Source organism: Sorex fumeus, unplaced genomic scaffold (assembly GCF_029834395.1).
Source record: "Sorex fumeus unplaced genomic scaffold, SorFum_2.1 ptg000034l, whole genome shotgun sequence".
NCBI classification, from domain to species: domain Eukaryota; kingdom Metazoa; phylum Chordata; class Mammalia; order Eulipotyphla; family Soricidae; genus Sorex; species Sorex fumeus.
Genome location: NW_026606091.1, coordinates 25,434,831 through 25,501,243, shown reverse-complemented (window position 1 = coordinate 25,501,243; position 66,413 = coordinate 25,434,831). Strand labels below are relative to the sequence as shown.

Below are 66,413 nucleotides of genomic sequence, written 5' to 3'. Positions count from 1 at the left end.
TATTTGTTATCCCACTATTATGTTTCTTTATATCCCACATGTGACAGAGATCATTCTGTGTCAGTCTCTCTCCCTCTGACTAACTTTACTCAGTATGATACTCTCCAGGTCCTTACATGTAGCAGTAAATTTCATGACCTTATATTTTCTTCTGGTCAAATAATGAATTTCATTTATATAAGAATATAAAAACAAAATAAACAAAAATGCATTAGGTATAGAGAACAGATAGGTAGTTATCAGAATGGGACGAGGGCTAAAAAGAGAGAGATATGGGTGGAAGTGATTCAGTACAAACCTGCAGTTATAAAGTAAATCCTGGGATAAAATATCTAGTATGGGAACATGGTGAAAAATACTTTATTGTAAACTTGAAATATGCTAGGAAAATATGGTATATGCATAGTCACTTGATCACTTGACATCTCGTTACTCATCGATTTGTTTGAGTGGGTGCCAGTAATGTCTCCATTCATCCCTGTCTCGTGCTAGTGTAGCCCAATGGCGTCTGCTCCTTCTAGGAACATGAAGAGCTTCAAACCGATCCTTCAGGGTCTTGACAAAGAAGTCTGACCATCTCGCAGGTGGGCGGCCACACAGTCTTTTGACATCCCGTGGAATCCAGTCTGTAACGGCTCTAGTCCAAAGGTCGTCTCCAAATCTCATTATGTGCCCAGCTCATCTGATTTTCGACGCCTTGGCAAACAAGACAGTTTCCCTGATTTTTGACCGTCAACGGACGTCGGAACTCCGGATTCTTTCTCTCATTTGAGTGAAACGTGATACTCCAAGCATAGCTCTTTCTATTCCTCTTTGGGAGACCCAAATAGCATTCTCATCCTGTTTTCCTAGGCCCAGGTCGCTGAAGCGTATGTTAATCCAGGAAGAACAGTGGAATCAAAGAGATGTGCCCAGAGCTGGAGGTTCTTCTTAGCTATTTCTTTGATGCTCTTAAAGGTGTTCCAAGCTGCTCTTTTCCTTTCTCTTCCTCCTGCGCAACTCAGGTGCCAGGTCATTCGTCATGTTGACTTCTAGACCTAGGTACACATAACTGTTGCATTCGGAGATGGTCGTTCTATTGAGAGTGATTGGAACTTCAGAAATGAGACTGTTTCTCATAAACATTGTCTTCATGAGATTCAGCTGGAGTCCGACCTTTCCACACTCATGGTTGAAGTCGGCCAGCATTTGTGCCGCTTGGCTAATGTTTGGTGTTATTAGAATGATGTCATCAGCAAAGAGGAGGTGGTGTAGTTGCCAACCATCTATCTTCACTCACATTTCTTCCCATTCCAGTCGTCACATGATGTTCTCGAGGGTGGCACTGAAGAGTTTCAGTGAAATGGTATCACCCTGCTGAACCCGTCTCTTGATATCGATGACCACTTTTTTTGTAGAACGGTGATATCCTGGTAGTGAATCCATAATACAGCTCACGGAGGATCCTGATGTATTGAGTTTGAATGCCCTGATTGACTAGGGCTTTGATGACCACTTCCATCTCAACAGAATCAAAGGCCTTCTTTAAATCAATGAACGTTAGACGAAGAGGCATCTTGAACTCCCAAGAAACCTCAATGAGCTTGGTTATCGTGTGGATATGATCAATCTTGCTGAATCCTTTGCGGAACGCGGCTTGCTTGCATGGTTATCCTTCATCTAGTGTTCTGCCAATCCTGAACAGCTTGTAGAAGACAGACAATAGGCAAATCAGGCAATAGTTGGCAATATCGTGGATGTCTCCCTTCTTGTACGGAAGACCAGTCCTGCTGGTTTTCCACCGGGACGGAATCTTGCATTCAGACAGGTGATGTGTGAAGAGCTGAGCCAGTGTATTGATGAGTACTGATGGCAGATTCTTCCGGTGTTCAGGTCTAACCTTGTCTGGGTCAGGTGCTGTTCGTTTCTTTACTGATGAAATGGTATGTTGGATTTCGGAAGGGAGAACGTTGGGAACGACATATTCATCCTGTGGAATTTGGTATGTGGGCAAATGGACGTGGCTATCAAAGAGATCTGAGTAGAAGTCATGGATAATCTTCTCCATTGCCCTTCTGGAAGATGTGATAGATCCATCAGGATGTCGGAAGGCAGTCATCTTGGTCTTGTAGTTGGCGAAGGACGGGCGTTGTGAATGCTTTTCCTGGCTTCTGCCACATCTACCAGCACTGCTGCTCTTCTCTCTTTGAGATCTTCCTTTATCGCTTCTCTGCACTGCTTTGCAAGCTCAGACGTTGGCTTGTGGTTGCCTGAGGCATGCGCCAAGCCACATTGGCGAATAAGCTCAAGAGCTTTCGAAGACAGGCATTTTTTTGTGGCTATCTCTCTCTTGGCATTCCTCACACAACCATGGAGGTGCTGAACCAGTCAATCGTATTCCTTGTCAATGTTGTCAACGATGGCATCTTCCTATGTTGCAGCAATAGTGCCAAAGAGCTCCCAGTTGGGTGGTCATTCTAGAAGCTCTCTTCTTAAACTTTGCAGCCCTTCCTCCCTGCTCTATGAAGTAGAATTTTGCACGAAGGAGACGGTGATGCAATACCTTTTGGAATTTTGGGACAACAGCGACATTGGTCAGGCAAAACCATCAGTTGAATATGATGTGGTCAATCTCATTGTGGAACCATCCACCGGGAGACTCTCATGTCCCATGTTTAGATTTGGCCTTCTGGAACTGTGAGTTACCATGGATGGTCTTGGTTGACATGATGAACTCAGACAGTCCCTCACCTTGTTCGTTCCATTCTAGGCCATGGGTCCCGATGTGGAGTTCTTCGGCTGATCTTCTTGGTCCTATCTTGGCATTAAAATCACTGACAATGATCTTATAGAAGGTGTGGTCTTCTTTATAGAACTTCTCCAGCTCCATGTAGAACTTCTCAATTTCTCCTTCATCATAATTGAATGTTGGTGCATAGACAACGAAGATAGAAACTGCTGGCAGTGAGCATAGTATGGTGGTGCTATTGCAATAAACACAAATGTTGAATCGTCACTTGATTAGAAACTAATATCATGTCTCATGTCAAAGAAACTTCAATGAGAAAAAACGTAAACAATGACACATGTTGGCAAAGATGAGGAGAAAAGTCCTCAGATGTTGGGGACAGGAATGTTAAAATGATGTAATCACTTGGGAAAAATTTTTGGCAGTTCCCCCTGCCCCCAAATCAAGCAGAGAGTTATCATTTGACCCAGCAGCTTTCTCTTGTCTAGACCCATGAGACTGAAAATAGGTGTTCACAGCAACACCTGTACAGAAATATTCGTAGCAGTCATAAGAGTCAAAAGAAAGAAACAATGCAATCATCTACTGAGTCATGAATAGATATAGCAGATCTGATGGAGTATTATTTGGCCATAGAATAAGTGAACTATTCCAGTTCCCAACCCCAACCTCATGTGTATCTGGGATTAACACCCTCAGTTGTGTGTGCACACACCCAGGTCTGCTCCAGGCTGTAGCTATGGTCTTTTCTACATACTTGCAGGTAAGTGCCTCAATAACCCCACCTCACTCTACTGCCACACACATACCACAGCCCACCAAACCCCATGCTGCACCCTGCTGAGCCTAAATATACTGTTACTAGCCTCCAGTAAACCCGTTTCTTGTTCCTTGATCTGTTCTTGCAGAAGCCACAGATTCCCAATTTCTGACAAGGACTATACAATTTTGGGTGTCTTGGACAGCAAACTATAAGAGTAAACACACACACACATAAACACACAGAGTGATTTTAAAAGACCAGGAAACAACAAAACTTGATGTTTATTAATATGTAAAACATAACAATAAAAAAAGAACTAGACAGAGATTTTTGAGTTGAAGAATACAATGACTTACCTAAAAAAACAACAGAGGAAGTCAGAGAGATAGTCCAGTGAGGAGGACGCTGCTTTGCATGCAGGTTTGATCCTTGGCACCCCATAGCGTCTCCTGAACCCAGCCAGGAGTGATCCATGAGCACAGAGCTGGGAGTAAGCCCGAGCACTGTCCGGTGTGTCCCCCTGAAAAAATTAAAAAATAAAAATGCAACAAGCATACTCAATCAAGCACAAGAAATACTCTTTGAACTGAAGACTGGTCATTTGAAATTATTTAGACAAAAGAAGAAAAAGGGTAAAAGAGTGAAGTGGAAAATAATTTATGGTTAGCTAAAAATACCTATGAAAGATTAAAAAGTGGGAAAGAATTTATGAAATACCTCCTATTTTCATATGAAGTCTCAGAGGAGAAGAGAGAGATATAAAGAAACATAGTCGGGGAATAACAACTGACCAAGGGCAACAGAGCCAGAGAACTGGTCTACAGAACTGAGCTTACTGTGGGGAGGGGGTTGAGAATGGGAAGGGGGCAGGGGAGACTCGCTGGTGGGGGATGGTTGTGCTGGTACAAGTATGCATGAAACCCTCTCACGAACAGTATGGTAAGTCACAGTGCCTACAATTTAAAAATAAAATAAAAAACATGGAAAGTATCATGTTAAGCAAAATGAGTCAGAAAGAGAGGGATAGACATTGAAAGATTGCATTCATCTGGGGAACATAAAGTAACAAAATAGGAGACTAACACCCAAGAGAAGCCGAGATTAGTACCAGGAATTTTGCTCCATGGCTTGGAGGCCAGCCACACATGCTAGGGGAAAAGGGAGCTCAGATAGAGAAGGGAGCACCTAATAAAAGATGTTGGGAAGATCCTCCCAGGATGGGAGACGCATGCTGAAAGTAGACTATGGACCAAACATGATTGCCACTCAATGCCTCTTTTGCAAACCACAACACCCAAAAGGAGAGAGAGAACAGAGGGGAATGCCCTGCCACAGAGGCAGGGTGGGATGGGGGGAATGGGGGGGTGGAAGGGATACTGGGATCCATGGTGGTGGAAAATGGGCACTGGTGGAGGGATGGGTATTTGATCATTGTATAATTGAAACCCAAGCACAACATTTGTAAGTCTACAACTGTACCTCATGGTGTCTCAGTAATAATAAAAAAAAAATACAAACAAACAAAAATATGCATTCTGGTGTACAAGACACAGTCAGACCTTGGATATTGCTCTTACTTCTGGGAGGGTTGATGAGGCCATGACAGGAACTTTCTAGCCTACAGAACACTTCCTGGAGAGGAGAATTCAGATTCCTCAAGAACTCTCTTTTTTTTTTTCTTTTTGGGTCACATCTGGCGATGCTCCAGGGTCACTCCTGGCTCTGCACTCAGGAATCAATCCTGTCGGTGCACAGCAGACCATATGGGATGCTGGGAGTTGATCCCGGGTTCGGCTGCGTGCAAGGCAAACACCCTACCCTCTGTGCTATGGCTCCAGCCCCCTCTCAAGAACTCTCTTGAAATTTAACTAATTGGGTTTATGGGACACGAGCCCTGTTCTCCTGTGAGGTTTATCACCAAACTTTAAATTGCTTCTGGGATTAAAATTGGTCCCAAACAGCCAGAGCTCTAAATTGTTCCAGGGATCCTCTGAGAGAGGGCAAGGGGCAAAGAGTGGAGGGTGTCTGCCCTGAGCACCCTGAGCACAGGCTGGGCATGGCTCCCAGGACCATGAGCAAGTGGCCCCTCAACTCCTCCATTCTCTCATTGCCTCACAGGACCAAGAGAAGGCCAGGAGAAGAAGCAGCTTCAGCGCCTTCAGGTAGAGACAGCCCAGCATTTTCTTGGCCTTGCTGTGAGTTGTGAGGGGAACACTTAGCTCCAGGACAAACTAACAGGACTTGGCACATGCTTCCTAGCTCAGACCTCAGAGAGAGATGGGAGGTGGCCAGGGTGAGCAGGGGAAGCCAGCACCGGCTGAGAGCAGGGACATCGCCCCCACACCAGGAGATGCTCCAGACAGGTGACCTCTGGCTGTCCCCATGGCCTCATTTCTGTCTTGGACACAGGCCACATTCTCTGTGTGCTCGAGCCTTTTTTGGGCAGATGAGGAGAAAAGAGCTGTTAGTAAGGACCTGCTCACAGCTTCCATATCTCTGGAGGGAAAGGAGCATTAAGGTATGTGTCTAGACCAGTGTGTGTGTGTGTGTGTGTGTGTGTGTGTGTGTGTGCGCGCGCAGGGAAGGGTGGTGGTAGAAGGGGACCTTCTCAAGCAGATTCTGCTCAAAGGGAGAAACTCTCCAGCCATCAAGGCTGTGTGACAGAGAGGTGTGAGCTGTGACACCACACACCTCATGGTGTTCAAAGCATGCAGAAAAAACATATGTGTTGTCGAAGGCATTCACAGGTGAGGGAAAGAGGCAAGCTCAATGATCTGACTGACGACTTTCCCCACTGAGGATGAGTTTTTCCAGCCAGTAGTGCCAATCTGGTCGGAAACAGAGCTCTCCTGTCCCGATATTCCCATGCCAGAGGCTACTTCCCTCTGAAAATTACGCAAAGGCAGTTTCAGGCTGCCTCATCCTCCTAACCTATCTTTCCCAAGCAGTGACAGTGTGCTGTTTGTGTACACACTATATGGTAAGCCCAGGCAACTCACCCCTGTATAATCTCTGGGGGCGGCTAGGGAGTCCCCGGTGGCTCTCCCTCTCTCTGCCCGGGTTCGGTAGTCTCAGGCCGCTCATCCAGCCAGGGTGGCCCATGTCATGGGCGCATGGAGGAGGAAATGAGTGCCAAACCGGTTGATTGATCAGTTGCCGTTTATTCTATTCTCCCCACACTCCTGTTCCAGTCTCACTAAGCTCCCCATTCTAGTCTCACACTGCCCCTCATTCCCGTCTCCTCCTGTCTCTCCTGCTCATCTCTCCACGCTCCATCTCGCAGTCTGGGCCCTCTCTCTCCATGTGCCTGCTTCTGTATTCTTTATCTACATTCTTCTACCTCTGTCCCCCTTGCTAGTTTCTCCGCACTCCATCTTGCTGCCCAGCTCTGTCATCCTTCTCCAACTCTCTGTCTCTCCAACTCCCTAGCACCCCATCCAGTAGCCAAATCAACATAAGAAAGCCCTTCCTGGGGGCTGGAGTGATAGCACAGCAGTAGGGCGTTTGCCTTGCATGCAGCCAACATGGCAGACCCAGGTTCGATTCCCAGCATCCCATATGGTCCCCTGAGCACCTCCAGGAGTAATTCCTGAGTGCATGAACCAGGAGTAACCCCTGAGCATCGCTGGGTGTGACCCAAAAAGCAAAAAAAAAAAAAAAAAAAAGCCCTTCCTGATTCCCCATCAGGCTCAAACACCACTTAAGGGTGTTCCTCTTCTCCTTAGTCTAATAGCTTAATTAGCATCTTAATTAACATCTATCTTCTTTTTTTTCTTTTTTTTTTCTTTTTGGGTCATACCCAGCAATGCACAGGGGTTATTCCTGGCTCGTGCACTCAGGAATTACTCCTGGTAGTGCTCAGGGGGCCATATGGGTTGCTGGGAATTGAACCCGGGTCAGCAGCGTGCAAGGCAGACGCCCTACTTGCTGTGCTATCACTCCAACCGCTTAATTAACATCTTAATTCTTGCTTGAGTGGGCCCAGTAACATTGTGAGGCTTGTTACTGTGTTTGGCATATCGAATACATCACGGGGAGCTTGCCAGGCTTTGCCATGCAGGCGAGATACTCTCGGTAGCTTGCCGGGCTCTCTGAGAGGGGCGTAGGAATTGAACTTGGGTCGGTCATGTTGGCTGCGTGCAAGGCAAACGCACCTACCCGCTGTGCTATTGCTCCAGCCCATCTTAATTCTACTTCTTAATATTGATTATTTTCTATGGACACAGTAAGAGATACATTGAGATACATTGAGTTTTGTAGGGTGGCTCTCCTGGGAACATCTCGCCACAGACTCAGACTACAGTGCTCAGGCTGAATTAATCTTTCTTAACCCTAGCAGGGTCTGAATCTAGTTATCATTTTTTGGATCATGACAGAATTTCTCCTTGACATGCTCTTAACTTATAGTTAAGTATTATGGCGCTTTGGCCAGGCCCATTTCGATGCCAGGGTAGCACATAGCATGTATCTCACAGCTTGCACTTGGTCCATCCAGTCCCTCATCGGGACTCTGTTTTGGGGTGCTGAGAAATAAGGGAAACTAAGCTTAAATTGAGAGAACAGGTGTCCAGGAGGTAAATATCATTCAGAGTCAATTAACTCCCAAGTTATGAAAGCATAGCATTAACTGACCTCTTGTACCCATACAAAAAGGATAGTACTCTGAATTAATTATATAAAGGACTTAAGGAGAAGAGAAAAACAATATTTACAAGTCAACAGAGCACAAAGAAAGAAGTTACAAATAAACACAGAGGAATGGAAGCACTGTAATGGGAGTATCCCAATAAAGCTAACCCAGCTAAGCTCCCTGTGGCAAAGTAGAAAGGACAAACCAATGTTATCCTACACACCCTGACAGCTCCCCAAGCCCCGCCATGAGGCACATGTCTTGAAGAAAGGAATGATGACTCTGTTTTCAGGACTGTGAGGATGAGCATGATTTTACTGTATGTCTGATAGGCACCTGCTCTGGCATAAATGGAGAAGCAGGACATACTCCGGGGGGAGAGTCAGAGCCCTGAGGAGGCGGGTGGGGGCGATGAGGAATAAGAATCCGGGCCTGACCCTGTCCTCACTGTCTGGGAACCTCTCCAGGCTTGCTTCTTCCTCTTTCACATGAGAAATCAAAATTTGAGACATTCTTGAATGTACTGACTCTCTATGGTAACTGGGGAACATCCCCTCCTTAGAGATCCTCTCTGCTAGGCTGGGGAGAATCTTCTGCCTTTCAGTGAATAATTGCTGTGATGTGGCAGAGTCTCTCATAGAGAACTCAGGGATAGAAGGATCTGACGTAGCAATTGTGAATCCTGCATCCCCCCAAAGAACACTCCTCCCCAAAGCCTGGTCTCCAGGTCACAGATGCTCACTCTGGGAGGCATGAGAGACACTCATCCTTGGATTCTCTGGTCTCCAGCCCGGGAGTACCTAGAGGGAACAGCAGTGTTGTGCACAAAGGCTGTAAGGAGGGAGGGGGTTCTGGAAATGTTTCTGTTAGGATCTACATGGTCTGTTTGCTGAAAATTCTCAATGACAGTGTTGCCAAGGAGGACTTCCCAGCCAAATTCACAGGAAGTAGGAAACAGCATTTTTTATGATGGAAAAATTATATGTAGGATTAGCCATTTGGACTATTTAGATGATCTCAATTTTGTTGACAACATCCAAGGCATCATAGTCAGGAACCAGGCAAGCATATGTCTTTTTCTCTCCATCAGCTCTAATCAGGGTGTTGGTCTTGTTCATGTCAATGACATAGAGCTTCTTCACAGCCTGTTTAATCTGGTGCTTGTTGTCCTTGATGTCCACAATGAGCACAAGTGCATTGTCATCTTCTGTCTTCTTCATGGCTCACACGGTGGTCAGAGGGAACTTGAAGATGGCATAATGGTCAAGCTTGTTTCTCCTCGGGGTGCTCTTCCGAGGATATTTTCTTTCTCTATCGCAGTGAGTCTTCGGTAGGTGGATAACATGCAGATAATCTTTTTTCTTTTTGTGGCTGTGGACTCCTTTCAGACTCCTTCTTTCTTGACCTTCAAAGCTTTGGCTTTGGAAGGGCAGGGGCTTCCTTCTTGGCTTCCTTCAGTGCCATTTTTGTAAAAAGGGTTCAGAGGCAGCAATGGGTAGCAAGAGGAAATAAATGCTAAATAGATCCTGACCTTTCTGGCCTCTGCTCTTGGTGTGTCTCCAGACAGGAAATAAGCATACAAGCAGAGAAATAGAGTCAGGGCAAAGGGACATGATGTCAGGGATCAGCATCATTAAGTATGACAGCTTGAAGACCCCAGGGACACTGAGGGGACAATTAGGAAATAGACAGGACTGGTCGCTGGAGCCCACTCTCTGGTTCAGGTTGAACAGAGCTAACTCAGGTTGCTCTGATTTTGGTCCCAGTGTGGAATCCAATCTTACACATCCTTTGCTCTAAGAATGGCAACAGCTGGAGGCAACTATTTATCCAGTGACAATGCTCTCAGATAGCATGGCCTGATTAAATTTTCACAGTCTGCTTTCCCACTGTGATGTTAACTTTATCCTGACAAGGTAACTAATGTTAACAGTGAATTTTATTTCTTAGGTGCTAATTTTGTAAATTGACATGTCAATGGGTAAATTTAATTATAAGTTCTAGAAACACCTCATCAATGCCCAAATATTGATCCCAAGAAACCTGTATTTGTGACCTTCAGTTCTTCCAAGCATCAAAGAGAGGATTTAAAATGGAGTTGACCAACCAATCCACCATGACAGGATTTGTGTTGCTGGGCTTATCAGATCACCCCAAGCTGGAGAAAATGTTCTTTGTCCTCATCCTGCTGATGTACCTGGTGATTCTGTTGGGCAATGGGGTCCTCATCCTGGTGACCATCCTCGACTCCCACCTGCACACGCCCATGTACTTCTTCCTGGGGAACCTTTCCTTCTTGGACATCTGCTACACCACCTCCTCCATTCCTCTAGTCCTAGATGGCTTCCTGACACCCCAAAAAACAATCTCTTTCTCAGGTTGTACCCTGCAGATGTTCCTTTCTTTTGCCATGGGAGCCACAGAGTGTGTACTCCTAGGCATGATGGCTCTTGACCGCTACGTGGCCATCTGCAACCCCCTTAGGTACCCCGTGGTCATGAGGAAGTCTGCTTATGTGCCCATGGCTGCTGGTTCCTGGGTAGCTGGTGGAGCCAACTCTTTGGTACAGATTTCTCTTGCAGCCCAGTTACCCTTCTGCGGGGACAACATCATCAACCACTTCACCTGTGAGATCCTGGCAGTCCTGAAGTTGGCCTGTGCGGACATCTCCATCAATATCATCAGCATGGAAGTGGGTGATGTGATCTTCCTGGGAGTCCCGGTTCTTCTCATCTTGGTCTCCTATATCTTCATTATTACCACCATCCTGAGGATCCCCTCAGCAGAGGGCCAGCGAAAAGCCTTCTCTACCTGCTCTGCACATCTAACAGTGGTAATCATTTTCTACGGAACTCTTCTGTTCATGTATGCAAAGCCCAAGTCTAAGGACCCACTAGGGGTTGATAAGCAGGACATTTCAGACAAGCTCATCTCCCTTTTCTATGGAGTACTGACCCCCATGCTCAACCCCATCATCTACAGCCTGAGGAACAAGGATGTGAAGGTGGCTATGAAGAACCTGGTAAGCCAGAAATGTTTGGCCCAATGATGGTGGGAGGAAGCAGTGTACTTTGGGTCCTCTGCACATGGTGCATCCTCTGGGAAATAAGCTCTGGGTAAGCAGACATGTGGTCCAGGGTTCTTCCAAACTGCCCGAACAAACTGCAGTGGAGAAGGCATTTTTGAGTGCTTGACAAGGAAACGTCAGCTATGTAGAATGAAGAAGGGATTGTACAAAATCACCTGGAACCAAGAATAAGTGCCTATTAAAATTTGTTTATTTTTCTGAGCAAATTAGCAATAAAAATAAAATTTTGAAAAATAAATTATAGATACATTTCTTTCTTATTCATGTTCAACCAAGCAGCAATTTGAGTGTGACAATCATGTTGTTTTCTGCTCTACTATGTAATAGGGTACATAGAGGAATAAAACTACCCTCTTAATTGGTGTCCACACTGTAAAGCAATATGTCTTTCTGGAAGATGATCCACACCAAGACATTGCAAATGATATCATTTAACTCTCTTCAACAGAGCATAGAGTATTTCCTGTTTAATTATTTTATGCACAATATACTGCTGCCAATTTGGGAGAGACACCCTTATTATATAGAGAACATGTCTGTTCTACCCAACATTTCACAAGTCAAGTTTGTGTCAACACTATTCAAACCGCAGATGTTGTAGGCCAATAAAGTTTCTAGCAGTCTCTAGTTAAACTGTTACTATAACATAAAGTTTGAGTCCCACACTTGCCTTGTAGGTGTGAAGCTCTGGGTTAGATTCCTGGCAATGAAGAAAAAAAAGTTTACGAGTCCTTTCATTTTTCTAGCATCCGTGTCGGGAATTATCCAGATCCCAATAGCTAAACTCAGTTTCCTTTGTCTCTTCAGGATTTGAATTCGGCACTGGCACTAACTGCAAATAATCCATTTATAATTTTTTGGTTGGTTTTATGGGCCACCCCCAGCTGTGCTCAGGGTTTACCCCTGGCTCTACACTCAGGAATCACTCCTGATGAGGCTTGGAGCAAGGCTATGTAATGTCGAGGCTCGAATCTGAGTTGTTCATGTGCCAAGCAAGCACTTTACCTGCTGTCTTATCATTCCAGCCACACAAATAATCTATTTGCAAGTAGCTTGTAGCAAAGAGCATAAATTTTGAAGACAGACTAACAGGGAAAGACTCTGCCTAATGTCACTTCAGGCACTTTTGATAAAGTACTTAGTTTCATGGACTATCAATTTCCTAATTTGTAAAATGGAGATAATTAAACAAACACCATGGATTTATTTTGGTGATTAAGTGAAAATGAGGTAGGTGTGCATACATGTAACAATGCACAGTACCTAACAAAAAATATTATAAGTACTAAATAAATAAAATGATAATAACATTTTATTATCAATAAAATGCATTAAATTACTCATCTCAGGAAAACCTATGACTTCTGTAGTGTTCTGTATTACCACACAACTGAATCTGGTCTGATTTATTATTTCAGCTCCTTTTGATTGAATGTCTAGTTTATAAGATAACAATTTCATTTCCCTGAGCATTTTGCTCAGTCACCACTCTTCCTTAATAATCAAGTGAGGGATTCATATTTATGACATATTAAGTTATCTACACCAATCAGATTCTTTCTGCCAGGTTTTGAGGCTGTAATTCATACTCAGGATTGTCATATAGTATGCAAACTTGCAGCTATGGGGAACTGTGTTTGTTAATATGTTTGGGGATATGAAGAGCAAATAAGTAAGCAAAGAGAAAAGGAAGAATAACCAAAGAGCAAAGAGAAGCATTGAGGACATTGGCATGCATTCTTGTTCTTGGTGTTCATTTTCTCTTAGCCCTGACCACAGTTCTGCTCTTCAGTTTCTAAACCAGTTTCTTATCTACCTCTACTAGAATTTATTTTTCACTAATCTAGATTGTAATTAATTTAAGGAAGGCAATAAAAATCATATCTAATATGATTATTAGCTTGCATAAAATAGATATTCTCTTTCATATATCATGTATAAACAGTGTCAGGCTATCTTTTAAGACAGAAGACTTGGTAAATAAGTTTTGAAAAATTGTCCTGAACTTAAACCTAGTGCTTCTTGTAATCAACTACTGCCCTTCGTGGATCCTATCACCTATAAAATTGGAACATGCCAAGGTGTTGCCATGATCCTAGAGGCCAAGGTTCAAATTCCTGCCCTTCCTTGTGGAGCTAAGTCACTACAAGTTTGTCCTGTGCTCTGGAAGAATCTCATGGGTAATTATGCACACAAGGAAGGGGTAATACCACATACCTTAAGGAAAAACTGTTTGTGAATTTCCTCAACTTTTATAAGTCTTTTATAAGTATTCAATACTTCAAATTGAATCTAGTTCTTCTTGCCTCCTTATCTGTCCATGTGTTCATCTTCAGAATGGGCATATTTTTTACTAGTCTCAAGAGCCAAGTCGAATGACTCATCATCACTTGATATCATACAAATCTTTGTCATTGGTACAATGAACAAAGGAGATCTTCTTGTAGGAAGCTATATATGGACTTAATAGTAGGACACTTGTTCACAAAGGTTGATGTTCCTACCATTATTTTTCCAAACTATAAGCCACAGACATCTACTTATATTTGGAGATATTAATCAGCCACAAGGTGTATGTTAGTGACAGTAGATCATTTTCATTTTAAAAGGTACAACTGATTTCACCTTTGACTGAAATCAACATCTCCTGAGTATGAATTTCCTTTCCTCATGTCAAGATTTTAATAATATCACCAACTGAAAGCTCACAGAGAATTTGTGAAAATGAAATAGGATCCTGTATGGTGCTTTATTAGTAAGTCCAAGGGATTCATTTAGTAAAGTAGGTGTAGCTATGGGCTCATGATGATAGCATCCTCCAAACATTATAGATTGGATTATCTAGAAGTAACTAGTTCAAGAGAATGACAGAATGGCTTTGAAAACACAGCTAAAGTACCAGCTTCAAGATAATACTCAAAGCTGATATTGGATATTACTGAAGTGCAATCTTCCAGAATATAGTATGTTATAGCACTATATTTTCAACAGGTAAGAAAAATAATCCAGGTTAGTAGAAAGAGTACACCTGGTTACCATCACATCAATTCTCCTGATGACCTTCTTGGAGAATTTGTGCTTTTTAATCCTGGATCACTGAGTTTTCCAAGTTGAAGATCCAAGTTGCTTCTAGCAGAGAACTTAGAAAAAGTTCTATTAAACATTTTAAACACTTTGTTGAAGTACAACTCACTTATCATAAAATTCATTCATTGTTGGCTACAGTTAAATGACTTTAAGTATAAATATATATACATGCATATACATATATATAGTTCTATAATGTTCACTACAAACCAATTGAAAACATTCCATCATTTCAAAAAGTTCCCTCATGCCCATATTCAAGTAACCCCAGTTGGAGTAATCCTAATTCCAGTCCTGTAACATTATACTCATTTCTAGAAATATTTGGTTTTTCTAGAGACTTCAGCTAAATGGAGTCATACAATATGTATCTTTTGTGTATGGAATCTATTATTTGGTGTAATATTTTTGAGACTCATATAGTTGTAACATTTGCTCCTTTTTACTGTGTGATAGTATTTCATCATTTAGATGTACTGTGTCATGTTTATTTATTCACTCACGGATGGACATTTGGATTGTTCTCAGTTTGGCATCATTATGAATAACACAAATAAGGAAAAAAAACAACTACAATGACACAACTACAAATACGTATATGAGATTGGTGAGTTATATGGTATGAACACATGTAACTCTAGGAAACTGTCAAATTGCTTTCCAAAGTGGCTGTATCATTTTAATTTTCTCTCAGTTATGTGATCCCTGAGCTCTCTGGCTAGGGGCCAGCCTGGTAGTGCTAAGGGGACCATATAATGTGTGGGAATTCAAACCATTGTTGCAGCCATAGCAACATGCAAGACCAAATACCTAACTTCTGTACTACCTTTTCTCCCCCTTTTTAGTCTTTTTGACATAATTCTTCTAGTGGATATATGAGTATCTCATAGTTTTAATTTGCATTTTCCTGATGGCTACGAATGTGAGGCATCCTCTCATGTACTTTTGAGACATTCATATATCAACTTCAGAAATTATCTGCCTATGTATATGTGGCACACATTCTGATAGCTCATGACTAGACCATGAAAGGAGGTTCAGTAAATTCTAAAACATAGAAATTTTACCATATGCATTTTCTAACCACAGTGTAAAAATATTATAAATCATTAAAAAGAAAAATAAGTAGAAAAATGACAAATAGTTGGACATTTAAAAAAAGCTTCTAAAGACTAAAGAGATAGCTCAAAGGACCAAAGTGCAGTATTGTATGTTTGTAGTCCAAGGTTTGATCCCAGTGTTTGATGCCAAAGCACCATCTCCTGGTGACGCCCAAACACTGCTGAGTACTGGAGCCCTGATGGCACCCAGCACCGAACCATCTCATACAGTTGGTTGACTATCACGGATAAAGTGCAACTAGAGCTCTCAGGCATTGTAGGTAGCAGTGTAAGATGGTGCAAACGTGTTGCAAAAGATTGGCCAGTTTCTTTATCAAGTATTTATCTATGTTATGATCCAGTAGTTGGTCAAATGTTTAGAAGTCAGTCACTAAAAGGGAAAGAATTATACACAGCCACTCATCCCAGTAGGAAAGAATCAGTGGGACCATCTCAGAAGCTGCCAACCCATTTCAGGTTGCACCACACAGAATGTCTCTCCTGGATTTATGCTCTAATTTCTGTCCCAAGGTGTTTCTCAAACCAACACTCAGGCCTAAGATTTGTGTTAAGCTTTAGCACAAGATTCTTCCCCTTTGCCTGCTTCTTTCCTGTATCCTCATGTGCATATTGGCCCTCATTTTTAAAGTTCTGATAAGTAACTGCCTCCTTGAAGTCCACCCAACCCAACTCTAGACTCTAGAAGTTTCCGCAAGTGTTCATCATCATATCCTGAAACACTTGCTTTAGAAGCATTGTACCCACAGCTGCTGGTTTCATGGTGCCTTGGACACAGAGTGTTCCTAAATAATTTCACTCTCCCCAGATGCTCTTTTCAAGAATTTTAAGCATTTTTTAAAAGAGTTATAAGCATTTAAAGTTTACAGAAATTCATGTAGGATATGTAAACATTCCCCCTGATGTCTGTAAGTGGTATAAGAATGGAAAATTCCAGCAGAAACAAAGGAAAGAGAAAAATAAGTCATCCTGAAAGGCCTGCAGCATAATTGGGTATTGGGGACATTGTCCCAGATGTATAAACAGTTTTCTGACTTACGTTATGATTCCATTTCTAAACTTTTAATCATTTCAGGGGAATCAAAGTTCAAATTATAGTGCTAACTTCAAATTGCCTCCCATGTGTAGTAGTTGTTCTTTTGGAGATGCAGCTAAAACAGAACGAAATCACCTTGGGAAGAACTGGCATTCGCCCTTCTTCAAATCAAGGGTGAATTTCTCAGCCTTGGCCATTTGAGCTAATTTTGTGATTTTTGACTACATACCTAAGCCATAGAGACAGCACTTCAATTGCTTGCTGAAAAAAAAAAAGATAAGTGAGAGTTTTTATGTAAGAGTGATCCTCAGTAGAGGAACATTTCTAGTGTTGGATTTCCTTTTCCCCCCAAGGGGTTTGGACTTCAGGAGGGAAGAAATGCAAAAATGTCAGTGGTATCACAAAGATTGAGGGCCACACCAAAACACTTCCTCCTGGGTCAGAAAAACAAAAACATAAGTGTCAAGAATTCTGTGAAACTTTTCAGTTTTATTTTATGAACTCACACAATTTCATGGTCCCATGTTTCAGGGTCTCTTCTTGAACAACTTTGGGGAACGTTATTCACATTGTATCCGTGGAAAGGCTAAAGTTGTCCTGGGGCCCTCCAAGGTCAAATAAGTGACCTTGTACTGTGTATCACTGTGGCTTGGCCTTGGAAGGGCCTCGAGGGCTGAACCATACTGAGTCCAACTTCCCCACTAACAAGAACAGCTCTGCTTTATGTTTTGAGGTTATGAACTGATGAAAAAAAAGGTTCTCTTCCTTGAAGAGTTTGAATATTACTGATCTCTCAGTCCCAACAAAGAGGGAAGGAAGTATTGAAGTCTGAAGAGCAGATTAGGTTAAGCAAAACACAGCACACATATCTGGGTTTACTAGTGGCTTTCCATAAATTCAATGCAATTTTAGAAGGAAGATGAACTACCACTACATCAATGAGAAAAAAAGAAAGAAAGAAAGAAAGAAAGAAAGAAAGAAAGAAAGAAAGAAAGAAGGAAAGCAAGCAAGCAAACAAGCAAGCAAGCAAACTGGATATGTGGTGCATTATGAAGAAGAAAATTCTAAACTTTGCACATTTTTTTTTGCATTTTGCGCAGTAGGGGGCTTGAGGTAGAGTCTTCATCATCAAAGGAGACCAAGCTAAAAAGGAAAAGTCGTACATCATCATGGTGCAGGAAAAGACCTAGAGTAGGAGAGAGGGCTGGATTAGATTACCTAGATTACTAGATTACCCATCACTTGCATAAACAGTGACAGGATATTAGTCGGAGTGACATACCTAGTAATTGAGCCAAAGGGCTCAAAACAGTTAATTTCTACTGATTCCTGAGTGGACATTCAGAAAGAGAAAAGATGGCCTAAAAAACTGATAAGGGGTTAAACGCACTGTTATCTAAGAGAAATATATTTCCAAATGTTGTGATCCACTGTGGGCTCTTGGAGTCAGTCCATTTTCTGTCCTTTCAGAGCATCAGATTAGATTCAAACTATAAGGAATATACCAACTTTCCAGAGTATGAAGCTACCTTGGAGAACTCCACTCTCTTCCTTGCATCTCCCCACGGACTATCTCCTTCTGTCTTTAAAGATCACCAAAAAAGATTCTTCATGACTTCTGTTCCCACCAATACCCTTAGTATCCTTTGGCATGTTGTGACTCTCCTAAACCATTCTATTTCCCCTCTCTGCCGTAGTGTGAACTCACCTAAACCAGGGCCATGAGTCTCCCCTCTTCCTCATAGGAATTATCACACAGAATAAATACATACTGGGTAATAAACAAGTATTTTGGTATAAGGATGTTTGAATACAGTTGTTCTAATCAAAATTGGTTTGTTAAAAAAAAATAAACTTTTTTTTAATTTTAACCTGGATCAAAGGAAAAAGAAAACACAAAGGTAGCTCACAAATTTATTTTAAAATTCATTCATATATTGGACTATAAAGATAGTGCAATGGGTATGGTGTTTACCTTGCATGTGGCTGACCCAGGTTCAATTCCCTGCATCCCATATGGTGCCCTGTGCACTGCCAGGAGTAATTCCTGAGTGCAGAGCCAGGTGTAGCCCTAGAGCATTGCTGGGTGTGGACATAAATAAATAAATAAATAAATTTAAAAAATTCATTTATAAATGCATGAGGCTCATCCGAGCGTGGGGAGAGTGGTCTTAAGCTTGGCTGTGGCTGGGTTCCAGAGGTCTTCAGCTGCCGGGCTCTGCTTGGGGTGGGGAGGGAAACTCACACATGAAGGAACTGGCAGAGGAAACCAGATGTGAGGAACCCGGGGCTGAGATCTCCAAGCCTGCTCAGATCAGGACTGGGCCTCCTCCACCCAGATCCCCCATCTTCTGGTAGCTAGACAGTTATACCCACCAACTGCCCCCAGCGCCTTGTAATCCTATCAATGGCCAAGATCTAGAGACTATAAAACCAAGCTTCTGGATGCTTATCTACTTCAAGCTTATTGTCTAGTTCTCGCTCTCAGAGAACCCAGCAGGCCACTGAGAGAGTCCTGCCCACACAGCAGAGTCTGGCAAGCTCCCCGTGGCATATTCTATATGCCAAAACCCAGTAACAATTATGGGTCTCATTCCCCTGACCCTGAAAGAGCCTCCAATGTGGCACTTGCTAAAATCTCAGGGCTAGGACAAATGGAGGCGTTACTGGTGCCTGCCCGAAGAAATTGATGAACAACAGGATGACAGTGATACAGTGATACATTTATAAATAACTTTATTGGGTGTCTGTGTTCAGTTCTATGGACAAAGCAGAAAAAAGAAAGACCATCTCTGTGAGTCTTTAATTCTAGTATGAGTGAAATAGAAAAGAACAAATTACCACAATGGATAAGAAAACCAAAGAAAATGTTGTTAGAAACTGCACAGTATAGGAGGACTGAAGTCTAGCATCAAATTTTGTTTCCTCCTGAAATCCATAGGAACTACAGTAGAGTTTTCTTGGGAGGGGATGGTTGTTTAAAGTTTTATGACAAAAGTCAACAAGGTTAAGATGAAGAATGTTAACATGTGAAAACGTGGATGGAATAGTGGTAATTTCCAAAACAGAACTGATAGAGCCAAACCCTAAGCCAAAAACTATGAGCACCAAGTAACAAGCAGACTTATAACACAGAACTCACAAAACCGGGCCACAAGCCACATCCTGCTACTAAAATAAGAGGTAACCCACACATCCCTCCATTCTGTCCCATAATGTAGGTCAACTCCCTCTTTCCTACCCCAACCAAAGTTTCTTTTCTAGAATTTATCCTCTATAACTCTTTGGATTAAGGGAGGCACAGTTGAAAACAAGGGCACTATATTATTCTAGAGAAGAAAAAATTTCATTACAAAGGATTAATAATCCAATAACTTCTGACCTTGGAGCGGAAGTACCTTTAAATTCAAAAGAAGAAAATGATTTCCAATAAATTCCTAGAACTCTGTATCCTTGAGTGGTTACATTTATATGTTAACTGGGTTGTGAGGAGCCCAGGTAATTGGTCAAATATCATTCTCAGTGTGTCTGCCAGGGTGATTTGTTTCATTTGATTTTTTAATGAGATTCACTGCCCAACTGTGGGTGGGCCTTATTCAATCTGTTGAGGGTCCCAGGTTGGGTTTTGTTCTGTTTTGTTGTTGTGGGGGGGGGGGTTGGTAAAAGAGATTTTCTTCTGCCTGACAGTCTTTCATCTGATCGCTGGTGTTCTTTACCACCTTATTTTCTACACAAAAAACTTCTGTGGAATACCAGTTCTACCACAGCTGCCACCTACTGTCACCAATATTATTAAACAAGAAGGGAGAGTTAGAATGTTCTGAAGAAAAAAACTGTAGTGTATCCATATTGCCAGGAAACAGCTGTCCAGTTTGAGATGAGGCTTTTGCTGCCCAAACAGTCCAAACTTTAGATCTTAGAAGTAGAGATAATAAGACCCCAAGGGTGCACCAGTCATGTCAACCCTATAACATGGAGACAGGACACAGGGGAACAATCACACAGAAAAGTGTTCTAATGACGGGATCTCACTTCTGGGATCACTCGACCTTTTTCAAGCCCATAGCTGCTTTTTCTGTGAAACTCTCATAAGAAGATCCATGATGATGACTGCCCCATGCACTTTAGAGACTAGGCTTGAACAGGAGCTCAGAACAAAAAGTTCCTAGAACAAAAAGAGGAAGGGAGTTTCCAGGACACTTGAACCCTGCAGTGGTTTTACAATCTTCTCTGTCTATCGTGGATTGGATGAGAACTCTGATTGTCAGGACCAAGATGAGTCTTCCTCTCTCTTGCTTTCCAGTTGCCCAGAAAGAGGGGTAAGAAGAGAGAGAAGCAGGGAATAAAGTATTTCTGAAATAACTTCAAAAAATAATTGGATCTTGGGGACGTAATCCCACATGATTATAAGTTTCTAAACTTTACTGCTTTAATTTCTACATTCTAAATCTCATCAGGGACTAAAATAATCCCAATAGCAGAGTGATATTTACACGGCTTCATATATGTGAAGGCCATCCTAAAATCCTTTGTAGATTTTACCTAAATACAGAGCAAAGATCAGGAGTCTGAACTTTCACTCACTTTGGGCTGATACTTTTAGACCATATTGGCTCTTTTCAGCTCTTAGACTCCTCCCAGGCTCAGAGAAGTAATTTTCTGTATCAACTTATTTATGAAAATGTGTAAGGAGCACTTTGAAAAGAATGAAAACTTTTTTTTGAGGGGGAGATATATCTAGTGGTGATCAGGAATCACTCCTGGTAGTGCTTAAAGGACCATATGCAGTGCCAGATATTGAAACAGGGTCACGCACATGCAAGACAAACACTATAATCCCTGTACTATCTCTGTGGTCTCTATGTATACTCTTGACTCAATCATGTGAGACTAAATGCTATGGAGGGACTTAGCTGAAAGGAAAAAAAGGGCATTTCATCTGCCTCGTCACACAAAGAGTCCAAGAATGAGAATTCACAAGAATATTTGTTCTATGGAATGAGACAACTTTCAAAATAATCTATTTTGAACTGAATGTTAGGATATAGATGCTTACAAAGAAAAAAGTACACAATTATTCCTGTGCATAGAATGATTAATGAATATCAGTTCTTTTGGTAAGTGTTCCTGAGAAATATGCAGCTGAGTGAGGGAATGAATGAATGGATGATTCATTCAGTGTTCTGTGGACTGTAAGAGATAATTATAAAATAGAAGAAAGGTACTGTCTAAAACTGCCTGGACAGGGTCAAGTCAACAATCACAAATGGACAAAACCAATTAATCATATGCTTTTATGTCTCATGGGAAAAATACAAATGAGCTATAACTATTTGCACAAGATAAATTAAATAAAAAATTAATTAATTAATACATGGAATTAAAGGAAGTAGCTGGGATGCTTATCCTGAATGTGAAAGGAAAACTTTGTCCCAGAGACATTTCAAGTATCTTTCAGAAAAGTCCAGTCATCACAAGTAGATTTTATATTATTCTTTACATCTTACTTAAAATAATACAAAAATGTCTCAGGTTACAAGAGGATACCTTTCTTTATGTTTATGTCTGCTTTAGGCTTCAGTGAATCATAAAGATTTCTTCCTAAGATCTACCAGGTGAGAGCAGATACATCACGGACAGGTACAATTGGATTGCTTCTGGGTTAGGGTTCATTCTCCTGAGCCTCTCGGCCAAAACTAGAGAAAACATTCTTTGTGCTCATCCTGTTGATATACCTGGTGATCCTGTTGGGCATCAGGATCCACATCCTGGTGACTGTTCTTGACTCCCGTCTGCACATGCCCATGTACTTCTTCCTGGGGAACCTCTCCTTCCTGGACATCTGCTATACCAGCTCCTCAGTTCCCTTCATCTTGAACAGCTTCCTGACCTGAGAAAGAAGACCATCCCCTTCTCAGCCTGTGCCCTGCAGATGTTCCTCTCCTTTGCCATGGGAGCCACAGTGTGTATGCTCCTTAGCATGATGGCACTTGACTGTTAAGTGACCATCTGCAACCCCACTCAGGTACTTTGTGGTCATGAGCAAGGCTGTCTATGTGCCCATGGCAGTCAGCTCTTGGGCAGCTGGAAGCACAACTGCCATGGTGCAGACATCCCTAGAGATGAGACTGCCCTTATGTACAGACAACATCATCAACTACTTCACCTATGAGATCCAGTCCTGAAGTTGGTCTGTGCCAACATCTCCATCAATGTTATCAACACTGTGGTGGGCAATATGATCTTTCTTGTGGTCCCAGTCCTGTTCATATTTGAGCAGTGTTGATATCAAGGATATAAAAAGTACTGGTTGAACTCCACAAGAAGAAAACATCGAACTCCATCAAAAAATGGGGCGATGAAATGAACAGAAACTTTCTCAAAGAAGAAATCCGAATGACTAAAAGGCACATGAAAAAATGCTCCACATCATTAATCATCAGAGAGATGCAGATGAAAACAACAATGAGATATCATTTCACACCACAAAGACTGGCCCACATCCACAAGAACAAAAGCAACCAGTGCTGGCGCGGATGTGGCAAGAAAGGGACCCTCCTTCACTGCTGGTGGGAATGCCGACTGGTTCAGCCCTTTTGGAAAACAGTATGGATGATTCTCCAAAAATTAGAGATTGAGCTCCCATTTGACCCAGCAATACCACTCCTGGGAATATATCCCAGAGAGGCAAAAAAGCATAGTAGAAGTGACATCTGCACTTGTTTGTTCATTGCAGCACTTTTTACAATAGCCAGAATCTGGAAAAAACCTGAGTGCCCGAGAACAGATGACTGGTTAAAGAAACTTTGGTACATCTACACAATGGAGTACTATGTAGCTGTTAGAAAAGATGAAGTCATGAAATTTACATACAAGTGGTACTACATGGAAAGCATCATGCTAAGCGAAATGAGTCAGAAAGAGAGGGATAGATATAGAAAGACTGCATTCATCTGGGGAACATAAAGTAACATAAATAGGAGACTAACACCCAAGAATAGCCTAGATAAGTACCAGGAGGTTTACTCTATGGCTTGGAGGCCAGCCACACACACTAGGGGAAAAGGCAGCTCAGATAGAGAAGGAAGCACCAAATAAAGGGTGTTGGGAGGATCCTCCCAGGATGGGAGAAGCATGCTGAAAGTAGACTATAGACCGAACATGATTGCCACTCAATGCCTCTTTTGCAAACCACAACACCCAAAAGGAGAGCGAGAACAAAAGGGAATGCCCTGCCACAGAGGCTGGGTGGGATGGGGGGGGAGGGAGGGGAGGGATACTGGGATCCGTGGTGGTGGAAAATGAGCACTGGTGGAGGGATGGGTACTTAATCATTGTATAATTGAAATCCAAGCACAAAAATTTGTAAGTCTGCAACTGTACCTCTTGGTTTGTCACTAATAAAATAATAATAATAATAATAATAATAAATAAATCAAAAGATACTTGAAAACAAATGAGAATGAAAACACGAGCTACCAGAAGTTATGGGATGCAACAAAAACCTTATTAAGGGGAAAATTTTTAGGTCTGCAAGCATTTCTCAGGACGGAAAAAAGGATGCACATAAACAACTTGACTTCACATCTCAAGACCTTAGAAAAGGATCAACAGAAAGAGCCCAAATCAGGCAGAACAAAAGAGATCATAAAACTTAGAGCAGAAATCAATGACATGGAAACCAAAGAAACAATCCGAAAGATCAATTAATTTTACTTTTTTATTATTTTTTTATTTTTCTTTTTGGGTCACACCTGGCAATGCACAGGGGTTACTCCTGGCTTTGCACTCAAGAATTACTCCTGCCAGTGCTCAGGGGACCATATGCGATGCTGGGAACTGAAACCGGGTCAGCCTTATGCAAAGCAAATGCCCTACCCTCTGTGCTATCACTTCAGCCCCTTAATTTTACTTCTTAATAACACTAATCATTTTGTATGGACACAGTAAGAGATACATTAAGTTTGTAGGGTGGCTCTCCTGGGGACATTCGCTATAGATCCCAGACTACAGTGATCAAGCCAGAATCTTTCCTATCCCTAGCAGGGTCCTAATCTAGTTGTTACTTTTTTGTTTGTCTATTTTTTGGGGTCACACCTGGCGATACACAGGAGTTACTCCTGGCTCATGCACTCAGGAATTACTCCTGACAGTGCTCAGGGGACTATATGGGATGCTGGGTATCGAACACAGGTTGGCTACGTACAAGGAAAATGCCCTACCTGCTGTGCTATCTCTCAAGCCTCTAGTTGTTACTTTTTGGATCATTACAGAATTTGTCCATGACCACACTCTTAACTTATAGTTAAGCATTATGGTGCTTGGTCTGGCCCATTTCGGTGCCAGGGAACTCACAGATTACTTACCCTGGATTTACCCAGTCCCTCACCAGGACCATGTTTTTGGGGTACTAGGAAGTAAGGGCAACTGAAGCTTAAGTCGAGAAAATAGATGCCCTGGAGTGAATATTGTTCGGAGTCAATTAACTTCCAAGTTACAAAAGCAAAGCATTAATTGTCTTCCTGTGTCTATACAAAAAGGACATTGCTCTGAATTAACTATGCAAAGGACATAAGGAGAAGAGAAAAGCAATATTTACAAGTTAATAGAGTCTGATTAGGGGATACAGGTGATTGACCGGTTAGGGAAGCAGAGCACAAAGAAAGAGTTTACAGATAAACACAGAAGAATGGGAGTGTCATGGGAGCACTGTGTTGGGTGCAACCCAATAAACTTAAGCTTCCTGTGGCACGGAGAGGACAAACCAATGTTACCCTACACCCTGGGTGTGGATAAACAGGAATTTTCACACAAGCTCACCTCCCTCTTGTATCAGGTGGTAACTCTTATGCTCAACCCCTTCATCTATAGCCTGAGGGGTAAGGATGAGGATGTGAAGACCACAGCGAGGAACCTGGGAATCAGAGATGTATCTCCTGGTAAGGATGGAATAGCTCCAATGAGTCCCTGCCCCCAACTCTCATATCACAGGTCAGAGGATCCTGTGAAGGACCAAATTCATGGAAATTTACATAAGTAAATCTAAGCCCATGCAAAATAGTTATAGAGAAAAGACTCTATGTACCCGAAGCATACATTGTGACTTTTAAAAATCCTTATTTTGTTAGCAATTATTCAAGAGTGTAGTTAAAAAGAGTAGTTCATAGTTATTTTTTGTATGGCATTAAACAAACTGATGTCAAGTAAAGCAGAGTAACAATTCAAGTTCTACTGTTCAACTCATGAATAGCTTCTGTCTGTAGATAATTACAATTTCAATTTAGTTTCTCATTGCCATACTTCTTTGATCATATCTGATAAGGTCCTTATTGTATGTTTCTTTTCAACCCTTTCTATTCCATACATATTAAGTAAGAAATATTTCTACCTTAAATCATTGTTTCTTTGTTCTTATAGCCATATCAATTCTTATATGGTTTCCTTAATTGTTTCCGCTATATGTCTTCACAATTAACCCCTCTTCCTTCACAATGCAGTCATCAATTGAAAATTCTCTATATGCTTGGAAAAAGTGGAGAATAAGAAAGAAAGTTGTGGTAAGTGAATGCAAAGTCTCAGGTCTTCCTTTCTTTTTTGAAGATACATGTTTCCATGGGTCTGTCCCTAAATATCATTGTCCTGCCATTATCATCAGAATAATGTACAAACTAATGGGCACCAAGGGGAATCCAGTGGATTCTACTAACCACCTGACCTCACCTGACCAAACATATAGCCAAGTAGTGATCACTACTTGTTTTCTGCTAAAGAATTTTCAAAGCCATACAAGGGAGAAGGAGGTAAAGATCTCTAAGAAATATGTAAGAATCATTCAAAAGATAACAGAGGAATTACAGACAATTACAGACAATTCTTAATAGCTAGCAATGTAGAAGTACAGTAGAAGAATACTTTTAAAAACTTCTGATACTTTTAGTCTAATGAAAGGAAATAGTGTAACAATTAAAATAAGCAGCTTTGCTGAAAAAGATTTACTGAAGAAAGTTGTTGTAAATATTTTAGAAAAATTCTCAGTAGTCTTCTTTGAAGAATTCAAGGGGTTATTTAATCAATAAAACAAGAGTAGCCTATAACAAGGAGGCTAAGAGAAAAGCTGTCTGGGAATATGAACATTTTCTTTTCTGTTGTTGATTTTACTGTTATTACTTGGGCGGCTAATACTGGTTGGGCACTGTACTATCCCCCCTGCCCTGGCAAGAATTATTTTAAAAGAACTTTAATTATTATTTTACTTTTAGTCTTACTTTTACCACAAGTAAAAGACAAAAAGAATCAGTGAGAGAGAAAAAAATTCCTTGTGGACAGAAGATTTAAATATTTTGTTCCTATTAGGTTACTCATTAGATCAGCCAGATAAGTATTACAGCACAAAGCAGGCCTAACTAGAGTCTAAGATTAGTTTAATTTTGGATGCCAGAAAAATATTATATATTCTCTATAGAAGAAAGGTAGACAACTTGACACAGAATGAAAGCTGCTCTCACTGATCTGCTGCTCTACAAATGAAACAAGAATATAAACTCCAAAAAAAATACACTGATATCAGCAGAACCCATTTTGAAAATAACCATTATGGATTGTTTATAAAACTTTAAAAAATTTTTATTGGTGAAACACCATGAGGTACAGTTGCAAATTGATGAACAATGGGAGAATAGTGCTACAGTATCACTTTGCATTTTTATTAACCTCATTTCTGCACTTAAGATAAATGAGAACGAGAGTCCTGAGAACAAGAACAATTTTGATAAAAGAATATTGCCATCTAGCCTGCCTCATGAGCTGGGGGAGAAGGCAGCTGAAATACAGGAGGGATTACTAAATCAATGATGGATAGAGGAATAGTTCTGGATGGGAGATGTGTGCTGAAAGTAGATAAAGGACCAAACGTGATGACCTCTCAGTATCTGTATTGCAAACCATAATGCCCAAAAATAGAGAAAGAATATGGGGGAAGTTGTCTGCCGTGGAGGCAGGGGGTAGGGTGGGTGTAGGGAGAGGGGAATAATGGGGACATTGGTGGTAGAAGATGTGCACTGGTGGGAGGGATGGATGTTCAATCATTGTATGACTGAAACTCAAACATGAAACCTTTGTAATTGTTATCTCACAGTGATTCAAAAATTAAAACAAACAAAAAATTGTAAATCATTGTGACTAAAAAAATCAAAAGAATGGCTTAAATTTTAAAATAAAAAAATATTGCCATCATCAAGAAGATGATAACTTATGGTAAAGAACCTCTGATGCATTGATAGGAATTTTAACTCTTTCGCAAGATATGTGGTTTGGTCATACTTCAATATTTTTAAAGCTAATTCCCTGAAATGATAAAAGGGGAGGGGGTTAAAATTGCTCTCCCAGTGTAGAGGGAGGAGGGAAGCAGACCATAGGACAGTGTGGAGTTGATATAATGGGGGGTAACTGTGGGTCATGGGACAGGTACACATCAGGGAGACAGCTAATTCTGCTGTTAGTGCTGCACATCTGACCTGCAGGCCCTTTCAGGATGTTCTGGCCTCTGTTACTGCAGCCAGCTGGATGCCCCAAGACCAGGGACAAACTCCCAGAAGCCTGTGTCTGCAGGTAGGTGCGGCCGCTAATTGGGATGGAAAGAGGCATATGGTCCCTGGGGCCGCTAACTTGTGGGGCTGCACCCTGTGTATCTGTCATTCCCATTTTAAATTGCTTCTGGGATTAGCACAGTCCCCACTGGCAGCTGCCTCTTCGCAGCTCCCCTCTCAGCTGATGGCAGTGTGCCCCAGGGACTTGGGGAAGGGGTATCTTGGGCACAGTGCGGGGGGGGGGGGGGGGTTGCGGGGGCCAGGCTTTCTACAGGCAGAGTCTGAACTGACACACAGGCAGCAGGCGCAGAGAGGAAGGGCTGGAGTGAAACACCCACCAGACTCAAGTCCCCACAAGATTTAGGAGAGAAAGGAAGAAAGAGTGTCTCCAAGGTAAAGAGAGGGACAGGAGAGAGGCAGTCTGAGCGCAGGAGACGGCAGAGAGGGGGGTTCCAATAGGACGCATGTGCGGCAGCTGGACTGTATGAAGACTGCAGAGTGCTTGCAAACTCAGCTTCAGCCCTGCCACTGCTCCCCGACGGCTGCCAGCAGACAGGGTCTGTCAGAGTCCTTCATGGTCCACTGGGCATTCTGTCCAGAGTCAGCAGCGGGTTGGTGAGGACCCCCATCTCCATCCAATGGTGATTCTCAGAGAATGGCCCTTCCTGGACCTCAGAGGGTAAGCAGACAGGGGAGGGGCAAGTTCCCATCTGTGAAGCTCATCCTGATTTCTGGCTGTCCTTTTAGAAACACTTAGCCCTCCCGCCCCCCAATAACGTGAGCCATTGTGTTCACAATTTAACACGGAAGAGGTAACAGCCAGGGGAATCACTTACCTACTGATAAAGCTGAATTTCTATCTAGTCACCCAATCTACACACATTGTTTGCCTAATGGTGCTCTTGACAAGCCGTGATTTTTAATTCTTCCCTTTACTGTATCATCTAGCTCAAGAATATTTTAGTGTGAAATAAAGTCAATACTGCTTTCATGTCTAATTACCATTGTATGGACGGGCATGACTTTCCTAGGCTTGCGCCACAGACAGTGCTGAGAGGAGTTCTCATGGAAAGGGACTGACCCTCCCTTTTCACGGGTTCTTGCTGTATTTCTTTTCTTGTCTTTGAGCCATAGCAGCCCAGGGTCCAGGACTACTCCCGGCTCTGTGTTCACTCCCAGCTATGCTTGGAGGGCCATGGGATGGGGGGGGGGGGAGATGGAATGGGGTCTTCAGCATGCAAAGCATGCACTCAACCTGCTGCTACCTCTCAGTTCCAGAGTATCTTTAGAATTGATTCCGCCTCAGTTGCCACAAGGTGGGAGAGCAGAGGCAGAGAGTAGGTAGGGTTTTCTGCACTTCATTCTCAGGCAGACTGCTCAGAGAGGCCCACTGAGGGTCTGAGAGTCAGGTCTTTCTTCCATTACTCCCTGCTGCTTCCTCTTTCTCGACTTAATGCGAGTGCCAGAGTGGCACAAACGGACAGGACCCAAGGAGACCAGACCCTTTGGACCTGGTGAGGCCAGCTGTGCAGAGTGCTGCTGCAGAGGTAAAGGTCCCCCAGCCTCCAGCCCTGGCCCTGTTGCCTCCCTGTCCCACTTCTGTGGGGTCACCTGTGTCCACCATCTGGTTTCCCTTCATCCTGAGCTGCTTCCAAACTTGGACACAGTTATTTCCTGATGCCATTCCTGGGTGGGAAACTGAGATATCAAGTCAGATTTCTGTCATCTGTTTCTTTGCATGCTTTCACACATGTACGCAGAACCTACCCCCACACTTATGCACACAAATATATGCACACGTGCATGCACATACACACACACACCTGTATTCATGCATGCACACACATGAGGTCACAGACACATGCACACACACCCAAACACACCTATGCATGCATGCACACATGCAAACATGCACTCATGTCCACATGTATGCACACACACAAACACACACACACACACAAAAGGGCAGCACCTTCACCAAGGTCAACTCGCTGCTTGTCCAGGATGGCACAGGGCTGTGCAAGACAGAGTTGGCACAGGGCAGCTAGGTTCCACAGCTGTGATCTCAACGAGCTGGGTCTACTCTCTTGGTTGATTGACTCCAGTGGCATCAACTGTATTTCAACAACTTTCCCATGACAGGAAGTAACCTTCCTATGCGTAGCTCCCCTGGAGGTAAAATCCTGTGCCTTGCGCATGGCCACACCCATTATTCTTGGGCAGTGGGGTCTGCCTCCGTGAACTGTCTGAGGAGAGCAGACATGAGAATTTCTCTCCAGAGCCCTGGGCCCCTGTACCGTGTCCATTGGTGTCATTGTTGGATTGTGTTTGTGACATGACTAGTGGTTCTTTCCCAGGGATGGCGGGGCTGGAGTGGTGGGGGGTACTGGGAGGAACATGAGGTTAGAGGAAAGGGATAGAGAAGGGGCAAGAGGCGCCTTGCCCCTTCTCCATCCTACATGCAGTAGGTCCGCAGCCAACAGAGGGAAGGGGAAGGATCAAAGAGAGATGTGCATCCACAGTGGGTCTGCAGTGAGCTATGGGGAAGGGGCACAGAGGGATGGGCACCACAGTGGGTCTACAGCAAGCAGAGAGATGGAGAAGAACAGAGGGATGGGCACCCACAGTGGGCCTACAGAAAGCTATGGAGAAGGGACACAGAGGGATGGGCACCCACAGTGTGCCTACAGCAAGCTATGGAAAAGGGGCACAGAGGGATGAGCACCCACAGTGGGCCTACAGCAAGCTATGGAGAAGGGGCACAGAGGGATGAGCACCCACAGTGGGTCTATAGCAAGCTCTGGGGAAGGAGCACACAGGGATGGGCACCTACAGTGGGTCTACAGCAAGCTATGGAAAAGGGGCACAGAGGGATGAGTACCCACAGTGGGTCTGCAGTCAGCAGAAGGATGGAGAAGGAGCGCAGAGGAATGAGCACTCACAGTGGGTCTATAGCAAGCTCTGGGGAAGGGGCACAGGGGAATGAGCACCCATAGTGGGTCTACAGTAAGCAGAGGGATGGGTAAGGGGCACACAGGATGGGCACCTACAGTGGGTCTGCAGCAAACTATGGGGAAAGGGCACAGAGGCAAAAGCTGCAGCGAGACCCATGCCTGTGATGGGTTGGGCCAGCAGGCTTCTGCCCAGCACAGTTCTGCATGCCCCACTCTCTGGGAACCCCTGACAAGCTCCGCCTCAGCCCATCTTATCTGGTTGCAAAGAGGAGCTGGCACTCTGACAACTGATAGGCAGAGGCTGGGTCCTGCTAAATCTCCTACATGGAACATAGTGGCTCCTGACATCAAACCCTCACCACAGGGATTCTCCAACCTGTATCAGCAGTGCAGAGCCAGGTGGGCAAGGCCCAGGCTGAGAGCACCTGAGACATGTTTCTCCCAGAGGCTGAAGCCCAGTGTGTGTGTGTGCGGGGAGGGGGCAAACAGGTCAAGAACAAAGAGCGTGTAGTGGACTGAGAAAATCTTTCATGGCAGGAGGGGTCAAGGAAGTTGGCTCACAGGGAGGAGTTCAAGGCTTATGTGCGAAAGGCCCAAGTTTGATCCCCAGCACCCCTTGGTCCCTGGAGCACAGCCAGGAGTGAGTCCCAAGCACAGTCAGGAGTAGACTTAGAGCTCCCCGGTATAGCCCCTACTGGCCCTTAACAGCTCTGAGCTGGAGCACTGAACACTCTGGTGTTAATCGAGTATCTTCAGGAATAGCCCCCAGGACCCTTGAGTACTGCTTGGAAGCTCTTTTCCAAATTAAAAAATATAAGTGAAAAAATGTGTAGCAAGAGCAAGGACCAACTATTTGTAGGCAAGAACTTCAGAATCAGGTCCTGAAATCCAATCCAAGTTCTATTATCCAAACTCTATAGTTAATTTTTTTTATCTCCTTAGAGTTTTGGTTACTGCATCGATTTTTTGAGTAACCAGATCTCCATGGATGTCTCAAACACTGTGGCACAGAATAGATGCTCTTTGATATTAACCTTGCTTCTATCATCCACCCTGTTTTCCATACCACATCCTCTGTTGTTGAGAAAGAACTTGAGAAATATTGCTTATGAGGACTTTGAACTTGGGCAGGGAGACACTGCAAGCTAAGAGACTAGAAATGCTGTTTACATGGCAGACAAGGGGAGATTTGGGGTCAGAGTGGTAGTATAGTGGGTAAGGTGCTTGCCTTGCACTTGACAGACCCAGGTTTGATCCCAAGTATCCCATATGGTCTCTTGAGCCTGCCAGGAGTGATCCCTAAGCACAGAGCCATGAGTAAGCCCTGAGCACCCCTGGATATGGCCCTCAAACAAAACAAAACAAAACAGAAAAAATGGACAATGAGAGTGGTTCAGGGAGAGAGTACATGTGGCGTGAAAGCTCACATGCCTACTGATAAACTGGCTTCCACATGGGACATAGCAGTGGGGTAAAGATCTAGAATATGACACAAGAATAAAAGGTAAATGCAAATGAAAAATAAGAACACGAGGGGTTGGAGTAATAGCACAGCAGGTAGGGTGTTTGCCTTGCACGCGGCTGACCAGAGTTCAATTCCCAGCATCCCATATGGTCCCCCGAGCACTTCCAGGAGTATTCCTGTGTGCAGAGCCAGGAGTAACCCCTGTGCATCGCCAGGTGTGACCCAGAAAGCAAATAAATAAATAAATAAATAAATAATAAGAACACTAGTTAGTTCTGGCTACGAAGGACCCAATATTCTAGTAACATGGGATCAGAGAGGATACTGAGAAACTATCTCCTAACTGCTATTAATGTGGTTGTAAATGGTTGAATTAGCCAATCATCAAGCTGCATTGTGGCCTCATCCTTAACTAATTATTGTGCTGGCTTCTTAAAATCACCCGCATCTAGAAATCTCCTCTATTCCTTTCAGTCTGTACTTTTAAAAAGGCAGCTTCCAGGGCTAATGACACTTGCTCTGTGTAATGAATACAGTTGCCTACGGAAGTAATCTTGCTTGTCATCAAGCCCTTTCCAAAGGCTCATTTCTGTCCATGTGAAGATTATAGACAAATTCCTTCTAAATAGAATCAAAGTTTAAGGGTGCTTAGATCCTTACGAGTTCTAACAATAGGATCAGCCTGAGGGTTTCCTCTCTGAAATTCTAGGAAAGCTAAGATTAAATGAGATTTCTATTGAATTATATTAAAAGAATTTATAACATTTTGCAGTCGTTAATCATGATGCACAAGGATTGTTCTCCTTGATCTGGCATCAGCTCTGCTGCATTTAAGTCCCATCTCTCTCTTACCAGTGGGCCAAGAGGACAGGTCAATTCCCTCTCTGGGCTTCAATTGCTTTGGATAATGGAAGGATTAAATAATAAAGAAAAATCCCTGCACACAGCTGGAGCATTAGAGACTCAAACCCAAGACTGAGCCATTACAAACTGTATGCTCAAATCAAATCTTTTCTCATGTAAAGTTAAGGTTACCACTACTGTCTTCTAAGTCACCTGTTCTTAAGCACATATGCGCTCCCCATCTTCAGCACAGACTTGATCCCATCCTAGATACCTGGATTCATCTCAAGAACGCTCGGCAAGTGTCTCTGTTCTTTGCGCCTCACAGAAGAGATCTCACATGGAAGAAGATAATCAGACCTCCCCCGTACTGGGGTTCATAATTCTGGGTCTTTCAACCCACCCAAAGTTGGAGAAACCTTTCTTTGTTCTCATCCTGCTGATGTACCTGTTGATCCTGCTGGGTAACGGGGTCCTCATCCTGGTGACCATCCTTGACTCCCGCCTACACACACCCATGTACTTCTTCCTGGGGAACCTCTCCTTCCTGGACATCTGCTACACCACCTCCTCTGTTCCTCTTATCTTGGATGGCTTCTTGACTTCTCACAAGATCATCCCCTTCTCGGCCTGTGCCATGCAGATGTTCCTCTCCTTTGCCACAGGATGCACAGAGTGTGTGCTCCTGAGCATGATGGCATTTGACCGCTATGTGGCCATCTGCAATCCCCTGAGATACCCCGTAGTCATGAGCAAGGCTGCCTATGTGCCCATGGCTGCCAGTTCCTGGGCTCTTGGCAGCGTTGCTTCTGTGGTGCACACGTCCCTGGCAATTCAGCTGCCCTTCTGTGGGGACAATGTCATCGATCACTTTGCCTGTGAGCTCTTGGCAGTCCTGAGGTTGGCCTGCACTGACATCTCCATCAATGTCATCAGCATGGGGGTGACCAATGTGATCTTCCTAGCGGCCCCAGTCACATTCATCTTTATCTCTTATGTATTCATCATTGCCACCATCCTGAGTATCCCTTCAGCAGAAGGGAGGAAAAAGGCCTTCTCTACCTGCTCGGCCCATCTTACTGTGGTCATGATCTTCTATGGGACTTTATTTTTCATGTATGGGAAGCCCAAGTCTAAGAACTCACAGGGGGGGAGCAAGGAAGATCTTTCAGACAAGCTCATCCCCTTGTTCTATGGTGTGGTGACCCCCATGCTCAACCCCATCATTTATAGCCTGAGGAACAAGGATGTGAAGGGTGCAGTGAGGAATCTGGTGAGTCAGAAATGCTTTAGCCAGAGGTGAGAGCATCTGGGGGTCTCACCTACAAGGAAGGAAGAAAGGACTTTGGATCATTGTAGATACTTTCAAATGCCAAGTCAAGTTACTGGAAAGATTCTTGCCTTCCAAGTCTGTACTTGGGAATTTTAAATCTTAAAATCTGCCTCTGAGTTCTTACTTATACCTGACAGCATCAATTGATTCTGGTAAGTGCTCTAATTGAATGTACAGGGGACATCTTGGTCACATGTTATCACCAGAGACAGCAGTCACTGGAGCAAGCTGAACAGACCGGATGTTCCTTAGCTGTGGAATTGGAGGAAGAAAGACGGCTCTTGCAGGGATGTTGTAGTCCTTATTGGATTTGCTTCGGCATTAGAGGAACTCAGTGAAAGTGGAAACTTCAATTATGGTATTTCGTTATTAGATTCAATTTGCATGGAATGCTAGGAAGAGACAAAGACAAACTTACAGCATAAAGAGCTTCCAGATGGGAAAGATGATTTTAATAAACAAAATTTATTTCAGTTATGAATATATTTAGGCCATTTTTTAACAAACTATATTTTGTGAAACACTGCTAGTAAGTTAAATTCAAAAGGGAATGCAGAGTTTGAATTTCATATCAGTTCTAGCGGTCCCTGTAGAAGAGATAGCTTCACATACAGAAATTGAATACAGATGATAGTTAATATTAAAGGATAGAAAGGAGAAAGGATCAGAAGAATTGCTAAACATATTTATTTTAGGACTAAATTTGTGACGTTTTCTTTATTTCAGCAATTCTAAGAGCCTTTAATATGCTAAAGCAGCAGAGGAAAAAATCCAAGACAGCAACTACACAGCATTTCCTAAGCCTCCCTAGGTCAAAGCAATAAATACTGAACTCTGCCTTGCCTGTGAGCTGGTCCAGGTTGCCTGAACTTCCATAGACTTTCTTTCTTTCTGTTGCTTTTGTTTGGGGACTGCATCCAGTGATGCTCAGGGGTAACTCCTGACTCTGAACTCAGGAATTATTTCTGGCAGTGTTTGGTGGGATGATATGAGGTTCCAGGGATTGAACCCAGGTTGGCCACATGCAAGGAGAGCAGTTTTACCTGCTCTACTATCTCTCCAGTCCCCTACACAGACTTTCAATTTTCAAGTGAACCCTGTACATGAGAATGTTGTAAGGATTAAAATCATCTGAATAAGCACACGATTCATGGGAAGTACAGTAAGAGTACGATGATGATGATGATGATGATGATGATGATGATGATGATGATGAAAGTGGCACAGTACTATGTGCCATGTAGAGAAGAACAAGTTTCTGACCAGACAGACACAGCAAAGATGAGCATGTCAGGGATGGTAATGGGTGGATAGAATCAGTTTTATGGCACATTATGTTAAATGCTGAGACTATCAGGACTTATTTATAAGCTGAGCTTTTGAGAATACATACAAATTTGAAAATAGCATACACCTTTGGGAATAGATCTTGGGAAAATTGCTTAAAGTGATTTTTTTCTACATGTAATTAACTGCATAAGATATATTTGCACATTTTCCCCATAAAAAATTCTACAGGGACCAGAGAGATAGCACCAGAGAGATAAGGCACTTGTCTTGCATGTGGTGAAAACTGATTTAATTGATCTCTAGCATCACATATGATTTCCAATAACTTCCCTGGGCCACTCCTGATCATAGAGCCAGGAATAACCCCCAAGCACCACCAGTGTGACCCAACTCCCATCCCTCACCTTTTTTTTTACAATTGTACCAATATTATTTTTGTTTTGTTTTGATTTTATTTGGGGTCACCCCCATGTGTTGGGTTGGAGCGATAACACAGCGGCTAGAGTGTTTGCCTTGCACGCGGCTGGCCTGGCCGACCCAGGTTCGATTCCTCCGCCCCTTTCAGAGAGCCCTGCAAGCTACCGAGAGTACCTCACTTGCACGGCAAAGCCTGGCAAGCTACCCATGATGTGTTCAATATGCCAAACACAGTAAACAAGTGTCACAATGGAGACATTACTGGGCCCGCTCGAGCAAATCCATGAACAAAGGGAAGACAGTGACAGTGACAGTGACCCCCATGTGTGTTCAGGGATTTTTCCTGGTTCTGCACTCAGGGGTCACTTCTGGTGGGCTCAGGGGATCACATGTGGTGCCATGGATCAAACCCTGATCAGCTGCATGCAAAGCAAGTAACTTGTCCTCTGAACTAGGTCTTTTATACTTGCCATAATAGTAGCAGCAGTAGTAGTAGTAGTAGTAGTAGATCCAGAGTGCCAGGATCACCATTATCCCAAGGTAATCTCTTAGCAATACCCCCATCCCCCCAACACATACACAGTACCCTCAGATCTAAGAGTTTGTCTTTGTTCCAGTACAATGCCGTTTTGATTACAATAACTTTGTAGTAAAGATTAAAGTCTAGGAATATGAATTCTTCCATCTCATTTTTTATTAAGATTTTTTGGCTCTTCTGGGAGTTTTGTGGATGGTTCCTTACAAATTTTAGAAGTATTTGTTCTATGCCCCTGAAAAACACAATGGCAGGAGGTGGGGAGAAAATGATAAGCAGCTGAATCTTCCCAGGCTGAACCAGTCTATGGTTGAAAATTATAAGGTAATCTCAGAATGGGGCACCCAAATTCCGCCCCCACACACACACACTTGCCACTGAAAAACCTAATAGTCCCTGCTCACACCTACTATCTTGCCGGCAGAGAAACAGCTCAGCATAACATCTCCAAGAGGATCTGCTACCTCCAAATCTTCCAAGGTAGACTGTTCCAGGCTGAGAACTCTGGGGATGGAGACAGATAGACCCCCCCTTCCTGGTTAAAAGCCCACAATCACACCCTACGTCCTTCAACACAGAAACTGCCTAGCTCCTCAACTGAAACTCATCAAACGCCATACCACCAAATTGTTCCAATTCCATAGATCCTGTATCATACAACGCCTCCAAAATTCATAGCCCAGTAGAATCATAGTAAATCTGCTGGGAAAGTTGCATAGTGTTGAGTGGCAGCAATATCACAGAAGGTTCAAGTTGCACCTACCAGCACAGTCAATCCTCAGACAATGATTTTTTTTTATTAGTGAAACACCATGAGGTACAGTTGTAGACCCACAAGCTGTTATGCTTGGGTTTCAGTCATACAATGATCGAGTACTCATCCCTCCACCAGTGCCCATTCTCCACCCCCACCAATCCCAGTATCCCTCCCACCCCTCCGATCCCCCATCCCACCCTGCCTCTGTGGCAGGGCACTCCCTTTTGTTCTATCTCTCCTTTTGACTGCTGTGGTCTGCAGAAGAGACATTGGGTGGCAATCATGTTCTGTCTATAGACTACTTTCAGCATGCATCTCCCATCCTGGGCGGATCTTTCCAGTACCCTTTATTTGGTGTTCCCTTCTCTATCTGAGCTGCCTTTGTCCCTACAGTGTGCGGCTGGCTTCTAAGCCCCAGTGAACAACCTGGTATTTATCACAGCTGCTCTTGGTTGTTAGTCTCTTATTTTGTTACTTTATGTTATCCAGATGAATGCTATCTCTCTATGTCTGTCCCTCTCTTTCTGACTCATTTCACTTAGCATGATATTTTCCATGTTGTACCACTTGTGTGTAAATTTCTTGACTTCATTTTTTCTAACTGCTACATAGTACTCCAACTCAGACAATGATTTTAGCAACATTGTTTGATTTCTCTACCACTTTGAATTCCATTGATATATCTTTCTTGATTGCTGTGGCAAGGACTTCCAATATTATGTTAAATAGAAGTGATAGTGGTGATGAAAGCGGACATCTTTTATTGTGTATGCGTATTTTGTTAAGAAAATTTCACTTTTTTATGTTATTCTTGATTTCTACTTTACACCCCGAAAAGTCTTGCTATTGCAAATTCACAATAGTGACATCTAGAGGCCATTTTCAGCAAACTTCAGACACTGCGGTGGTGTGCAATACCCTGATTGGAGTTAAGGCAGCCTTGTCCTTTATGTACCCAGCATCCAAATTCCCGGTGAAATTTTTATCTGAAATTCCAGAAATTAAACCAGATCAACTTTGGTAAACATGTAAGAACAAAGGCCACATGGGTGTGAGAGGCCACAGCAGTACTAACCTCCCTTCATTTCATGCCCTTGCCATTCCCCATATAGGGACACCCACAACTCCAATATGATGGATACATACCTTTGTTGCCAGAAAAATGTAAATTCATTAGAATATTTATTTTCATCCCTAATAAATGAATTCAAAAGTTTTGGGGGAAGTAATACTTCAAGAAGAAAAAATAACTCTCAGCAATCAAAATAGAGAAACCTAAAATCAGTAATCCCCTAGAAGAAATCAAGGAATTGTCAAAGTTCCCACCATCCAGGTCCAGAGAAATTCACAGATATATACTACTAAATACTCAGGAGATAAAAGACTTAACTTAAAAAAATAGAAGAAAATAAGCAATTATTTTATGATTATTGATAAAGTCATTCTGAAGCATTCATGCATGACAAAATATGACAAAGAAGAAATAATAAAAGAAAAAAGATGACTCAACTGTATTTATATATGTATATGCATGTGAAAATTTCCAGTAGAACTCAGGAAAAGAATAATGTATATAGTAGAATTCATTAAAAAGAGTAATAAAACAGGGCCAGAGAGAGCTCAATGGGTGGGACATGTGGTTTGCTGGTAGGAGGACCAATTTCAACCCCCAGCACCATATATGGCCCCTAGTGCAACTTCCAGTCATAGAGCCAGGAGTGGCTTCAGAGCACTGCTGAATATCACCCCAAACCCAAAAATAAATTAGTCAATAAATAATAATAACAAACCAAACCCAAGTGGATTTATTTCAAAAATGTAACGGTAAAATACACCATGTTCTTGGTCAAGAAAACAAAAAGTGGTCTTCTCAATAGATTTCTCAAATGTATCTAAAAAATTTCAAAATAAGCTGAGTTTGATAAAACATTTTTAAAAACATAAATTGATGTATTATTTAAATAATATTAAGTCTATATTGCTATGGAAAATTTTTCAGCATGCTTGATTATAAATTATTCAATCAAATCCATAGTAATTTGATGCTATTCTATAAAAACCAGTATTAGAGAATGAAAGATATATAAGGTAAAAAAATAGAAGAAAATAAGCAATTATTTTATGATTATTAATAATTTGTGCACAAAATTTAATTTATTTAAATTAAATTTATGATAATTTACGTGCTCTTGTCCAGTTTCCAGAGCAATAAGCTCTAGAGCATCTTTGGTGCCATGACTGTGATTTCACACCTTAGTTGTGGGGTTCACACACACTTGACTCTGTGCTCTGAAATCTTACTTTATTGTGTCTTTGGGAACCCCAAGGGCAGTGCATTCAAGATCACACTAGGCATGTTCTCTGGGGCCAGGCATCAAACTCTGAGTCTCCTGTCTACAAGGAAGGAACTTCACCATTGAGCCGTATCCTTTTTTTTTAAAATTTATTTATTTATTTATTGAATCACTGTGGGAAAGGTTACAAAGCTTTCAGGTTTAGGTCTCAGTCATGCAAATATCAAACACATTTCCCTTTACCAATACTTATTTTTCACCATGAAGAACCCCAATAAAACCCCACCCTCCACCCCTCCCAGTTCCTGTGAGGCAGATGAATTCTAGTTAACACTCTATCTGCTTTGATTAGATTCATTGTTTCAATAAAAGATTCACCACTATTATTTAGAGTTTACCCCCACCCCAAATCAGACATGCTGAAAAAGCATTGTGAAGTGATTTGCTTTCTACAGCTGGGTTCAAGAATTAAATGTTGGTTTTGGATTTCTGCTATTTTACTTATTGACCCTGGAAGTATTTCTACTGAAAGTCAGATAATTAAGAAATTGGTTTCTGTGCTCTGGAGTCGTGGCCGTGCCAGAGAGCCGCTCGTGGGGGGCAACTGGTGGCGTGAAGGGCGTGAAGGGCGGACCGGAACACCCCCGTTCCCGTGAGGTTTTAGTTGCCCCCACACCCCCGGCTCATACCTGCTGTCCACAAGGCTCCCATGCGGCCGCCATCTTTCTTTCCAGAGAGGAGAAGGCGACTGGGGCAACACCCTTTCCCCTCCGGCAGACTTGATGGCCTGGATTAACGCATAGTCCTTTCACTTTTCTGCTCCAAGCTGCCGGGTTCTGCATTAAGTCCTTGTGCTTCAGGGGCTGTGGCCGTGCTGGAGAGCTGCTCGTGGGGGGCAACTGGTGACCTCGGTAGGGCGTGAAGGACGGACCGGAACGCCCCCCTTCCCATGAGGTTTTAGTTGCCCCCACACCCCCGGCTCATACCTGCTGTCCACAAGGTTCCCATGTGGCCGCCATCTTTCTTTCCAGAGGGAGGAGGGCGGAAGGGAGCAACACCCTTTCCCCTCTGGGCAGACATGATGGCCTGAATTAACGCATAGTCCTTTCACTTTTCTGTTCCAAGCTGCTGGGTTCTGCATTAAGTCCTTGTGCTTCTGGGGCCGTGGCCATGCTGGAGAGCCGCTCGTGGGGGGCAACTGGTGACCTCGGTAGGGCGTGAAGGACGAACTGGAACGCCCCCCTTCCCATGAGGTTTTAGTCGCCCCCACACCCCCGTGAGCTGTATCCTTGGGTTTTCTTTCAGTTGTATAAACTTGTGCAGTTAATATACTTTTCTATTTCATAAGTATTGTGTAGGGGATTGTCATTCAGGGAATTGTGTAGGGGATTGTACGACATAATCTGTCCCATAAAATCAACAATTTTTTTCATGTTTATCCCTTCCACTCCAGGAAGATATTTTTTATTATCTATTTTTTAAATTGAATCGCAATGAGATGCACAGTTAGAAAGTTATTCATGATGAGTTTCTGTCATAGTATTCCAATACCCACCCCTTCACCAGTACACGTTCCCAGCCACCAATGTCCCCAATTTTCCTCCTGCCCACTCCAGCCTGCCTCTATGGCAGATACTTGACTTTTTTCTTCTCTATTTTTTTCCTTTTAGGCACTGTGGTTTACAATAATGTTACTGAAAGGGTACCATGCATATCACTTCAACTCCTTTTAGCACCCAGTTCTTGTCCAGAGTGATCATTTCCAACTAGCATTGTCACAGTGGTCCTTTCTCTTTCCTAACTGCACTTCCCACTGCCACCCCACCCCCACCCCAGCCCCATTGTAGCAAGCATCCTACCAAGGATCAATCCTCCTGGCCCTCATTTCTATTGTCTTTGGTATCATTTTTATATTATACATATTTTTTATATCCTGAAAATAAGTGCAATCATTCTATGTGTGTCCCTCTGACTCATTTTACTCAGCATGATATTTTCCATGAATATCCACATATACGCAAATTTCATTTCATTTTTCCTAATTGCTGTGTAATATTCCATTATGTTGATATACCATAGTTTCCTTATCCAGTCATCTGTTCTCAGAGACTTGGGTTGTTTCCAAGTTCTGGCTATTGTTAATAGTGCCTCAGTAAACATAGGAGTTTAGATTCCTTTTCTACATGCACTTTTTGGGCCTCTACATCTTAGGAATATTTTCAAGTAAGAATTGGCTTTTTTTTGTTTTACTTTGTTACAGTTGGTGGTGCTCAGGGCTTTCTCCTTGCTCTGTGCTCAGAGCTCACTCCTGGAAAGGTTCAGGGATGCTGGAAATCAGACCTGTATTGGCAAACATGCAAGACATGAACCTTTACCACTGTACTATCTTTCTGGCCCCATGTGTTGGCATTTTTAAGCAAAAAAATAGTGTACTGTTTGGACAAGCAGTACTTACTGCAGCATAAAAGTGAAGGTATATGGCTTCATGGAGCTCATGGCTGCTATCCTGAGAACCAATGGAAGCAGTTGGAAAATTGAAGTATCTGGGCATCATAAGGCTTGTTTCTATTCCTTGCTGAAGATAGACAGTATTCTCAAAGTTTTCATGTTGAATTTGTGATCCTAGGGACCCCTGTTAGACCTCTTGGTATTTAAAGGAAACGGCTAAAGACCCATTGACTAAAGCCCATGAAGGAAGACTTAAATTAGCAAAAAGGAAAAGGTGTACATCATCGGGATTCAGTTTAAATGAATATAGAAGAGCTTCACAGTGGCATTGCAGCAGTTCAGCCCCTAAACAGCCGCTCACAGTTCATCTCTGTCCTAAGTTAATATCCAGAATGATAATGCAGAGATGCTGAAGGCTCTCTACTCCTCAAAGTTTTCAGGCAGTCCAATTCCTTCTAGTTTCCTGCATAAATACCGCCTTAGTGGGGTCTTGCTCACAGTACAGGAAGGCAACTAGAGGTCCAACACTCACACTACCTTACCAGCAGCAGAGCAGAGTGACAAAGAGGATAGGAAATGTGATTGTGTTAACGGGTCATTGATAACCACCTTAAAACTTGTTACTTTTTTGTTTCTGAGGATATTTTTCAGAATGTGATGAGCCTGATAATCCATAGCCTTACCCCAAAGCAACCGCTGTTTTTATCCCCTTTCTACAATCCAGGATTGATAGTTGTGAAATTTATGTTTTATTTGTGTAAAAAAAAGAACATAATAGAATTTATATGTTATTCAGTCTCAAGAAGAATTCCAAGAGAAATATCATGGATTTCAGTGGACCACTATTTGCTGTGACAAAGACCTGATTTGATATTTTCAACTAGGAACAAGATGAGCACTCAATTGCTGAAATCATAAAGATTCTAAAGGACAAAAACAAAATCAAAAACCCAAATCACCTATACAACTAAGAATTTTCTGCCTTATAACTTTATCAGCCCTTTAAAGGACATAGTTCTTTCTTTTCAGTCAATTCGCTTACACAGGAAAAAAGAGACCATTTTATGGTTTTGTTTTTGGTTTAGGTATAAAAATATTCGGGGCAGAGTTGCTTCCCCAAGCAGTGAAATACTTGCATTCCTCCACTTCAACAACTCTCATAAATAATCCTCTAAGCACACAGCTGAATCACAAGCCTCAGAGGAAGCTGGACCTGATGCTTTAATTAATTCCATTTCATCCCATTGGAGGGCATGCACAGGGGCTGCAGGAGTCACTAATCACCCACCACCAAACAAATCTATCCAAACAAAAATATCCATCCACCACCATATGCATGAACTATTATTATATTTATTAAGGTCTTTGCATTCTAAATTCACACTTTTGCAAATAAAATTTGCCTTTTTCAAACCATAAAAATTTCAGGGCCAGAGTTATAATATAATGGGTAGAGTACTTTCCTTGCACAAAGGTGACCCAGGTTTGATCCCTAGTCATCTGGTTTTCCATGGTCTGCTAGGAGTTATCTCTGAGTGCAGAGCCAGGAGGATTAAGAACTGAGCATTGCTAGGTATGGCCCCCAAACAAACAAAGAAACAAAAACCCAAAAAATAAATCATTAAAATTTTATTTTCCAGTGAAATTCACTATTTTGCAAATAAAATTTTTCTTCTGCAAATCAAATTCACCTTGGATACTAATAGAGTGAAAAACACAATAATGTCACATTATCCTGATCTCACATGATCAGGTGATCCATACTAAACATTGTATGGAAAATTTGATTTGAAAAAAGGTTACTTTGATTTGCAAAAAAAGTTCATTTGTCTTGCAAAAGGGTGGCTGTGATTTGCAAAAGTATTACTTTGATTTTCAAAAGGGTGAATTTTGAGTATAAAATCTGTACCTCTGTGACAGTCAACTTGAACAAAAAGCCTGAGCGATATTACTCCATCAACCTCAGAATGCTCTAACATTAGTTAGACAGCCTCAGGCCTGAAAATAAATAGCTTGGAATATATTAGAAAATCAGATGGGCTGGTCACGTAATGAGATTTAAAGACAACCGCTGGACTAGAGCTGTTACCGACTGGATTCCACGGGATGTCAAAAGACCGCGTGGCCGCCCACCTTCCAGATGGTCAGACTTCTTCGTGGAAATCATGAACGATCGGCTTGAGGCCCTTCATGTTCCCGGAGCGAACAGATGTCATTGGGCTACACTAGCACGCGACAGGGACGAATGGAGACGTTACTGGCGCCCGCTCGAGCAAATCGACGACTAACGGGAAGTTAAGTGATTAAGTGATTAAGTGATATTAGAAAATACTGAGGATTAATGACATTTCAATTCATCCCACGAGAGTTGAAAGTATATAGTTATGGCCCATAGATCTTGTTATAGGTTCCCATACAATATAAATTCATCATACAGATTTTTATTTTAGTATATCACGACTTTTTTATGGGCTATACCTAACGGGTTTACTCCTGGCTCTGCACTCAGGAATCACTCCTTGGCCGTGCTTGGGGATACCATCTGGGATGCCAGGGATCGAACCTGGGTCAGCCACATGCAAGGTAAGCACCCTTCCCACTGTACTATCACTCTAACCCCTATTTCACAACTTTTAAGAACCTCATTTTGTCTCTCCCAAATGTGAATCATTTAAAGACCACAAAGTGTTCACCAAAAATCAGAAGTGAATTTGCCTTCCTGAAACAGGGACACAAGGGGTACAGTTTCTTTCTCCTAGGTTTGTCTCAAACTCCATCCAGGACTTGGAAAGTCTGGGATCTTCAAGCCCTCTCTGGCTGCCACCTCTCTTTTTGCTCCATCCTCCCCTGTGCTTTCGTGTTCACCCAAGGATCCAAATGGCTTGTCATCTTATTTTGAGCCTTCAGACCAAAATAAAGGACAGAGAGGTGGTGGGCAGGTGTTTCTGAGGGACCTAATACAATAGTTGAATGCATCATTTCCACTCTTCTCCATTGCTCATAATTTAATCATATGCTCACACCCATCAATAAAGGATAGTGGAGAATAGTGTTTAGTTAGCAGCCACTGCTCAATTAAAACTCTGGGGTTTCTATTGGTGAAAGGAGGAAATGGAAAGAATGTATTGAGAGACTATCTGCTTCTGTCACAAATGTTATTTGATTCATGGGTGATTGCGGCACAGCTCTAGAGAATGCTTGGGGGAGGATTTGATCACTATGGGGTAGAGTGGGTTGGTTACTAGGGTGGGAAGTATTAATTTAAAGTTTAATTAAATTTAGGGTTCACTAGGTTGAGGAAAGGGAAACCATTGAGTGTGTTTGAGTTGGCAGTGATTGGATTTGGTTGACTAATTTCATTGATGAGTTAAAAATCTTGATTAGCTTCATAACCTTAGTTTAGTATCAAAATGCAAAAAAGAATTTAACTATAAAATTCAGTCATTTTGAGAAATGACTTTTAGGTTTGACAAATATGAAAGCTTCTAAGTAGAAATTGCTTGCACTTATTTATTTTGAAAAAAAGTGGAAGCATTCACATCTCTCTCCTGATTTTTCTTGAACATTGTATGTTCTTCAATGTTAATATTCTTTCCATTTGAGGTTCATTTGATCTCTTAAAAAGTTAGACACAAATAGCTCTCAATAGCACCTCTGAACATACACAAGAGAAATAAATTCAATCCTAAATAAAATCTAGTACCTTACCAGTATTTTCAGCAGTTAGGAATTATAAGAATTTAGCCATAGAATTTGAAAATAAATTGAAGTCTCTTTTTAGCCATTTTTTTGTTTTTAGTAGCGACCAGAATCCCATTCATTGCAAAATATTTTCCTAGGCATGAATGCCTGTGTTTGATCCAGGAATAATAAATGAGTAACTTTCCCAGCAACAGGGTGGGGTGGGATTCCTGGCACTTTTTTTTTCAAGTAAAGGAAAAAACAACCAAGCAGAAATGTGCACTTTCAACAGTTTTTTTGTGTGTGTGAAAATGTGGATTAACAGGATTTTTTAAATGTAAGTTATTTTCTAAATCTCATATTGCAGTAATTACAAATATGATTATGATTACACAGAGCTACTGGGAATTCTTTTATAAGTCAGTATAAGCTATCTTGCCTCGATTTTTCAATCAGGGACATAAACTAACAAGACTTCTAAAGCTGATTGACTTTTTATCTTAATTATTTGACTCAATGTTTTCTTTTTAAATATAAACATTTGCTTTTGCTAAAACTAATTTGAAATTCTCAAGTGCTGAGTATAAACAGAAGGAACAGTTCTGTTGGAGGTAACAGAACACTGTTATAAGTTATATTTTATTGTGTTCACTTTCACAATATAAAATATAAAATAAAACTTTTTTATATTGGAGGCCACACCTTGTAGTGCTCAGGGGTTACTTTTGGCCTATAGCTCAGAAATCACTCCTGTCCAGAGAGATGAAGTCATGAACTTTTCTTATAAATGGATAGACATGAAGAGTATCATGCTAAGTGAAATGAGTCAGAAAGAGAGGGATAGACATAGAAGGACTGCACTCATTTGTGGAGTATAAAAGAACATAACATGAGGCCAACACCTAAGGATAGTAGATACATGGGACAGATAGATTGCTCCAAAGCTGGAAGTCTGCCTCATGAGCAAAGGGCAGAAGGCAGCTGGAATTGAGAAGGAATCACTAAGAAAAAGATGTCTGGAGAAATCGGTCTGGATGGGAGATGTGTGCAGAAAGTGGATAAAGGATCAAACATGGTAACCTCTCAGGGTCTGTATTGAAAACCATAATGACCAAAAATAGAGAGAGATCATGGGGAATCATGACTTCCATGGAGGCAGGGGGAGGGTGGGAAAGGGGGGCATATACTGGAGATATTGGTGGTGGGGAATGTGCACTGGTGGAGGGATGGGTGTTTGATCATTGTGTGATTGTAACCCAAACATGAAAGCTTGTAACTATCTCACTGTGATTCAATAAAATTTTTAAAAAGTCAAAAAAAGAAAAAAAAAGAAAACAAATCACTCCTGTCCATGCTGTGAGGACCTGGCAGTGCTGAGGATAAAATGTGTAACACATGAGCTCCAATCCTTTGAGCCATCTCCTCTGCTCTCAGTTTTTCAAAAAAAAATTTGTTGTTGTTTTTTGGCTATGCCACTAGAAGCTCAGGGCTTGCTCCTGGCTTAGAGCTCAGGGATCACTCCTGGTCCAGTTTAAAATTTTTAAATGATAGCACAGCGAGTAGAGCGTTTGCCTTGTACGCCGCAGACATGGCCAACCCAAGTTTGATTGCTCCGCCCCTCTTGGAGAACCTGGCAAGCTACCAAGAGTATCTCGCCTGCACAGCAAAGCTTGGTAAGCTCCCCATGGCGTATTCGATATGCCAAACACAGTAACAAGTCTCACAATGTTACTGGGCCCACTCGAGCAAATCGAGGAGGACAGTGACAGTGACAGATCTCTTAATAAATCTTTGAAAATAAAATCAAGGCATCACAAAAGTTTGTGCCATTTAAGAAGTACTTCACACAATAATTCTTAAACCTTGTGTCCGGAAGATTGGTACAAATTAAAAGACTCAGAACATTTGATTTTGGGGCCAAAATGATAGTAGACCAGGTAGAGTGCTTGCCTTGCATGGTGCCAACTGGTTCCATCCTTGGCTCTCCAATTGGTTCTCTGAGCACTACCAGGAGTAATTCCTGAGTGCAGAGTCAGGAGTAACCCTTGAACACAGCTGGGTGTGGCCCCAACCTCCCTCTCGCACACACACCCAAAAGCAACCAAACAAAAAAAAATTTGATGTTGACAAAAGTAGAGAGAAATAGAGGCTATTCCGTGGGTGTTGATATAAACCAAGTCAGTTTTTTAAAAAAATATATGCTCATGACCAGGCTAATGCTATATACCAAGCATGTGCCTGGGATGTGAGAGGCCCTGAGCTCTGTTGCCAGCACCACGTAACTCCTGGAGAACTGTCAGATATGTCTCTGGAGATTCCAGAGCACTGTGAGGTTCAGATACCTAGCACTGTGATCCCTACCTGGAGTGGCTCCTAAGAGAAGTTTTAAATAAAATAAAATAGGGAAGGAGAAAATAAAGCAGTGTGTTACAATATCATGTAGAAATGAAGAACAATTCTGAAGTCTGAACCATGAAGGAGAAAATTCAGATGAACCTAGGTTCCACCAGCATTTGAATAATTAATAATAATAATAATAATAATATATGTTAAGTAATAGTAATAGAGGTTCTGGCAACTCTCCTGTTTGAGGTCCCTGTCAAGAAAGGGACCGATAGAGGGGGCAGTGTTTAGAAAGTTTTAAAACAAGTGAGAGGCCATGACCTCAGTCCCCAGTGCCACTGTCACACACACTAAGGCTCTTGAAAAAGCCCCAGAGTCTGGGATCCCCAGCAAAGGAAACACACAATAATAATATGATTAAATATTTCTTTAAAAGAAAAGAAAATTCAGCCGTCTTCCAAGAAAGAATACAAAGGCACCTAATGTTTTAGATTCCACATACCCAGGTTTGTTTCACGACACTTCCAGGTATGGCCCCAAGCCCCCTCCAAAATACAAAAAATTACTAAAGGAACTGAAAGTCAAAAGTCCTGTTTCCCAGGGTCAAAGAGATAGGATGGGAATGAAGGCATTTGCCTTGTACTTGTTTCACCCTTTTTGAGCCCGTGCATAGAACTAAGCACTGCCCCACAGCACGGCCAAGTATGGCCCAAATTCTCCCCTACGCCAAAATAAAAGACAAATCAAAACAAAAAATCCTATTTCCCAATTGGCATTTGCATACATTCAATGTAGGGATGTCAGATAAAGCACACGGAAATACAAATACCAATTCTATATGAATTTCCACAATAAACCATGAGTATTTTTTAAAATACTGCAAGGGCCCAGATGCCAGGGATGCAGAGCAACTGAGCAAGAATAAAGTGAGGCATATTTTGTCTGTCCATGACAGTGCCCGGCCGATGTTGGAGGGAGTTAAGTACCTGTGCATTCCGGCAGCCGATTCACCATCTCAGAACCTGACAAGGCATTTCAAAGAAAGTATCAAATTCATTCACGAGTACCGGCTTTGGGGTGAACCAACTGACCCCCTGGCACCATGTAATCCCATCAACAGCCAAGACCCAGAGACTATAAAACCCGCATGACATCTTATTATCTCATTCTTACTTTTGGATAACCTGGCAGGCTACCGAATGTAACCTGCCCACACGGCAGAGTCTGGCAAACTCCCTGTGTCATACCCAATATGCCAAATACCAGTAACAATGATGGGTCTCATTCTCTTAGCCCTGAAAGAGCCTTGAATATGGCACTTTAAAATCTCAGGGCTAAGATGAAGGAGACGTTACTGGTGCCTGCTCAAGGCAATCAACAAACAACAGGATGATCGTGATCGTGATTTTTAAAATTAGAGCTGGAGAGATAGCGCAGCAGGAAAGGCACTTGCTTTGCACAAGCCTTTGCACACGGCCAAGCCAGGTTTGATCCCCAATGTCCCATATAGTTCCCCAAGCACTGCCAGGGAGACCAAATACAGAGTCAGGAGGAACTCCTGAGAACCTTGGGTGTGGCTGCAAACCCCAATAACAATGAAGCACTGTAGCGCTGTCCTCCCTGTTGTTCATCGATTTGCTCGAGTGGGCAACAGTAAAGTCTCCCTTGTGAGGCTTGTTGTTACTGTTTTTGTTATATCAAATACGCACAGGCTCTGCCATGCGGGTGGGATACTCTCAGTAGCTTCCCAGGCTCTCGGAGAGGGACAGAGGAATCAAACCCCGATCAGCCATGCAAGGCAAACACCCTACCAGCTGTGCTATCACTCCAGCCCTTGAGTATTGGGTACTTACTCTTATTATTATTACTCAATAATAATAAGAGAGAAAATTTTGCCTCTGATTATTCCCTTTTTTATTAAATATTATTCTTCCAGAGTGTGGTTATTGACAACTTTTTTGCCACTTGGATTGCTCTTTTTTTTTAAAATTTTTACTCATATCCTTGGGCCTGTCTTACACTACCTTCCAGTATGCTCAGTTATTTTATCTCTCAATTTCATTCATCAGCCTTTTCGTTTCCTAGCTTCAGCTCACAGCTCTGGAGTCATTCAAGTTGATCCCCTTCCCTATCTCAAAACTGGGACCTGGGAAATTTCCCTAGGGAAGGGCATAAGAGGCCAAATTCAGAGCAGGGGAACACAAATAAATAATTTGGTTTAATTTAATTTAATTTAAGATAAATTTTTGAGCGTTCCCAACTGCAAAGAACAATTGTTTCTGTATTCCCTGTGCCTTTCAAGGTAAACAAACAGCTTGGAACAGAACCAGCATACTGGGAAAAGAGTCTTCCAAGTACACACAGTTGGTGGGGGACTGGTTAGTTCAAACCCCATTTATCTTGGTTCAGAACCACCCCTCTCTACCACCACCCAGAGCTTGAGGTGTACAAAATGGCCAGTTACAAATATAAGAAAATAGGAGGAAATCAAACAAAATGTTACTGCCCGGACCACCGACTCGGTACTTGATGATACTAAGGGTTCATTGTTAAGGTTAATACCATGTTTTTAGAAAGTACCCTTATCTCTTAAGTACCTCCTGGTCTAATTACAGATTAAATGATATTTCTGGAGTTAGCTGACAAAGATAGGAAGAGGAGGGGTAAAAGTCCAGATAAAATAAGTCAGTCTCAGGGCTGGAGAGAGAATACAGCAAATAGGCTGCTTATCTAGCATACAACTGACCCAGGATCAGTCCCCAGCATCCCATATCCTTGAGCACCACCAGGAGTAATTCCTGAGAGCAGAGCCAGGAATAGCCTTGAGCATCACTGGGTGTGCTCCCTCCCCCCCCAAATAAAAAGCAAGTGTCATGAATTTGTCTTTTGGAGAGCAGGGTGCTTTTGTACATGTCTGGTCCAAAACTAAAACATTTCTGCCTTAAGGAAAATTCTTTTCGGTTGCAAAGTTCAGAGGAAGAGCACTTGCCTCACACATTTCAGACCTTCAGTTTGATCCCCAGTACTGAAAGAAGAAAAATCAGACATTCTTTATTCAACACAGGTGACATCTGACGACACTATACTTGGTGGGCAGGCCAAAGGACAATCCTCTATGATCTTACATACGAGGCAACCAGGGCAGTGTATTGGACACAGACAAAGATGGTGGCTGAGAGCAGTGTTCGATGAGCAGAGTTTGTGATGAATGATGTTCCCAAGATGGATTAAGTGATTAAGTGATTAAGATGGATAATGATGAATGCACAATGCGAGCATGTGTAGTGTTACTGAACTGTGCACTTAAGAATGGGAAATGTGTGCATGTGGATGTGGTTTAGTGGCAGGGCACCTGTCTCGCGTATGTGAGGCCCTGGGTTCAGTCCCTGGCACCACACACACACACACACACACACACACACACACACACAATGTAAGGGTTTATATAAACATATATTTACCATAATACAAATTTTCCATTTAATTAAAAATCTTCCACTTTCATCACAGACAGCACAGTATATATTGGAAACAACAATAAAATCTAAATATGGGAGGTTAGAAACTTTTATTTTGAAGATTGAATACGTGCTTTTCAAGAGGAAAAGATTAATATATGTTCTTTGCCTTCTCAGGTGGAAAATTTTTCTTTTGAATACATTTCATCTTTGAATTTGAAAAATAGAAAATACGGAAGCATTGCCATCAGATACCTATTTCTCAAACAGCTATGTGGGACCATTTCTCTAAGCCCTTGTATTTCTCCTGGTCCTCGAGGACTGGGTTATAAAAGGCAGTTGAGAAGCATTTCATGTACTAAAATTGCTGGGCTGGCGGCCTCCACAGCATATCCCTGATACTCTTCCCTTTTTTTGTGATTTTTTTTGGGGGGAGTTGGAAGAGGGAATGCTATACCTGGTGGCGCACAGGGTTTTCTCCTGACTCTGCACTCAGGAATCACTTTTGGTGGGGCTCGAGAGCCATAGATGGTGCCAGGGCTTAAATTTAGGTTGGCCATGTGCAGGGCAAGCACATCTACTGTGCTTTTCCATTCCATTCTTCTTGCATTGGAGGTCTAGTACTGCAATTACAGTTCCTTGGGCAAATCCCAGGAGCTTTCCCCCATCAAACAAAAGCAGACAGAGGACCAAAGCAAAAAGCAGAGACAGATAAAATGATACAACAAAGCTCTTAAACAGTTCTAAGAAAACCCCAGGACCAGCCAGGCCTAAGGTGACAAGTTTATCCACAAGACTAAACCTCCCACCTTTTATTAATTTTTTTATTGCCCTGAGCCATAACTGAGCAGAGTTATACCTCACATGTCAAGGAAGGAGTAGGAATAAAGTGATTCTGGCAGTGGTCGTCTTGTATGCAGTCTCTACCTGTGTCTTTAACCTGAAGAAGCACCCGGGGCAATGACCTGAGGATGGTGGGAAGGATGCCAATAGTCCAGGTAACACATTTTCATACAGTGGGTGGCCTGGGCGTGCAAGAGGCAACTCCTCCCTACTCCTATCCAAACACCCAGAGTGACAAGAAACATAGTCATCAACAAAACAAGAAAGGCAATCCCTTCACAGAGCCAGTACCAAGGTGAGGTAGGCATTAAAGGCACAGTTATCTACATAATGAGAGCCAGGAGGGATACATACAGAACCATTTGGAAACCCAACATAAGAGACTTAATCTAGAATGGGGTTGGGAAAGAATCTTCCCATGGGATGTCTGCTCTTGGAAGGGATCCAGAGGGCAAAGCGTGAGTGCCGCCACTCTGCAGAGAACAGCTTCTCCTTGGATGTGTCAGACAGAAATGTCATAAGGTGCATGGGCTTTTGAATTCCATGGCCCCAGCCACAGTTATTATCCATGGAACTATGGACAATTTATTTATTTTTTTATTTGTTTATTTATTTTTATTGAATCACCATGGGATACAGTTACAAAGCTTTCATAATTGAGTTTCAGTCTTATAATGATCAAACACCCATCCCTCCACCAGCGCACATTTTCCACCACCAATATCCCTAGTATCCCTCCCACCATCTCCACCCTACCCCACCCCCTGCCTCTATGGCAGGCAATTTCCTTCTTACTCTCTCTCTCTCTACTTTGGGGCATTATAGTTTGCAATACAGATACTGAGAGACCATCATGTTTGGTCCTTTATCTATTTCAGCACACATCTCCCAACCCGAGTGATTCCTCCAACCATCATTGACTTAGTGAGCCCTTCTCTATCCCAACTGCCTTCTCCCCCTAGCTCATGAGGCAGGCTTCCAACCATGGAGCAATCTTTCTGGCCTTCGTTTCTACTGACCTTGGGTGTTAGACTCATATTATTTTATGTTACACACATGAGTGAAGTCATTCTATGTCTGTCCCTCTCTTTCTGACTCATTTCACTTAGCATGATACTCTCCATGTCCATCCACTTATAAGCAAATTTCATGACTTCATTTTTCTTAACAGCTGCACAGTATTCCATTGTGTAGATGTAACTATGGACATTTTTAACCTGGAAGAAAAGTATATTCTGTGGTGAACAATTACGATCTATTCATCACTCAGCTTTGAGAATGTCTCATCTGTGACCAACTTTTTCTCATTTCTCTTACCCAGTTTTTCTTGCTTATTTTAAGGCATTTCCCAGATTATGTTGCATCAAACCTACACAAAATAAACAAGCACACAGATGCAGGGGTGGAGAAGATAGTTCAAGAGGAAGAGCACATGCCTTCCAAAGCCAGACTGGAGCTGGATCCCTGGAACTTCATGATCCCCAGAGTACTTCGGGTGCTGCTCTGGAGGCCTCCCAAGCATCACCAAGAATGGCTCCAATGTCCAAGCACGCTGGGTGTGGTCCCTATAAAATAAACCGACAAATGCAAAACCTCACAGGCTTCCCTTTCTATCCAAAAACTGAGTGTTCCAGGAAACCTTTTCTCAGCCAAATGGTATAAAGCTTATTCGGAAGTAATTACTGTTAATTTATATGGAAATGTTGTGGAGTGCTCTCAGACCCCAAATATAGTCTGCCGAATCGTGCCAACTAATACATAAAACCCTCAAGAACTAATATATAGCAAAGGTAGAAACGCTTTGGTATCTGCACAGGGGGAAGGAAAGGGAGTGCTGCCTTTGCTCTTGGGCTACATGGCAGCCCGTGTTTGCAGCAGGCTCTGGAACAGCTGCTCCAGACAGCACTGGGTGCTCACTCACTTTGTGGTAGGGAAGCAGAAATCCTCTTTGGATTTCTTTCAGGCATTTCAGAAAAATGAAGCGATCGAACTAGAACATGTGAGAAGTGGCATTTGCTAAAGTGTTAAGTGTTAAGAAACACTTCCTTCAGCCAGAGCGACAGTACGCCGGGTAGGGCATTCACCTTGCATCCCACCATCCATTGTTTGAATCTTTGGCACCATATATTGTTCCCTGAGCATCACCACAGTTCACTCCAGACCACAGAGCCAAAAAATAGCTCCTGAGCATCACTAGGTGTGTTATCTGTACCGCCGCCCCCATCCCTGGCACCAAATGAAGTTGGTTTAATCCCACCAATGGCACAGATAGAACATAGAATGTACACAATTAGTTTAGGGTGTAATTTCTGCACATAAGGCATAAAGGGCACCAATAATTGTGTATACAATGCTTGACACATTGTAAATGTTTAATAAGTACAAGTAAAAAGTAAATATTCTTATCAGATTATCGCTGAGGTCCCTCCCATCTCACTACCAAAGCATGAAGAATAAGGATTGGGTCCATATCCAGTGGACAAAAAAGACCCACTTTCTTGGGGATTAAGATGGAGTTACTGAGTCTGTGAACTTTGTTCCCCCTTCCAGGACCTTCCCCACTCAGTGGGCACTGTGGGGAAAGCAACCCTTCAGTGGACAATACTTTCTAAACTTTACATTGACTTTGTGATGAGTCCTTTTACTGACATAATAATTAAGTCCAACCCAAGAAGATGACAGGATGAATTCCTGTCTACTTCTACAACTGGAAAAACTGACACTCAGAGAAAGGCTGGAGTTCCTGTGTTCAAATGACAAGCCAAGACTCCAGACTCTATCCTTTTTAAAAATTTTTTTCAAATTTTTATTGAATCACTGTGACATACACAGTTACAAAGTTGTTCATGATTGGGTTTCAGTCACACAATGTTCCACCAGCTGTCCATTCACCAGTATTCTCAGTTCCCTCTTGTGCCCAATCACCATGCCCCCACAGACTTCCTCTATGGCAGATTTTTTTCTCTCTCTCTCTATCCCTCTCTCTCTCCCTCTCTCCCTCTCTCTATTGTTCTCTCTTGCTCGCTCCCTACCCCCTCTTTCTCACTCACTCGCTCTCTCAGTACAAATACTAAAAGGTTATCGTGTATATCTCTTTAACTACTTCCAGCACTCAGTTCTTGTCCAGAGTGATCATTTCTAACCCAGATGGAATCCTTATCTTCAGAGTTCCAGGTTAAAGCTATTTTCTCTCATGTTTCACAGTTGTATTTCATTGTTACCCATCTGAATGATGGATATACTTTTTTCAGAGTACAAAATAGCACAAGCCCATTGTCTAAAGTTTGGATGAAATCAAAACTGTATAAGAAGAAATTCAGTTCCCTATAATTGTTCTGAAGAGTCTCAAATTATTTCTTTCTATTAAATCACTTTTATACATAGATATTTTATGAGATTAAGATGATAAAGTATTGTGAATTTATATCATGTGAGTCACTTAATTTTATATTATTTCTATCACATTACTAAAAAGTGATATTGATATAATTTTTAAATGTACATTATTTTCCTTTATTTGACTATGCCACAATTACTAAGTATGCCTCTTGTTGGTGATCAATTACTGTGTTGTCAGTGTTTCTCTTGCAAACAATAATGAGGTGAATATCTTTGTTAGGAGACCAAAGAGTTTTTGGACCACTACCTTAGGACTAAATTCTGAAAGGAGGTCATTGGGTCAGCATGTACTTGCATCCTGATACTCAATACAAGACACCCATGGAAAGATACTACAAGTGATACACCTATCATTCAGAAACAAATTATTGAAGTAAATACAATTTAAAAATTGCATTCATTATCTACCAAACAGGCTGGAGCGATAGCACAGTGGTTAGGGCATTTGCCTTGCACACGGCTGACCCAGGTTCAATTCCTCCGTCCCTCTGGGAGAACCCGGCAAGCTACCAAGAGTATCCAGCCCACAGGACAGAGCCTGGCAAGCTCCCTGTGGCATATTCAATATGCCAAAAACAGTAACAAGTCTCACAATGGAGATGTTACTGGTGCCCGTTCGAGCAAATCGATGAACAATGGGAGGACAGTGCTATAGTGCTATCTACTAAATGTGCTTTCTATGTTTTGAAATGCATTGGTCTCATTTGGCAGCTTCAGCTGTTATATAACTTAATAAACAATCTAGTTAACATGCAAAGAAGCTAGGATGTGATCTAGCTAAATGCCTGGGTGTGATTAGAGTAAGTTAAATGGCTTCATATTCTCCACCTTACTTCAGTATCCCAAATGAGGGGCCAGAGAGATGGCTCAATGATTGAGCACATGCAGGAGGCTCTGCTTCAATCGATGTGATTGCAAGGTTCCCAACCACACCAAGAGTAATTGGCCAAGCACAGAGCTGAGAGTCTTCCCTGAGTACAGCCCAGAAATCAAACAAATAAAAAGTCCAGGCCTAAATTATCACCTATGTATTTGACACCTATACTTGGGTATGCAATAAAGTCTTCCAATTACAAAGTCTAAGAATTTTCAGTCTATAGTTCCCTCCTTTCAACTTGTTTATCCATATAAGTAAACGGGATCACCACAGACCATTTGGTTGCCAGACCAAAACCCTCTGTCTCATCACTGATTCCGCTTCCCCTCACCTTCTCTATTCAGTGTATAAAGACATCCTACCTGCCTTATTCTAATATAAACAGGTTAAACGGGGCATTCTCTTAAAGGATTGAATCTCGTGCTTTGTACATAGGAGCCAATCCCTACACATTATGGTCCCCTGAACCCTGCTAGGAGTGGCCCCGCCCCCCGCCCAGTACCTCCATGGGAGTAGCCCCAGAGCACTTCCAGGTATGATGCAAAAAATAAACAAGAATAAGCACAAAAATCAAATGCATGGGCATGGTCCATGCTCACATGGATAAAGACATTGGTCCATTGTTGTGCTCACAGAAGGCTCTTGACTAGGAAGCGGTTACTATGATCATACTAGATTTCTGAAAATACCAGAGGCTTACTCAAAGAGAGCCTTTAGGAAAGAGTTTCTGGGCTGGGCTGGGGCTCAGCGATAAAGCGTAGGGCCTGTATACAGGAGACCTGCGCTCAACCCCAGTGCCACCCCCAAAAAGTGAAATACAAGAATAGAACTTTCAAAATTAGCTTTCTTTTCAAACACTAATTTTAAAAAGAAATAGTGCTTCTCAGGGCTGGAGGCTTATAAGGTTGGGGTACATGCCATGAAGGCGGGAGCCCCGGGCTCATTCCCCTGCACCACACACCCAATACCATCTACCCTCTAATGACAACAACAAAACAAACATTTAACACCTTCTAAAATGGAAGGAACATACTCTCTGAATAAAGGAAATGTACTTCAAATTGCAAATATTCTCCCCAACACCACCAAGGGAAGTCCTAAAGCACCATGCTGGGAGTATCCCCCAAACAAAAAAATAACAGGGGGAAATGAACACTTTGTCAATAAAGTTTAATTTACTATAAAGCAAGTATGTCCTTTTTCTGGGTTTCAGGAATTCTCCCCAAGGAAGGATCTCGTTGCTGCCACCTAGTGGCTACTAGACCCATATTTCCTCTCTTCCTCTCCCCTCACACCTTTCTAAGTTTTGTTCAATAAAAAAGGAAGGGAAGACAGGAAGAAGAAAGAGAGGAAAGGAGGGAAAGAGGGAGATAGAAAGGAAGGGATGGAGGGAGATACGGAGGGAGATAAGGAGGGAGGAAGGCAGGGAAGAGGATCATTTTGTAGTAGAGATAATTCAATGGGCTGAGCACATGCTCTGCACACAGAAGGCCCAGGTTCAAACCCCAATACCACATAATCCCTGGGCACTGCTGGGGGTAGTTCCAGCACTGAGCTGGTGGCTTCCCTTGTGCACAATCCAGTCTGACTCCAAAATTAAGAATAACTTGAGCCTAGAGAGACAGTACAACAAGTAGGGCACTTGCTTTGCACGTGGCTGACCCAGGTTCCATCCCTGGCACCTCATCTGGTCTCCCAAGTCCTGCCAGGAATGATCTCTGAGTGCAGAACCAGGGGTTAAACCATGAGCACAGATGTGACCCAAAACTAAATTATAAATAAATGAATAAATAAGATCCTTTAGTTCTTCTTGGTATAAATGCTTGGAAGGAGACCTTGTGGGGCTGATATGATGCCCTCCAATATCAGAAACCTGGTTCCTTCCCTTTTACTCCACGTGGGAAGTTTCTGTTCCATGTTCATTTCATGGTAGAATGTGACTTCCATAGTTTCCACTATGATGTCCCTACTCTGACCAGAGGAATGAAGAAAGATGAAAGTGCTCCCTCTCCATTTAAAGGGCGTTTCCCAGAAGTTGCACACCTCTTCCTTGGCCATTCCTAACCCCTGGGACATTCTTCTTGTTGTTTTTCTAACAAGGGTAATTTGAGGTTAGGAGGCAATGAGCTGGGCAGACCAGTTGCCCAGTGGGACACATATGCAAAGGCTCAGGCTTAAATAATATCAAAAGATCCAGGATGCACCTCTGCTGGACAACCTCTCTAGAAAATCGCTAAACTCAGCACCAACTCCTACAGAACACCACAGCGAAAATCCCCTGAAGATTCATGGCAACATGGCCAGAGAGAGCACACATGCAGGGGATAAGAGGTTTGCCTCACACAGGGTCCCCTGTCTGATTCTGAGGCTACATATGACCCCAACACCCTCAGGGGTCAATTCTGGACACAGCCAGCTATACCCCTGAGCACTGCTGATTGTGGCCTCTCAACAAAAAAGAGCAAAACAAACAGATCTACATCAATGACCAGGGAACGAAATGGGGTGTCATACTCAGGGGAATCACGGCCCTTTCAGTAAGTGGATCGCTTTCACGCGGCTCTCCTGGGTCACAGTTGCCCGCCCAGGAATTCCTTCTCAGCGTTTCTCAGAAATGTTCTGTGTTTCCAAGGCTTAGTTCCCAACACAAATAAGTTGAGGAATTTATAAATGTGGAATAAGTCTTCCCCTGTGAGAAATAAAACTTAATTACAATACAGCACTGTCACAGCCTCAAAGGGATCCGCCAGCTGGCAATGTAGAGCCAGAGGAGAAACCCCTGAAGTCTGTTAGGAAATGAAGACCCACAGCTCCGAGATGGAAGGGACAGTCAGATCTTATCTGCAGCTAATGCCCCCACTGTAAGCAGTGGGGTGCTGCAACCAGCTCGCATAGGCTTAAAAGGGAATCAGCATCTCTCTCCAACCCAACAATCCCGCTTTCATGGTTGGCATTAATGGCAATGGGAATAGAGATATACCGCCCCTGGATAACCGGAACCCCCTACACAGCACCCCCCACCCCACCTGAGATTTCATTTACACCCCCTCAACACATGTTATAAGCCTGGGTCTGTGACCTGGTCTGTCTCTTATACCAGATCATTTCTGCAAATAAAATAACTATTGGTCAGTTTTTAGACACAGGCTACACACACACCAATTCTAGAAGTCTCAGAAAGACACTACTTTTGGACTGGAGTGGGGGGTGGTGCTCAGCGGTAGAGCACTTGCCTTGCATGTGTGAGGCCTGGATTTGATTGTTGGCATTGCAAAAGAAAGAAAGAAAGAAAAAGAGGCTTTTGGAAACAGAGTAAGTTCTCTACTGGCAGTTGCAACAAGTGAGTCTGTGTTGTGCTATTAATCTTGCTAGTGGAATTGGATGTTGATGTTATTTGAAAATTTCCCAATAATGACTGTTGACATTTCCAAACACTGGAGTTCAATACAGGCTACAGTTCTCTGGGTGCATTTTACAGGAGGGATCTGAAAAGAAGATGTGATCATAGCAGAACAAAGTTCCCAGCATGAAATCAGAAATTGCTCTAAATTGAAATTGGCTAGAGGAAAATTAAATTCAATTTTACTTCACAAATCATTCTGTTATTCGTTGATGGCCTCGAGCAGGCCCCAGTAACGTCTCCTTCATCCTAGCGCTGAGATTATATTCAAGGCTCTTTAGGAGAGTGAGACCCATCATTGTTACTGGTATTTGGCATATTGGGTACGCCACAGGGAGTTTGCCAGACTCTGCCGTGTGGGCAGGCTACATTCGGTAGCCTGCCAGTTTGTCAAAGTAGGAATGAGATGTCATAATAAGATGTCGCGCGGCCGCAAATGCAGCCGCGCAGTTCCAGGAGCTAGTTTTTATAGTCTCTGAGTCTTGGCCACTGATGGGATTACACAGCGCCAGGGGGCCAGTTGGTGGGTGTGACCCCCGCCTACTGGAATTTGGAGGATCTGGGTGGAGGATGCTCGACTCCAATCCGAGTAGGCTAATAGTTAATACTTAATAGAAAAATAATTGAGAATAGGGGAGCGGACAGAAAAAGGCTTATCACTGGAAATGGGAATGAGGTTCTATAAAGTGGCTTGTTCCCTCATGTCCCACTGGAAGTGTTTGGGTATTCTCTTTTTAAATTGCTTTATTACTGGTTTACAATATTAGAATTTTAGTGTACCTACCACCAAAATGCCAGTGCCCTCCTATCAACAAAAACATCCCTCTACCCACCCTACTTTCCCTTCCCTCGAGGAATCCCCGTAGGTCATAAACTCCAAATTGAACCAACACCAGTTCCACAGAATAAAATTAAGCTTTTTTCTGTGTAGGATATTTGTCAAAGGCAAAAGACATTACATTGCCTTTTAAAGTTAATTTTTTAAATGATAACTTTAAAATATATATGTATTCTCTACTTTAAATTTTTTTATTATGGGAGTGGCAGTATTCCATATCCAATAATGCTCACAGCTCACTCCTGGCTTTGTGCTTGTGAATCATTCCTGGTGGTGCTCAGGGGACCATATGTGGTGCTGGGAATCTAATTAAGGTTGGAGATAGCAAGGCAAGTGCATAAACCCTTGTACTATCACTCCAGACCCTCTCGATTTTTAATGGATTGTTTAGCTGGTGGTCCCACCTTTCAAACATTTTCTATATACTATATTTATGTGGGGTTGGAGTGATAGCACAGCGGTAGGGCGTTTGCCTTGCACGCAGCCAACATGGCCAACTCGAGTTCGATTCCTCCGCCCCTCTCGGAGAGCCCGGCAAGCTACCGAGAGTATCTCACCCGCACAGCAGAGCCTGGCAAGCTACCTGTGAGGTACTTGATATGTCAAACATAGTAACAACAAGTCTCATGATGGAGACGTTACTGGGCCCGCTCGAGCAAATCGATGAACAATGGGAGGACCGTGACCATATTTATGTGAGGTAGAAATAATTTTTACATGATATTAAAATAGTCTGATCATGAAACATATGCTAATAGAACAATAAACTACAAACCCATATTATATAGTCCATGGAAAACATTAAAAGCTTTTCTATCTATCACAGAAAATTGTTCACTGTCTGTCATTGTGGTCACTCTCTACTTAAAAGCATAAAAACTGCAGAATAATTTATGATTTCAGGAATTCTTGACAATTTCCAGGGATTTCAGTCCGGCTCTCCTGACTGCTGACATTAGGATCTGTTGAGAAGTTGGGAACATTTTGAATGATTGACTTTCAAACTCTTTAAAGCAGTGGACTTTATTTTTTTAATTTTAATCACACAAAACCTACCTTGGAAACAGAAGGTATGACAGGCATTAATTACAAAGGAAGCTCTGAGGATGGAGAGAGCTCACAGGAGTTAAGGCACTTGCCTTGCTTGTGGCTAAGACAACACCACACCACACGTGGCCCCTGAGCACCGCTAGGGGTCTCTCTTGAGCACCACTCAAAACAAGCAAGGGAAGCTCTGAAAGAAGGAAGGAGAGCAAGGAAGAATGATTTTGTCCCAAGCTTTGCATCCAGTTGTTGAGTGACCTGGATCACATCAGTCTCTTTTCCAAACTGAGGCTTACTCTGTAAGCTGCTCTTCATGAAGCTCCCCTGGAGCTCCAGATGCTTGTGGGAGAGAGTTGAGAAGCTATGGCAGAAAAGCTTTGCTACTCAAGGGCATCTTGTAGAGCTTTGGATGCTAGGTAGATAAAGAACTGCCCTGCACATGGTACCCAAGCTAGATGGAGCTTGGAATGAGACTCCACTCCTCACTCTGACTATGACCCAGAGAGAGGGGCGGGGAGGGAAGGAGGGCGGAAAGGAGAGAGGGAAAGAGAGAGAAGGAGGAAGAGAGAGAGAGTATTTTCCTGTGCTTGACCCTCTTAAAAGCTGGAGTCTTAAAGGCCAAAGGAATTGTACCTTTAAGACAGGGCCTTTGCCTTGCTTGAAGCAAACCTGAGTTTCATCTCCAGCAGTCCATATGATCCCTCTAAATCCTGCCAGGAGTGATCTCTGAATACAGAGCCAGGAGTGAGCCCTGAGCATGGGAAGGTGTTGAGTTGACCATGAAGTTTCTGAGACTCACAACAGCTCAGTATCAAAGAGACCACCCGGAAGTCAAAGACTGGGAAGCCAGTTAGACCCCAGTTGCCCTGCACCCATGCCTAAGAGCAAACCCACAAACTTTGTTATTTGGGATCCCTGATACACAACAAAACCGCTCGAGCACCCCAACGAAGGGTGCTACTCCTATGAGCCCAGAGGCTGGCACCATGACCCAGGGTACCACCTCTGATCATCGTAGCAACATCCCCACTAGGTGGCAAGGGAAGAGGAGCAAAAAGAAAACAAATGTAGGAGAGACTGGGTCTCATTAAGCACCGACAGAGTGGTCTGTTTCTTACCGCTAGCACTTCTTCATTCCTCACAATGAGATGTATAGTCTGGGAGGAGAGGGGCTTGCACAGGGGTCAGAGACCCTGCCTTGCATGCAGGGGCCCTGAGTGTGATCCCCTGGAACCTCATGGTCCCAGGCTGAGCATGGTGGGGTGTAGTTCTTGGCTCCCCTAGCACTGCTGGGCCTATGCAGCACCTCCCTATGGGTCTCAGCCCCAGGACCCTGAGCACTGTCTGGGAAGCATGGCCCCTCTCCCCCAAAAGTTGAGGATGAAATATAAGAAAGCTCAAAGTTCACTGGAGAAAGGTTTTGGAAATGGTATTCACTACCCTACAATGTAGAGGACAGGGCCCACTCCCCTCCTCCACCCCCAGCTTCCGCGTGCAGCGGTGAAAAATCCTCAGGTTTCGTGTGATCCCTCTTTTCCACTCAACTCAAGGACTAAGCTCAGGAAGCAAAGGAATAAATCGTGTTCATCTGTGTCTACACTGTTCTTACTAAGTAGCACTTCAGCATTCCTCAGCCCTAAGAGCTCTATTTTTGCAAATGCCAACTATTTCCAGAGGGGTTGGGGAAATAGTACAGCAGGGCACTTGCCTTGCACACAGTGACTCTTGGTGGAATCTCCTATAGAGTGCCCCAAGCTTCACCAGGAGTTATCCCTGAGCACCACTAGGTGTGGACTAAAACCCAGAGCCAAAAAAACAGCTATTTCCAGAACAGTAATGGCAAAAATCGCTTTTTTTTAAAACATTTATGCCATCTTCTAAAATATTGGTTTGTGGAAGAAAAATGCTCTTACTAAAATAAATACAAACAACACAGAGGTTTATGGGTCAACAGTAAGTTTCTGCCTCACTGCAAGCCCACCCCTGGTGGATTTCTCTCACCAGACTGCCCTCTGTGCCAATGCAAACACACTTGTACAGGCTTGCTCTTCAAGCTCGTGTTCTCCCTGGAGCACATATTCTCGTATTCTTGCTTGCTTATCTTTTTTTTTTTTTTTTGCTTTATTCCACTCTGGAGAAATATGTATTCTCTCTCTCTTTTCTTTTGACGGGGGGATGGGAAGGTCACACATGATGATGCTCAGGATTACTCCTGACTCTGTATTCAGGAATTATTCCTGGTGGGGCTCAGGGGACCATTTGGGATACCAGGGATCTAACCAGGGTCGGCTGTGTGCAAGGCAAGTGCCCTTCCCTCCATGTTATCTCTCCAGTCCATGTTCCCTCTTGAACACATTTCCCCTCTTTCTTTCTTCCTCTCACATCTTCCTAAGCTAATTCTCATCCGTAAAAAATATCTTGCTTCACACACACACACACACACACACAAACACACACACACACAATCCACTTGCACAGATGCAATGTAGAAGGTTCTTAGGATCTTCTTTCCTTAGAAAGAGGGGATGTTTGTGTCTTTGCTGTCCTTTTTTCTTCAGAGATGATGTTCTTACTGAGTTTTCACCATGGAAGGCTTCTAAGTCATCTGCTTTTTTTAAGAGTTATGATCCCATTTTTGTGGCCCCACCATCATCTATTTCTAATTTAGGGTTGGACAAGAGTCTTAGGTTACACCCTGTGCTACTAAGAGGCTACTCCTGTCTCTGTGCTCAAGAGTGGTCCCTAGGGCTACTGCTAGATACTTGGATCTTTACAATGTTTTGCTACTAAAAAGAATACTAGGGATTGGAGGCATAGTACAGAGGGTACGGCCTTGCCTTGAGCATGGCTGACCAAGTTCGATCCCTGGCATCACATATGGTCCCCGGAACATCACCAGGAGTGATCCCTGAGCACAAAGCCAGGAGTAAACCCTGAGCTGGATATGTCTCTCCCAAAAACCAAAAGTAAGTAAGTAAGTAAGTAAATAAATAAATAAATAAACAATATTATCAGGACATCCTCAGATACATGGTTTGTACAGTTGTGGGGTATTTCCATAGGAAAATATTGGGCTGGCTGGGTATGCACACTGCATAAATCTTAGTACGGTTCTAACAGCAATGCTTTAGAAATTACGCACTAATTTGCATCTCAGTCTCAGTTGAGAAGTGTCATTCCTGAGATTTCCCCATCCTTGTCTGTGATCTAATCTAGCCCACCTACGCCCCAGCCTAACAGCCTTCTATATCTCTAACATTTGGATCTCCTCTAAGGCCAACTGCCAGGCTGTCAGAAGATTAACTAGAAGCAAAGGCAAGTCCAAATCTTGGTGAGTATTCATGGCCGGGCCCAGACTCCTCCTGTGCTCTAGTAAATGGTCCCAAGGTGATCTTAGAAATTAAACAACACAAATGCACACTCTTCAGGTGCTGGCAGTCAGAGTTCACTATGGAGCTCAGGGAACTGGGCAAGGCTGGGTTCCAAGGTGGGAGGAGTGAGGGGGAAATCCACTTCCTGCCTCCAAAGTCTGCCTGCCATCCTTCTTTGTGTGTCTGTCTGTCCTGTATCTGGCCATGCTTTTCATATCTGACTCAGATTAATGCTGCTTTGTCTGCCACTTGATAAAGGAGTGCTCTGTTCTTTTCCTTCATCAGTGTCTTGCTTTTTCTTATTCACAAACACACCATTCATTACGGGAAAGACAGATACGCTAAAAGGAAAACTGCGAAACCCACAAACTGTCCCATCCTTCCGGAGACAAGCGCTAGCTGACATGAATCATTCTCCACCTCTCCTTTCTGCCAAAGTGTTTTAACAGAAGTGGGACTTTGCCACATGGCACGTTCCTAGCTCTCTAAAATCCTTCAGTTTTTATGCACTGATCTGTGCCTGCTCCCTTTGGGAGTGACTGCAGACCTCTTTGTCTAGAAGCCTGTCTGGTGTATGATGTTATGGTCATGCCAGGATTTTCAGAGTCAGCCCCTAGACTGGTGTTCAGATTATTTTTCACTTTCACTCTTTTGTTTTTGTTTCTGTGTTTGGGCCACGCCCAGCAGTGCTCAGGGCTGACTCCTGGCTCTCCACTCAGGGATCACTCCTGTTCTCAGAGGAACCATATAAAGTTCCGGGGATCAAACCTGAGTTAGCCACGTGCAAG

At 42.7% G+C, this 66,413-nt stretch overlaps 2 protein-coding genes and 1 pseudogene across 2 annotated transcripts; all 3 read left to right on the top strand.

The window, feature by feature from the left end:
* The first annotated feature begins 10,213 nt into the window (after positions 1 to 10,213).
* Positions 10,214 to 11,170, top strand: LOC130026455 (olfactory receptor 13C7-like). Its single transcript, XM_056117279.1, has one exon. The coding sequence runs from the start codon at positions 10,214 to 10,216 to the stop codon at positions 11,168 to 11,170; it is 957 nt and encodes a 318-aa protein (XP_055973254.1).
* A 1,264-nt stretch (positions 11,171 to 12,434) lies between these two features.
* Positions 12,435 to 22,736, top strand: LOC130026596 (olfactory receptor 13C7-like; annotated as a pseudogene).
* A 10,901-nt stretch (positions 22,737 to 33,637) lies between these two features.
* LOC130026595 (olfactory receptor 2S2-like) lies at positions 33,638 to 34,600 on the top strand. Its single transcript, XM_056117438.1, has one exon. It carries the CDS (start codon positions 33,638 to 33,640, stop codon positions 34,598 to 34,600), a length of 963 nt encoding a protein of 320 aa, XP_055973413.1.
* The last annotated feature ends 31,813 nt before the right edge of the window (positions 34,601 to 66,413 follow it).

Bases quoted from the DNA above. Each gene is read 5' to 3' on its own strand.
- LOC130026455 (XM_056117279.1), top strand. From the start codon at position 10,214: ATGGAGTTGACCAACCAATCCACCATGACAGGATTTGTGTTGCTGGGC.
- LOC130026595 (XM_056117438.1), top strand. From the start codon at position 33,638: ATGGAAGAAGATAATCAGACCTCCCCCGTACTGGGGTTCATAATTCTG.